General features: G+C 36.8%; 2 protein-coding genes across 5 annotated transcripts; one reads left to right on the forward strand and one right to left on the reverse strand.

The window, feature by feature from the left end:
• The first annotated feature begins 2,135 nt into the window (after positions 1–2,135).
• LOC114260779 (F-box protein PP2-B3-like) lies at positions 2,136–5,828 on the forward strand. Its single transcript, XM_082880563.1, has 5 exons — positions 2,136–2,372; positions 2,566–2,684; positions 2,835–2,865; positions 4,980–5,048; positions 5,742–5,828. Exons 1-5 carry the CDS (start codon positions 2,136–2,138, stop codon positions 5,826–5,828), a joined length of 543 nt encoding a protein of 180 aa, XP_082736689.1.
• A 5,932-nt stretch (positions 5,829–11,760) lies between these two features.
• Positions 11,761–41,204, reverse strand: LOC114260739 (TNF receptor-associated factor homolog 1a). Of its 4 annotated transcripts, none has more exons than XM_028200917.2 (13): positions 40,794–41,204; positions 39,977–40,190; positions 27,660–27,771; positions 26,858–26,946; positions 26,684–26,752; positions 26,470–26,599; positions 25,626–25,784; positions 23,727–24,075; positions 21,327–21,439; positions 20,268–20,412; positions 14,577–15,052; positions 14,301–14,496; positions 11,761–13,488 (listed from the first exon to the last, which is right to left on the reverse strand). In XM_028200917.2, the coding sequence occupies exons 2-13, from the start codon at positions 40,155–40,157 to the stop codon at positions 12,085–12,087; spliced, it is 3,423 nt and encodes a 1,140-aa protein (XP_028056718.2). In that variant the 5' UTR covers positions 40,158–40,190; positions 40,794–41,204; the 3' UTR covers positions 11,761–12,084. The 4 variants fall into 4 exon arrangements, with proteins under 4 accessions (XP_028056718.2, XP_028056714.2, XP_082733750.1 ...); XM_028200913.2 differs by having other exon boundaries at positions 20,268–20,415; XM_082877624.1 differs by having other exon boundaries at positions 39,977–40,184; positions 40,794–41,117.
• Positions 41,205–72,089: the final 30,885 nt, after the last annotated feature.

Genomic DNA, 72,089 nt, shown 5'->3' on the forward strand with positions numbered 1-72,089 from the left:
ATTTTCTGCTACTAGTTTGAAATATTAGTCGCCAAAAATTTATGGCAGAAAGTGAAAAATTAGGTAAGAGACCAAAATCTTTTAGCGACTAATGGGATTTGGTCGCAGATGTAAAAACAACGTCGTTTTGCTTCTGCAGTGTAATTTTGGCCGACCAATGTTTCTGTTGTAGGGAAAACCTTTTGAAACAAATTCAAAGTATATTTCACCAAAATCCCACCTAATCACATTTGGCCCTCTGAATCACGCCACTCACCTCTCCTTCACTATCAGCATCGCCGCCTGCTGTCTTTCCTCTTCACCGTCAGCATCTTCGTCCGTCTTCACCTCGCCACCATCCGTCTTTGCCTCGCCACCGTCATCTAGGTAAGGGTTTTGTATAGCTCTGTCTCTCTATCTGTCTCTATCTCTTACCTTCTCTTCACCGCGCCCCTCGTCTTTCTCATACTCTTCTTGCTGTACAATGTCTTACCCACCAGGGCCCTCGCCCTCTCCATTTTCCGCAACATCTTCAACTCTCCCTAAAATCAATTTGAGGTATAAACCCTCTCTCTCTCTCTCTCTCTCTATGTCTCTCGCTCGCTCTCAATGTTTATGTTCATGAATGATTTCTTCTCTTTAATTTCCCTAATTTTTCAAAACCCTATCAATCATCAATTTTGCATATTAATATATAAGGTTTAGTTTATTTGCTTATCAAAATCTAACATGCATTTTCTTGATCTGATCTTGCTGACTGTAGGCTATTGCTGAGCCCAGTATATATGTGATTCTAAAAATTGACACTATTGGCTATTGTTGAGCCCAATATGCATTGTCTTGATCCGATCTTGCTGACTTCTTGGTTATTCAATTCTTTTGGTTTCATGTTCTTCCATAAATATAATGTGTATATGTGTGTGTGTGTGTGTGTGTGTGTGTGTGTGTTTGTTGGGAGATTTTCTTGTTTGGATGATCTGAGGACTGAGGTTCTGGTTTCTAGTGACTTTTTTTTTTTTGTTTTTTACAGATATTGGCTCTGTGGCTAGTCTAGTTTTGGGATTTATCATGTTTTTCTTACATAGAAAATATATTGATCATTGTTTTGTTGTGTTTTCTGGCCTGAAATTCTTATATATTTATGTTTTATGCAAACCCAACTGAAAGATGGATCCATTTCTTGAGTGATCAATCTGTTATTTGCAGTTTGTTTAAATTGTTGTGGGTACATAAATCTTTGATAGATTATGGTGTATGGAGGCATATAATCCAGATCTTAATGTTCTGTTTGTTTTTATTTACATTTGTTTATAACTAATTTATATGGGTTGTAATAAAATACAAAATACAGATAATGAAATTTTCTAGTTGAGAGGCACTTTTCTAGGGATAAGTATGTTTTTAAATTTTTTCTGCATTTACATTTTCACACAAATCTCAGTTTTAAACAATAACTGAGAGGCACTTTTAACCATTTGTTTGCCTAATTGTATTACCAAATAGTGATTTTAAAATAATTTTGTGAATATTAATACTCACAAAAACATATCTACACAAAATTAAATTGCAAAAATGTCACAGGGAGCGAGGCTTATTGTGTAAACACACACGATAAGATTCGCACCATTCTAAGTGTTTTGTGATCCATTTTTGTAGTAGTACTGAAAGAGGAATAGGCCTGAACTTTGTAACAAGTTCTGTTGCAGTTTTTTGAGAGCCAACCAGCTAAAACAAATCTTCACATGTTTTGAATGGTCATATGAACATAAAGCTTGTTGGCTAGTAAATTATTAGCATTTATTGATGAAAGAAGCTGTTCATTCTAGGTAAGTCAAACTTTAGACCTACATTAAAATGTTGTTGTGAATTAATTGTATGACCAAAAAAAAAAAAATTGTAAAGTCATCAAAAAATTTATAATTTCAATTATTAAAGTTGATAAGATATGCCATTAATTTGAAATTTATTTTGACTTTATTCACTTAAGTGTAATTTCTCCTAAATTGTTTGGAACACAAAATAAGTACAAGAATGAGTCTTCTGATATCATTTGATTTTTGTTTTCAAACTCTATTTCGCACTGCCTATTTATTTCCTACATTTTTTAAAACAAAAACAGACAAAAAACCAAAACAATTTCAGGGTTGTACTCAACCATGTTGCTGGATGACTGTGTATCCACAATTCTCTCCAACACCTTACCCTTAGATGCATGCAGGTCTTTGTCAGCATCATCTTCGTTTCGTTCTGCAGCAAATTCTGACATTGTTTGGGAACAACCCTCTGATTATGAAGACATTGTTTCAAGATCAGTAACTCCTTTGAAATTCTCTTCAAAGAAAGAGATATTTGTTTGTCTTTGTGATCCCATTCTCACAGATGGTGGAAATAAAGTAGGCTTCATTTCCTTTTAGACTTCTCATCACTTTAGAGATAAGGCTTACAAGTATGAGGCTTACATCATTCACATGCATTCATGTGTGTTAACTTGATATGTATTGTTCAACTTAATTTTTAAGAACAGTTTTTTGGTCCACAATGGGTAGTAAAGGTTTGTGTTTCATATATGTGCTTGCTACCATATAGAGCTTTGCATTGGAAAAATCAACTGGGTTAAAATCATACATACTCTCTGCAAGAGAACTTTCCATTACATGGGTTTATCAGCCAATGTATTGGATCTGGAAGTTCATGTATGGATCAAGGTTGGTAGTATTGGTATTCTATTTCCATTTTAATTTCTAATCAATTGTGTATCTCTCATCACTTGTCTTTGATGGAAAGGTTAGTGCCTTGGTAGTTAGTGTTGTTTGTTGTTTTTTTACTTTTTATGGTGTGCTTAATATTTGTTTTAGGCAAGCCTGCAGAGGAAGTCATGGATATGTTGTTAGTTGTAGTTTGATACATAGCCTTGTTTATTGTTTCCTAGATGTGGGATTTGTTGGATTGTTAGTTTTTATGTTGGCTTGTTGCAGCAGATTTGTTGAAACATAGCCTAACAATGGAATATTGAAATGATTTTGCCTAACAATGGAATATTGTTGAAACATATCCATGACTTGTTGAAACATAGCCTAAAAATGGAATAATCATTTTGCCTAACAATGGAATATTGAAATGATGCTTAGCAAATTTGAGAGGATTCCGCCTGCCTAAATGTGTGTGGTTCTTACGTTTTGTTAATTTTGTGAGGGGACACGTACTTCATTCATATTGACTTGTTATGCATTACTAGATAGTTGCTCTCTGTTTTACTCTTCCCTCTAATAAGTTGACTATGATTTTCTAGTTGACCCACCTCATTTGTGCCACTTGTATAAGCTCTATAGCCTTGTTAACTTTGTTTTGTTTAAAATAATTTTCTTTTTATTTTCTGTTTATTTTATTTTGGGTTCAAAAATTTGGACTGCTTGGAGGCATTAATTGTTTGGAAAGGTTTATGACAATGGAGTTCTGCATATTGGTAAGCAAATTCTCTTGGCAAAACTAAACTAATGATTTAAATAGATTACCAATATAAATGATGAGGGACCCCCTTTATGTATTTCTTCTGTCTTTCTTTTAATCTTATTGTACATACGTTTTAAATAATTGAATGTTGCTATGGAAAAATGCAAAAAATCATGTGGTTAGATGACATTGTAACATAAATTAGAATTTCTCTTTTATTTGCTGCAGCTAAAAGTTTGTACCTAGTTTCTGAACTTTATATGTTCTGTCCACACTAAAAAAAAAAAGAAAAAGAAAAGAAGGGTAGTGAGAATGCTATCTCCTTTTTGTTTTATATTTGTTTTCTTATTGAGTTTGGTGCATGGAATATGAGTAGGAACATTTATCGGTTGGTGGAATTTGGTGGATGATAAATTTTAGGACATTTGTTTGATAAATGAGGTTTCTTGGAGCCTGAGGTATCCTAAAATGTTGCTACCTCTTGCTTGACTACCTAGCATTTGTGTCTGGTTTTTGGTGTTTCACAATAAGTTCATTTGGTTCGTTTGATGATTCTTCTTGGCTATTTTTTCATTGGTTTTTGCTTCTTGACTTCAACTTGTATCTGGGTGTGGAGGTTGTTCTGTTCTTTTTTTTCTTTCTTTCTTTTTTTTTTTCAATCCTTGGGATCAATTGAGAATGTGAAAACATGTGCATAAAAATACCACTGTTTTGGACAATAGATAGAGTTGATCAACTTTTATATTATCGGTTTATCATGATTTAATATTTCAATGGATGTTACTCCGCATACAGGAATCAGTTTCTCTGCCAATGAAGCATCTGCAATAAACTCTTCACTCTCCACGCATAGGGTTCACCTGGTTTAAGCCCTTTGCTCCATCTCCTGGTAAGTTTTACCTTACCTTTTGTGTTGTTAGGTTAGGATTCCCCTTTCATCATGCATTTCCAATATTCTAACCCTTTGAAATTGGAAATAACTTAAAAGTATATTAGACTTATGGCTGGTGATTCATACTGCTGTCGTCCGCTTGCAACTCAATGATGAACTAATTTAGTGCGATATATTTCTCTGTAACGCATTATAGCTATAACAATGAATCACAGCCACAGCTGCTGATTATAGCAGTGTTCTCTCTGTGTTTGCATGGAAGTAGAATAACATAGTCATAGAAATTGATTACTCATGAAAGTAGAATAACATAGTCATAAAATTTCACTTTATTTATTTATTTTTTTCCAGTTATTTCTTTGGGATTACTCATGAAGCGAGTTATTTCTTTGGGATTACTCAGGAAAGTAGAATAACACAGTCGTAGCGAGTTATTTTTTTTCTTTTTCTAGTTTTTTCATAAAAGTAGCAGTGTTTATCTTTGGGATTACTCATGAAGTGAGTTATTTCTATGTCCAGTATGGAAACATTTTCACTTTATTTTTATTTTATCAGTTTAAACACTCCCGAGGATGCTGACCCTGCTGCATATTGACAAAAATATATTTCCTATGTACAATTGGTAATGGTAGTTAGTTGGATTTTTATATTGCTTTAGGTATTGAGAGGGAAATCACCACCTTGCAATTGGAAGTATGTTAAAGAGTTTATAGGTAATGTTTCTGTTGTAAGTTTTTAGTGTTTGATCTAATTATAAATTTATTCTCTTTCCATAATAAACAATAGATCAAACAGAACATTAATATGCAATATATTTTCTCAAGTTAAATTTCAAGTGTAGATATAAGGATCCACACAAATAGAAGTAATTAGCCTTAAGTACATATAAGAAGAGGTTTTTCATAGGGAAATTGTTTGAGATAGAGTGGAATAATAAATCAAAGTTTAAGAAGAGCAGTCGGCAAAGGAGTTAAAGCTTTACTTGCTGCTTTGGTTTGATCTTAGGATTGTGGGTTTGATGGCTGTCTTTGTTCTTGTTCATCTTGATCTGTCTGGATGCTTGTTTTTGGAGCAAACTGGCGGTCTATATTGTGAAATTAGAAATTTTCACAATTTTTGTTCGAAAAAATGTTGAATTTCACAATTTCTCAAATTGAGAAACTTAAAAAATTACAATGTTTAAGAAACTGCAAAAGTGCACACTTTCTGTATAGAAATTGAGAAACTTCTTGATTTTTAATTATTGTGAAATTTCTAAATTTCTAATGCTACACATTAGAAACTCTCCCAAAAATACATTACAAATCATCATCATGGATTGTGGGCCTTATTCAAGATAATATAGTACTAAGAACACCATACATTCTGTTGTATGAAAATTTTAGTGTTTGTATTTATTTTGATGGAATATGATCTTCAGGTGGTGATGTCAAATGGCATCATTACAAAAGAAAGAATACAAATTAATAGTCAACTATATATGGCGGTGACTATCAACACCAATTAATAGTTTGTATTTATACTAATCATTGATGTATCAAATTTATTAGAGAACTGCTATAAATTATTTTTTGTTTTAAACATTTTTTAATATCACTGATCAATACATGCATGATAAATATAATATAATATATTAGTATTTGCTTTTTCTAATACTTATCTCTAAATAAAAACGATTAGAAATAAAACTACCCAATAGTCACAAATTTAACTTTTTTCCAAGTATAAAAAGTTCCGTTTTAAAAGTAGACTACCTACCTCCCCGTTGAGGAGTGAATTGGTTGGGTTAGTGACTAGGATTATATTCTGGGTAGTCAAGTGCCACACCCTTATCCGATCTTCCGGCATTGGCATCTCCCTTTGCCTCTGCTCCGATATTGCCATGTAATGAAACCTGTTCATCATCCATTCATTCATTATTTATCAATCTAGATATATAGATTAAAAAATATAGATACTTCTTTTTTCTTCTTTCATTTCCTTTGGCGGTCTGCATGTTACTGTGTAACACTATGGCAGCAGTGCAACACTCGTTTCATCACCACATGACAGATCAGGAGCCTTCAGAAGCCTTGGCAATACTAGTTTTATCAGAAGGCTTCTGAAAAGCTGTTTTATCACATAGCAGCACACACAACTGGGGTACCGATTGTGGTTGGTTCTGGATTGAAATTTAATTCACATGAAAGGTTCATTGAGGAAGATAGGAGTTATTGACAATATGGATCAATTTCAGTTGCCATGTTGGTTTCTGCTGTGTGGCACTATATTGGATCTGGAATGGTGGCTGATCCAATTTATTCTATGGACATAAGAATTCTATTGTTTTTTTTACAATTTGATAATGATAGTCATTTAATTTGCTAATGTGACCTTTACTTTTCATGGACATTTTTCATTATTTGTCCAATTTTACCTGACATTATTTCTCTTTTTTTTTGGGTACAGATGGATGAACTCGTGTACAAAGCTAAATTGTACAGGACAAATTGGCACTTTTTGCATTTTTGGAAGGATTATATATTTTTGTATAGATGTATATGGAAAATATTAGGGTAAACTAGTAGTTATATTTTTGGATACACTGCTAGTTATATTTTTGGATGGGTGTGTATAGAAAATATTTGGTAGACTACTAGTTATATTTTTGGGTTGACGTACATGGATAAAAATTTAAAACATAATAACAAGTACTTGTTATGTTTTAAATTTTTATGCTAGATGAAATATGTAGTTTCGAATTATTTGTGGATGTAAACTTATAATAGTTGCTGACTTTAATTAAACAGGTTTCGAAATGGTTGATATATGTATTTTGTTGAATGTTGATGATTCAATTTATTTGTTGGTTTGAATGATTTTTGCAAATTACAGATTATATTGAATAAATTTGATGGATTATTAAAAATTACAGGTTTATTTTGTTGGATGTTGGTGACTAAAATTTGGTTTTGTTTTTATAGTTTTGGCGACCAATTGATTAATCAGGAAAGATAAATTATACTTTTGCCGACTAAATAAAGTAGTCGGTGTATCACCAAGCACATTTGGCGACTAAATAATTTGTCATTAAAATTATTAATTTTGGCAACCAAAAGATTTGGTCGCGAATAGGTCTATTGCCGACTAAAGCTTTAGTTGCGCAAACATTTCTTTTGGCGACAAACATGTTTGGTCGTGGAATGTGACAATTGGCGACCAAACTAAGAGGTTGCAGAATGTCACAATTAGCGACCAAAATTTTTTGTCGTGAAATGTGACAATTGACGACCAAACAAAGAGGTCGCAGAATATCACAATTGGCGACCAAAATTTTTGTCGTGAAATGTCACAATTGGCGACCAAATTTGTTGGTCGTGGAATGTGACAATTGGCGACTAAGATATTTGGTGGGCAAAAGGTGACTTTTCGCGACCAAAATGTTTTAGCGACAAAAAAATTTAGTCGCAGTAATGATATATTTAGCGACCAAAAATTTAGTCGGCAAATCTAACTTTTCCCGACTAACCAAAATTTTGGTCACGAAATACTTTTGCCGACCCTCAATTAGAGACCGAAATAGCGACCAAAAAAATTGGTCGCGGATAACTTTTACCGACTAAAAATGAGCTTTTAGCGACTAATTTTTTTATTATCAAAAGTGTTAATTCTTGTAGTGATATGGTCAGCGAATATAATAATATATCCACCAAATGTTGCATGGTCAATTTTAAACCAATGGTGTTTTCCTTCTCTTTTCCCAAACTCAAACCATCTCAGTTTTAATACGCAATTTATAATTATCTTAAAAAATAATAAATAGTAGCCATCTCATGAATTAGAATCCACTGAAACTGTATTTGAATTATAGATTTATATAGTATAATTTGAAAATAGAAGAGGAATGGAAAAGGAAAAAGATGAGAATAATACTAAAGAAACATAAGTTAAATTTTTCTTTATTTTTTTTTCTTTTTCCAAACTCCCATATAAATTTATGATCTAAATACAATGTAAAAATAAATATTTGAAAATTTTGAATTCAAATCCCTTGCTATCTAATGGGCAGAACCCATTTCCCAAACAGAGAATTGCCAACATTGTTAATCATGAGTCATAACATATGATTTTTTCTCTATTATTATCTTCCATTTTCTCAGCAACCAAACGGAGAAAATGAGATAAGCAACATGTGCCAAAACTTTACTGAATTAAGAGTTTAATATACTCCTCCTAATCGCACATGAGAATTCAAAAAATGAAATAAGGAACAACGAAACAATAATTTTGAAAATAGAAAAATCTCTTATTATGGTCTTTCACATAGTAAACAGATGGTCCAACAAGCAAGCCAGTGAATCACAGAGAGAATTTTCATATTGTAATCCAAAAAATTATTGAAAAATTAGATTTATTCTCATAAACTTAGAATAAATATATATATGTACAAAATCAACAAACAAATATTGATGAACGAATTACAACCAAAAAAAAAAAGGAAAGAAAAGAAAGAAGACTAAACTAAAGGTTGAGTAAACCCTAGTTTCAAGCTTTTGACATCAAAGTTTCGTCATCGTCATCGTCATCGTCTTTTTCAATGGCTATTGAGCTTTATTTTCACTTGGTAGCGACACCAAATCGAGCCATGAGACATGGGTAAGTGCTGGCATGAGGCAAGGCATCACCGGCAAAGTTCTTCTCTTGAAACGGACAGGGTGGTCCATTGCTGCCGGGGATGTTGGTGCAACCAGATGGCCCTGAAGGAGGGACAGGTACCCAATCAAGTGATGCCATTACCATGGTGTCTCTATTTTTTCCCACCCTTTTGTGTACTTCTTCATGCAATACCCTACTAGCTGTGCTTGGTTGGAAAAGTAGAAGAACAAGAAGCATTAATATTACAACACTACTAAGAACCCTCATTTTTGTGTTAATTTTGAACAAATATGAGAAGAAATGATAATGGTGAATGCATGAAGGAAAGAGAGAGGGGATGTTTATATAGACAGATTGAGAGTTTATTTTTTTTATTTTTTTTTAAATTGAGGTTTTGACTGTTGACTACTAGGTTTCTTGGGTGAAACAAATTCTATTGAATAGGTCATGCGGAATAGAGGTTTTTGTTCAAGTTGAATCCCAAGTTTTCGTTCTCATTTCTTACCAACTTCCTTCGTATTAAAGTATATCTGTGTGTAGGATGATGTAGCATGTGATTTAAATATTGAAATGGTCTTTTTACCGATCAAAGAGTTGAAAAATCATGTTATTACAAAATTTAAGACTAAATGATGTGAAGTGACATTTTTAAAAATACAAGTCACTTTTTGATGAATTATTCACTTTTAATTGATTAAGTTAAGAAATTTCACGTTATTTTGTATTAATTTTACGTATAAATTTTATTGTTTTCATAACACTAGTAAAAAATTACTTACTCAAAAAAAAAAAAAAAACACTAGTCAGAGTTTGATTATTTCTTATCCTTTGTCGATTGGTTTGATGGAAAATTGGTCCTAGTTAGAGGAAGTTCTTAGTACTTTATGGTTACTTGGGCTTGAATAGATTTGAAGTCTGATTTGAAGTGTTGGTGAGTTTGTTAAGTTTTTAAGGAGATTTTATATATAAATTAATGTAAAGAATTGGTAAATATAAGGAGATGAGGTCACCACACAAGTCATTATCGGAGTCATTGCCTTCTCCAAACGGAACTCTCTCTCTCTCCCTCTCCCTCTCTGGCACATTTTAATAGGATAGGAATAGATTTAAGGTTGGAAATGGAGAATCCAACTATGTTTGGAATGGGGGTGAGGGAAGGTAGATTCACTACAACTTATAAGAGTTTTAGGTATCAAATTTTTTAGTTTTTAAAAGTAAAAATCTTGTTGCAAAAAATATTTAGAGACCAATTTCTATCGTCGTAAGGATAGTCGTTAAAAATTCATCCCGAATAATCAAAAATAAGGCTTTTAGCGATAAAATTTTAAAAATGTCACTAATAAATACACTTCTAAGGACAAATTAATTTGTTCTCAAAATGGTTTATTTTTAGAGGCAAAAAATTTGGTCCAAAAAAGATAATAATTCATCACTAATATTTAATTTTTGTTGCTAAAAATATAATGACACTTCTCTCAACAAAAATATTTAGTTCTTAAAAATAATTTTGTCCTTAGATTTTAACCTCTAAAACCATAATTTTTTTATAGTGATTTGACCAGATTACATGTATTATTTTTGAAATATTCATACCCTTTTATCTCTGTACTCTACAAATTCACTGAAGATCAATGTCGATCAACTTTTCAAGTTTGTTTGCTCTGACTTTTATTAGTCATATGAAATTCATTGTCAAAAATGTACATTCTAAAACTAAACAGAAGAGGGTGAGGGCAAGGTGGAGGGGGTGGAGGGTGGATAAGCAAGCAAATATTCACTAGAGTGTGATTTGAAATTTAGCTTTTTTTTAGTAATTTTTTTATGAAATAAAAAAAGTTAATGTGTTTAGGAATAAATTTTTAGCGACTTTTCTAGTTATAAGAAAAAACTTGATTCATATAACTTACTTTTTGTCTTAAATTCTCATTCTATTAAGACCATTAAGAATACAGTGATCTTTTTACACTGATGCTTTGATAGTCTTTGACAATCCATACCAAACACAAGTTTTTGTGTTTAATTTTTAACTAACTTTTCAAATGAGAATGCTCACCCCCTTGCCATACATACCCCTAGGGAAACAAGCAGTTGTACATGTACAAGTGTAAAAGATTTCCCAATCTACCATTTTTGTTCTACATTTGTCTCCTCCCTATCACTTGCAGATGATTGTTGATTAGGTCAATTGTCTTCACCGTCTTATGCGCACTCCATACTCTCTCGGATTGTCTACCATAGACGACCATCAATAACCCCCCTTTTTTTATTTTTTTGCCTGACAATTATTCACTGTCAAGCACTATTCAAATTAATCTCAATTATTTATTTTATAAGAATTTTATAAAAATAAATAATTCAAATTTATTTGTGACATAATAACGGCAATCCCCTGTGCAACACTGAATAAAATCAACGCTCCGTTTCTTTGATAATATTTTCTATCATTTGAAACAACATAAAATAAAAATCAACGAAAAGCATATTTTGTGATTAAAAAAAATAAATAAATCTACTTAGACATAAAATGCTTTTTACTTTAAAAAAACGTAAAATATTTTCCAAACTAAAATCTTACCAATAACACCGTACTATTGCCACTACCACCACACCCACCATCATTGCTGCTACTACCACCACCACCACACTTCCTCCACCTCTACCCGCCATTGCTGCCACCACCACTAATACAACTAGTACATTAATTCCAGGACACAGCCAAACATAATAAAATGTTTTCTTCAAAAAATATTTTCTGAAAAAAGTATTGAAACCAACGGAACATAAAATGGTAGGGGAAGTAGAAATCAACAAAGCAAACCTAAAAATGTGGTTCAGATTAAATGAAATTTAAAAAGTTCTGAGCTTAGGGGTCGGCTTTCCAAACTCAGAACCCTCCAAGACAAAGAAACACTGCAAAGCCACTTTTTGCAACAGCTAAGGCTGGAAGCAAAATAACAAAGAAATAAAAAAAAAAGGCAGAATCACTCTTTACAAAATGTTTTCTTAGCCAAATGGTTACAACCTCACTCCAAATCTAAACAGCAACAACTTCCCTGACATGCAATTATTACACCGGATTATAGCCTCAATCCACTAATTCACAGCCAGTCACCGTCAATAGTTTCTTCTCAATGACCATTCGAAGGCCGGAATACAGTATAACCATTATCACTGCACGGCAAGTTTGAATAGTCTGGAATATGATATCTGTAGCCATCACCCCCATCTGTGTTCCTCAAGCTAAGATAGGATAGATCAGAACCACCCATCTGCCACTGGTTCGGAATCAATCCATCGATCTGCCCGTTTGCATAAGGCCGTTGATTTACTTGGGGAATCATATCCCGAAGCGGATCATAGTGGCTGCCTAACGAGCTGTACCCACGTTGGAACCCATCGTCATGATAACTTCGTGTTCGCTCAAAATTGCTAGAGCTCGTTGAGGGGGCCATGTCATTCGACATACCAATATCCCCAGGGAAAGTGAACTGCCGATTCAGATGGTGAGGTCCATTGCCAAAATTTTGAAAGTTCATGCTCGCCCTAGCCCCAAGCGCCATTCCGTGCTCATCGTCAAGTAGGTCATTGATTATGTCGAGGTGCGGAAACTCATCAGCAAATAAACCTTGGCTCTGACGTCCTGATGATATAGACGCCGGAAACTCAATCGGGAAGTGATCCTGGGATCGGCTGTGTACAGGCTTGTAGAGATCAAGCTTATGATGGTTATGAATGTCGTCATGCATCGAAGAACCATAGTGTATGCTTCGGTTTCCGTCCCTTTGAGGAGGGCACTCCATCCATTGAGGTCCATTCTGCAACATATCATGATTCACCATTCCGAATGAAAGGCTTGGTTTTACCAAGTTCGGTTCGATCCTTTCAGAACTGTGGGGTAAAAACATTGGTGCCGACTTCATGTTGGACAGTTGTGGATACGACTGTAACTGGTTGACTGCAGAACTTGGAGACTGAGGTTGAGTGAAACCGGTGGAACTCGCCGAAACAGGAGTACCCATTATAGCATTTCGATAAGACTGAGGAACGTAACTGTGTGTCGCGGGTGACGGGTCCGGACCCAACCGCCCGGTTGCACTCACTGAACGCGCTAAAATTGGGGGTGTTTGAACCACGGAAACAACAGGAGTGGGTGGCTTAGGTCCCGGAATAATCGGAGCACTTAAGGGCCGTGACATGGTGGGCACTTGTTGCACTGAGGGCTTTTCGGTTGGTTTTGGAGCGGCATTTTTATGTGCATCAGATTTCAATGCAGGTGTAATATGAGATGAATTTATCGGCAGGGCCACTCTCTCTGCTCGTTGGGAGATGTCTGATGATGGTTTCCGAACCGAAACCGGATCAGCAGCACCGGGGGTCTTTGATTCTGACTTCACCTTAACAGCATATGGCTGATTTTTGGAAGAACTGTTAGGAGAGGAAGGCACGGCCGTTGGCTTATCTTTTGAAGGTCCTTCCGTATCGACCTGATCTTTGACGCTCAGTTCTCTTTGCAGAGAAACCACTTCTTCTTCCTATTCACACAAAACAACAAAGCTTGTCAACTCTCATGAAAATCCAAACCCAAGGACCAAAAATGAAGTCAATTGAAACAAGGCAGCAATGCCTAAATGAAAAAGGAGAAGCAATAAAAGAACAAAGCCAAACACATCATGGTCCATCTAAGAAGCAGAGACACATTTAAAAAAGTAACATTTCCGACACGATATGATACCCATTGGACACCTCCCAACAATTGTAAGAGACATATCCAAACATGTCATACTTTTTTTTAAAAAAAATTTCTACACTGGGATACGCTTCATATTCAAATAATACATGTATCTATCACTTTAGACACACACAAAACACATTATAAGTTTAAATAAATATTGGAATCCAATGGTGAAGCAAAACTAATGTATATTTATACCTATTCTCCCTTTTTAGATTTTAAAAATTATTTTGATTTAATATATGACATATAATAAATATATAAAATTATATATTTTACATATATCACATATCATGTCCTACATTTTTTAAAAATTTCCTTGTTAGCATATCCGTGTCATGTCTATATCGTGTCACGTGTCTGATTCTTAGCTTTCCATAATTAATTGCAAATTTCACACATATTTGCCTTATATTCAAAGCCCTTTCAGTTTACATATCCTTCAACTGGAAATTCTGTTACTTGATCGTGTCACGTGTCTGTGATTCTTAGCTTTCCATAATTAATTGCAAATTTCACACATATTTGCCTTATATGCAAAGCCCTTTCAGTTTACATATCCTTCAACAGGAAATTCTGTTACTTGAACGAAAGGAATGATAGGAATACCACCTTCTTCACCACATGCTGCTCAAGCTCCTTTATCCGATCCTGCAAGGAGAGTACAACAGCCTCGGACTCAACTTCAGCCTGGAAACTTCCACCATTCGGCTGTGCCGCATCTCTCATAGCTTCTGACGGCTGACTGTGCACTTCATTGGCCGAATCAGTCGCATCACTAGTTGCCCTGCCTCGCTGAATCCTTCCTCTACAAAATTGAACCAAATATATCACAATATAAAATAATCTTGGCAATGTGCCCCTACAACAAAGGAAGGGTAAATTTACCTGATCGGTGATTTTTGGCCTTTTTGGTTCAGAAAATTCCCTTTGTAAGGCCCATTCATTACCACCGATGGAACCGAGTCTGTGGAACACGTTGACGAACTATCATCCACTATAGAAGGGCAATATCGTTCGATCGCTCCATTTTGTACAGCTGAAAGGCCACTTACTCCGCTGCTGCTGGCAGCCTCGGTGGGGGGATGAACTTCCGATGTGTCAGTATCCCAATTGACAGGACTAGTGTCTCTGTCTTCTGAATCAGGCTGAAGTATCTCGGGAAGACAATCTGCTGAATCAGACACATCAGAAACATCTTCCAGTATATCAGCCTTTTCAAGCACAAGTTCTGCCTCCTCGGTCGTGAAATCTTTCCTTTCATCACCCGGGCTTTCTTGTTGGAGTTTGTCTTGGATTGCTACACCAGGCTTGTCATCTCTTCCTTTATCCTTCCCCTTGCGATTATTTCTTTTTTGTTTTCCCTGCAGCATAGAATAAACAAGACAGTGCAACTCAATCCGAAGTCTTTAATAAAATCTATGCAGTATACAAAAGATTAATTAGTTTCCAGTGAAAAGACAAGACCAATCATACATGACAGACCTGGTAAGTAAGAAAGGGCATAAATAACCACAAAACAAAAAAGGGTGACCCAGTGCACCAAACTCCTGCTAAAGGAGGGTTTGGGGAGGGTAAAATGTACGTAGCTTTATCCCCATTTCTGGATAGGCTGTTTTCGTGACCTAAACCAATGCCACCAAGATGCTAATGGTAAGTCTTTACCACTGGGACAAGCCGCCTGTTTAAATAACCACAAGAAAAGGATATTTCTAAATACCAATAATTGATTGCTGTCTTCACAGCCTGCAACTTGACATTTATCAGGAATGTCAGTAGCTATTGAACAACGTGATATGACCCCAAAAAACTCATAGGATTTACAAATGCAACATTTTTCCAGCCCGTCTGTTGTAATTTTAATTCTTCTAGTTTTTATAAACTAAATGATAAACATACAGGATTGAACCCGTCCTCTAGGCTAGTCAAGATAAGTGTAGGATAGCCATTCTGCTAGGCTTCCCCACCATGTTAATGGGCGCCCCGATCGCTGCTTGAAGTGGGGTAGCATAAGTCACTTCCAGTGAAGGGGTGAGCTGTTCTCGAGGATCTGCCACCTCGAGGACTGTGATGGCAAGAGTAACATATAAAACTTGAGAAGAATGGGACACCCTTTGACCTTATGTAGGCATTTGTGCCGTACATGACCTGCCACTTCATCACTTAGATTGGGTTGGCTCCACATCACAAGGCATGACCTTCCTTAGCACCTTGTCTAGCTTCAGCACCTCACCTCTTTGTCACTCAGCTCAAGAATGACAACCCCAGCTACATAACCTACCTAGGGCAGAGGCAGTATATAGGAACCCACCCCCGGGCTCCGTGCCTCAATCTCGAACCCCTGAGTGACCCATGACACCACCTGGGATTACTAGGAATTGTGGATTGGTGACTAGAGTTGAAGGATAGTCAAAATTGCTGAGTCCACTCCCTCGAGGTTCCGACATCACAAATGACCACCCCGCAAGTTGTAAGTGCAAAGTCAAAGACCTTGCACTCTAACCAACCATATATAGGTTCCCATTCATCCTATATTAGCTCTTATTAGAGATGTAATATTGATATACATGCTATACATGCTTATTTAATGCTACAGAATTTATAATTCAACTTCAGATTTTTTACAATAGCAACTCCACTATACGTATATACCATATAATACCAAACGTAATTGCAACAAAGAAAATGGATCACTGAAATGTATGCTTGGTAAAGGAAGACACATAACACCACAACATACCATGAAATAAAATGAACATTACATAGAATTGCCAATATATAGAGGTAGCATAGAAACCAAGTCTGACAAGTATAAATAAATTTAGATGTACTAGTGGGAAGCCATGATCAGAAGTTATGAAACTCATGGCACTACTCTTTATATTGAATTTAAGATGTTTTTTGAAGAAAATAGTGATTACTATTTATTTTAGCAAGTTTGTAGTTTAAATTATATGCATTATAAAGAGATTGTTGTGTTGTTAAAGCATCCAGGCATATTTTTCCACGAGTACCTGAGTATTTGCCCCATGAACTGAGGATGGTAGGAATGAACAGAGTACTATCCTAACCTTTGGCATTATTTACCAAAGTGGATGCCCAACCAGCTTTCTCATGCCTAGTAGCCAGAGTCTTGAGTGTATCAGGAAGAGAGGTGAACAACACTGCCTTAGCAATTACTCATTAGGCAATACTCCACAACCAACAACCCAAAAACTCAAAAAGAGAAAATCTAACATCCAAAAAATAAGAAGAAACCCCATCGGAAAGATATGGAAAGAAAATATGAACTTCAGACTGAAAGCTACTAGCTCTAGAGATTCTTCTATTCCATTCAATAAAAAACTTACCGAAAGGCAAACGTATTTTATCCCTACATGGCAAATAAACAAATCCATTTAAACTCTGTTTTCAGAATCTTATAGTTTGTGATTCAATTCACAATTCGATTCGTAATTTATGCAGAAATTGATACAAAATTATGGGTGAATTTATTTCGGCACAAATTCTATTGCTCACCCATTTTGGGATAGAATCTATGGTAAATCGCACGATTCACAATCGATTCATTTTTTCTGATTCATACAATTTTGAAACTATCGTGCGCAACAGATTCCAGTCATCTTTCACCTCTTTTTGTTAGTGAAAATGAAACAGAGAACTTTTGGTAACTTGGCCTTTTTACGAGGTGAAAAAAGTTAGTGTTTGGAATATTTTTTAGTTGAATAGATAGATGCAAGGGAAAAAGTAATTGATTAATGTGTATGATGTGATATCTTGACTTTTTTGGCTTTATGATTTTTTTATCTTTTTGGCATTTTTAGCCAAAAAAGTTGCTAAACGGGGCCATAATACAACTTCTAAAAGAGTTTAGTAAGAAAATAGCACTAACTTACACATAAGTTGTTATTTTGGTGATTTGAGAGTTTTTAATAGGATCCAATCAAATATCTAGACAAACCCAACATGTTCTTAATCTTCATCTTTTAAGGATGTTTAAGGAACTTGCACCCATGAATTATTTATTGCTATTTTAATGAAATAAATATAGTTTAAAAGCACATGGATAAAGTCAGTTATAAATAGGGTTCCTAAGTCCATTTTTTGAATGCCAAGAGTCATCATATTATGGTTTTTGTATAATTTTATGAATGATTGGATTTGGACTGACATCTCTTGTTATGAAGGCAATGCCTTCATAATCATGTCCTTATATAAAAATTATTTGTAACCAATGTTAGCCGGACTTGAGTATAGGCGTCGGACTCAAGTACGTGTCCGGAAGTTCAATTCACAAGTTGTTCTAATTGTAGGATAGGGGACTCCACTAAAAAGTGTCCAAAAAGTGGATATATATACAGGGACACAGCATAAACATTGGACAACAATATTTTCCATCACAAACATATCCAATGTTGAAATAATAAAAAACTGATCTAAAATATAAAATATAATTACCTTCAATTCTTTTAATTAAAAGGTATCTATTAAGGTTAATTCCTACTTAATAAAGGTATCTATTGCTTGCTCTGTATATGGCATGATTTATAAGGGAAACTATAAAGCTTGAATTCTAAATTGGTATTCAAATTAGTGACCTTCCATATTCCTCTTCTTTCTTTTTTTTCTTTTTTTTTTTTTTGATAAATTGACCTTCCACATTCTATATCTAACTTTCAAACATAATATTTAATTATAATAACTGGGTTTTTGCTCTGGTGTGGCAGGCCCCCCGATAATTTTATTACATATTTCGAAGGTCAAATTTAATTATAATGAATCACACATCATAACACGCTGAAAGTGGCCAACATTATGTACATGCCACACTATATTAAAACCTTGATTTAGGGCTTTAAAAAGTGTGGCACGTGGAAAGTAGGTTTTCTTGGGATATTGAAATGTCTAGAGGGAGAATCAGTAACGCACAAGTTCCTATCAAATTGTGAGAGAGAGAGAGACAGAGAGAGAGAAGATGAAGACGATGACCGGATGGGGGCTTGACGTGGCCTGGACGAGGAGGAGAGACAAATGGAGAGCATACCAAGTCCGATCTGTTTCTATGGCAAGGGGCTTGATCTAGGGTTTAACCTGGTTGGGTGATGACGATGAGAGAGAGAGAGTGCAAAGTCGGGAAACCTCAACACCATCAACTTGATTGTAAATAGTTCTTTTTGCTTTCCTTTGTTGTCATTGTGCTTCCTCGTTTTGTATGTCGGTCAATATTGTCTGTGATAACCAATTTTGCATCCAACACAGATCCCATACCTGCACCCTATGAAGCACGGACACCTCTCCGAAAGTCGCATACAAGTGTCCGACACATGTTGGACACGAACACGGGCCGGACACGCTCCGAACACGTGTCAGACACGCTGGAAAGAGTTAGACATGCTGGGACACTTTGGATACTCTACGGACACGCTGAAGACACTAAGTATTATGTTTTTCAAAAAAAATTATAATTTTTGATTTTTTTTTTACTAAAATAGCATACCTAAGGTTGATAAATTTGATAAAATTAAATATTTGATATAAAATACATATTAAATATATAAAAATATACATATAATAAAAAAATAAAAATACATGTTTTGAACGTGTCTCCAACGTGTCGTGTCTAGCATTTTTGAAAATTTACATGTTCGCGTGTCCGTGTCGTGTCACATGTCTGTGTCCGTACTTCTTAGCTCACACCTGTGTCATGTCGACATGGGTACTTCCTCTCAAATGGCCGAGTCCATGTAACACAATTTATAACATGTGCCAAAATCAATTTATTTCATTTGTTCAAATATATAATTGTTTATGATCAATTTTTATAGTTTGTATTGAATCTTAATGATTCTCAATTCGCAAAATTAAGATTTCGATTCACAATACGATTCTCAATTTGACAACTACACCAAAAGAGCTTGATTCACAAACCATAACAGCCTAACAGGTCAGGCTTTCAGGTTTTGTGCAAGAATGTTTGATTTTAAACTCAATTATTTTAGTGATACAATTTCATACTTTACTCCAACCCTAACAGTTTTGACCTACATAACACTATATTGACTCTATCCTATCAATACTTTTCCAAACATTTTTAATTAAAATCAAGTTGGAACAAAAACAATCGGGTCGGGTAATTTTGCTATCCCTAAACCTAACTGCAAGTATTCCATTCTCCCTAGGCCAACAAATCCGGTTCATCCTACAGCATGGTTACTTGAAATTCCTCTGCCAAGTGCCAATCAGTCAAGAGACAGTCATGTTCTAGCTTTTCAGAGCCTGTCACTACACAAGGACTTTCAGAAGCAACATGAAGATCAGAGGACACTAGCAAATTAAGTGACCTCACACTTTCAGAGAGATACAAACCATTGCCAACCATGTGCTCTACTCTCCAAGTCTTTCTTGCACACACTCAAAAGCAATCTAACGTGACATATTAACTAAAAACCATACACATCATGATACACAACTCACCCAATTGCTTCAAACCCAGACACAGTGCATACAAAGACAGTTTTCTGTAACATTAATTTTGTTAATTCCCATAAGGAGTATGTAACTTATGTGTAGTTATCAAACCTGCTTTTTCTTTAACTTCTTTTCCTTTTCAGCAGCACCGCGTTTTGCTTTCTGCTCAGTTTCAGCCAGCCAGGCTGCCTCTTCACGTATGAGCTCCTCTTGCCTTTTCAAAGCAACAGCCTCGTTATATGCAACTTCAATTTTACTGCTAAAACAATAAGGGAAAATAAGAGTATATATAAATGGAAAATTGAAAACAGAGGTTGGATTAATTCACCACATAGAAGATTGCAACACTAAAATCATACAATAACAAATCAGTCCCAAGATTCCAATAGTGTTATAGTATCAGCCATAGGATATAGTTAAGTTTTAACATGTAAATATCAAACAATAACTAACTTCACTAAAAACGCCACTTCATTCACATAATATTCTTTTTTTCTCTCTTGGTCAGACACATAATACTTCACTACAAACAAATGAGGAAAAATATGGAAAACCACAAAAATGTTTGATCATTCCAAAAAATGAAAAAACAAAAAACAAAAAAAGAAAGGCATCATCTAAAACACCAATTTACCTTAATTAATGTAGTTACCTCTCACCAAAAAACACAAATTATCCACTTCTCAAAGTAGAAGAAGAATCATATTTTGACAATTTGAAAGACCAAGACTCATACCTCCCTCAATCAGTTGACACTCAAATTAAAAAATAAAACACTATGAAGTTATCATTTATCTAGAGAGAACTTAAATGTTAGTTGAAATGGAAATAAGATTTTTGCACCAACTTTATCACTTTTTGGGGAAAAGGACAAGGACAAATAGTTTTTCGCCCAAGTTAAATAAGAAAAGAACTTTACTGAACTTGGCACCTTCCTACTCTGAGCTGGGGTATGTGATTAGTAACCAATGAGACTACAGTAATATTATCAAAAAAGTAAGCGAATGTACTGCTAGCTAGTGTGTGTGTGTGTGTGTGTATATACCTTAAGGAAGTGAGTGTAATTTGCATTTATAATTTCCAAGATTATAAAGCTTGAAGATGCACAATCAACGTAATCAACTGCTGTCTAACTACATTTATCTCCATAGTATTACATTGATGGGTTACCTGAATATATGGGCTAGGACAAATATTTCAATGGTCCTACGACCTAGTTCAGTAAGACGCCTTTCATCACGCTCAATGGAGTCCTTGTTGAAGTCCTCACCAGAACCCCCATCCTACAAGCAAGAATCGCAGAACCAGTGAATGAGTAAACAGTTTAATATGTTGAGAAAATATTAAAATATTGGCACAAACATACAAGCATAAGTAAGAACTCAACATTCAAAAAATTATGTGATCAAATTTGCCAGATATTTTAAAAGTAACCCAAAAAGATGAATATGCTATTACTTATTCATGAGTAGAGTACATGTCCTTCAATGATTTCACTTGTCAATAGTGCATCAATAGAACCAAGATACTGATTGCTTAAATTCATATAGAGTATATCATACTACTATATTCATCGGTAATATGTGCATCAAAGAGAATATTGTACTACTATATTCAGCAGTAATCAAAATTACTTCCGTTAAGGACATAGACGAACGTTTCTTAAGTTCCTGAACCACTGACCAATTACAGACACAATAGGAAATTCTGTCAGTAAAGCAAATTCTGTTAACAGTAAAGCAAATTCTGCCAGACAGCTCTTTTGCCCATATGCAGTAACAGAAAAAGAAAGGCCTTAATGTCAACAAGAAGGGATAAGAATGAACATGTTTTAGGCATTCAATTCCATCTAAAGCCATATCCTCCACTGAATACTAAAATATCCTTGTCATAGTTCCGCCCCACTGTTTTAACACTTGGATAAAAATCGCATCTCATCATCCCTGTCACCACCATCTCATAAAGTGAACCATAATGATCTAAAAAGAAATTTCCCATTTTCTACTACTGTTTGTTTTTACCTTCGTCACAGGTTATGCAATAATTTGGAATTTAAAATTTCTTATATTTTTCTCAAACTCCATCTTTTATTCAAAAACCTTACATCTGCAACATTATCTAATACACATGCGATCTATCAAATTTCAATCTTCTGCTACATGAGATATAGCGCATTCAATCTATCAAATTTCAATCTTCTGCTACATGAGATATAGCACATTTCATAAATAACACCCTTCTTTGTATTTGTTATAAATTATAATAATGTGCTCAGGTAACAGATAAGTCACATAACAGCAGCATAAATGCACAATCTAGAATATTTAGTTTTATTTCTACTAATTTTAAACCCCTTTCAACTGGAGTACTTCTCTCTTAACATTGTCTTAATGTCTTCATCTTATCGACACTAACACAATGTCTTGTCAATAATTTATACAACTTCATCAACTATTATCACATTGTCAATCTACATTTCTCAATAATTAATACCACTTAATCTCCAACAGCACAATGTCACATAATATCCAATAGCCTACCACTCCACATTTAAAGCAACACAACCCAACAAAATTGGTTGACAATCTCTATGGAAGACTTCTGAAAGAACCTTCTTAAGCCTAAAGTTTTAGCTAGTAAATAACTCCCAATTAATTGGTATGCAGAAGATAAATAGAGTGGATATTATATTTTCAAGGAATTATTGCCTCAAAAAACCTAAATGTCAAATAACATAAATTAATCTTGTAGTTTTGGAAATTTTTAAAATTTTTGGTTGTACCCATGTCCCAATCAAGACTTGAACCATGCAACCACCCCTTTGGGGGTGGCAAAAATATACAACTAAAGCTACTAGGCAAGCCTCCAACATATCATCGCTTCGTTTTCTTAGACCCAAAAAAATATAAATGCAAATATAAATCAAAGAATTGCACAAGATCCCGGAGTCAGTGAAAGCATGATCAAGCAAAATGATTATGAGCCAATATATATCAATATGTTTTCTTTTTCTTTTTCTTTTTTTGGTCACGATAAGGAAGGGCAATAGGGGAAGGGAAGTTGCATTCACAGCAATAAGACTCAAACCCAGGCTTCACACCTGGTAATATTAATGTACAAGACTGCTTGACCAACGCGTTGAGTGTTATTATCTATGGTTCACTGTGCGTTAACCAAAATCAAAGTGTAAACTTCATTTCAGTCATGATCTGCGAGAAATAAAGACTAATATGGAAGACCTCTATGGGAAACTACAGTGTTAACACGTTAACATGAAACAAAGCGTTGAGTGCACCCAAGTATCCACACTAACTGCAACACATAATAAAAGAGGAACTGGATGAAATTTCTTACCCAAAACATAATGACACAATTTATCAGATACATTAAACATACACAGCACCAATGGTTCATATCAAAAGTTACACCCTCAGTTTTTAACTACTATTTTGACAAGTAAAAAAAGTAGGCAGTTTTTAATCAATAAATGTTTTGTACACTCGAAAGACAAAAAAACAAAAACAATTACATGATTCCATAAATTTTTAACACCATGTTCACTAAGCTCACCTTTGTACGGTTCTGAGGACCCTTATCATCCTTTGGAGGCAAGGGTTCCAAGGCAGCCCTCTCAAGTAGTAGTAACACATCATCCACCAAAACAAATATATCTTTCTCTATGCGAACAATAGGAACCGGCAATTCTTCTGCATCCTGTAATTTCCCCCTACCTTTCTTGCTCTTGGTCTGGCCTTCAAGAGCCTTCAGTCCACTGTACAGGGAATCCATTACCAAGGTAGAAGTTACTTCCTTTTCTATAAAGAAGTTCTTCACCACAACTCTCAAAATTGCATCAGTTTTCTCCCTGGACATACGGCGCCTAGCATTTTGGTCAATCCCTACCCAGAAAGCACAAAAGCTGCAGCCATCACAAGTAATCTGTTATTCTGGAATTAATAATACACTGACTGAAAATGGTGTAGAACCAGATCACATGAGAAAACAAAAAGATGAAGCATAACAGACACAAAGTTAACAAGCTTTAAATAGACAAAGAAGGAAGAAAGAAAATAGAAAAGAATAAATTTTTAGGACTGTAGCCTATAACCAACGAACATTAAATTTAAAGAATTGAAACCATAAGATGTCACTCCACTTAAGCAGTTTTAAAGATCTGAAAATAAAAAGCCCACATTTCTCTTCACCACAACTCTCAAAATTGCATCTGTTTTCTCCCTGGACATACAGCGCCTAGCATTTTGGTCAATCCCTACCCAGAAAGCACAAAAGCTGCAGCCATCACAAGTAATCTGTTATTCTGGAATTAATAATACACTAACTGAAAACGGTGTAGAACCAGATCACATGAGAAAACAAAAAGATGAAGCATAACAGACACAAAGTTAACAAGATTTAAACAGACAAAGAAGGAAGAAAGAAAATAGAAAAGAATAAATTTTTAGGACTGTAGCCTATAACCAACGAGCATTAAATTTAACGAATTGAAACCATAAGATGTCACTCCACTTAAGCAGTTTTAAAGATCTGAAAATAAAAAGCACACATTTCTCTTCACCACAACTCTCAAAATTGCATCAGTTTCTCCCTGGACATACGGCGCCTAGCATTTTGGTCAATCCCTACCCAGAAAGCACAAAAGCTGCAGCCATCACAAGTTATCTGTTATTTTGGAATTAATAATACACCGACTGAAAATGGTGTAGAACCAGATCACATGAGAAAACAAAAAGATGAAGCATAACAGACACAAAGTTAACAAGCTTTAAACAGACAAAGAAGGAAGAAAGAAAATAGAAAAGAATAAATTTTTAGGACTGTAGCCTATAACCAACGAACATTAAATTTAAAGAATTGAAACCATAAGATGTCACTCCACTTAAGCAGTTTTAAAGATCTGAAAATAAAAAGCCCACATTTCTCTTCACCACAACTCTCAAAATTGCATCTGTTTTCTCCCTGGATATACGGCGCCTAGCATTTTGGTCAATCCCTACCCAGAAAGCACAAAAGCTGCAGCCATCACAAATTATCTGTTATTCTGGAATTAATAACACACTGACTGAAAATGGTGTAGAACCAAATCACATGAGAAAACAAAAAGATGAAGCATAACAGACACAAAGTTAACAAGCTTTAAACAGACAAAGAAGGAAGAAAGAAAATAGAAAAGAATAAATTTTGAGGACTATAGCCTATAACCAACGAACATTAAATTTAAAGAATTGAAACCATAAGATGTCACTCCACTTAAGCAGTTTTAAAGATCTGAAAATAAAAAGCCCACATTTCTGTTGATTAACCCAAAACAACAAAAATAGAAAAGAATGTCAAAACCTAGAGCCATAAGAACTAAAGATATTATTAATATTGGGAGTCTCAAAATATCCTCTCTTTCATGAAAGAATATGTCATTAATATGTAACAATTACAAAAGCAGATAAACTCTACCTTGACCATCTAGCTTTATCTTCTATCAATTTCCCAAGCTTGCTTCTTCTTTCTTCCACAAAACGGCGACAAATTTGCTCTACATTTGTCAAATATACCCGAACAAGTTCTCTCCTATACTGACAATCAAGGCAGCGAAAGGGACGGTCTGCTCTCTCCCTACAAACCAAAAGTATAACTTGGAATCAATAATCACAATGATTAACCCTTATTAACACTAGTAATAACAGAACCACTTGATCACTATAGCCAGAATGAAACATATAGGAAGGAAAAATAACTCTGCTGGAAAAATAATTACTGAAAGAAGGGGATAGCAGTTCTCAATCATAGTTGTGAAAGCAAAAGCATTACGGGAGATGAAAGTTTTATGATTCTTTGTTTCTTAGCAATACAAATATGAAAATGGTTAAACACAAACCAAAAGCATATCTTGGTTCAAGAAGTTCCAAGAAGACTGTCCGAAATACCTTAGTGGCTTATCTTAGTACCAAACTTACACATAACCCCTCTGGTTCAAGGGCTGAAAAGAAATGTGGTTCGAGATCATGCCTAGTGTAGAAAGGGAGGGTTAAAATCTCTTTCTGAATAAATGAGCACAGCCTAGACTGAATCTGTCGCTCGGGGCAAAAAAGGGGGAAGAATGCCAGGTAGAGAGAGTGCTTATGCCGGGGCCTCAAAGAGGCCAAGTGGGAAGATTTAGGGAAGAAAAAGAACATTAACCATTCTCAGCAGCATAAGAATTCCTAAGCCATAGTTAATAGATGAGGAATATTATCCCAAATCATATTTCATTGGTTCCAAAACAGAATAACATGATTTATTAAGATGACTCATAAAAGACCTGATGACTTGGACTTGAGCTTTAATAATGAGAGTATCAGCATCAATAAACCCATCTAACACTTTAGATAGCTCCATAAATTTTTTCCATCCCCAGTCATGCTCTTTCTTCCAGAATCGATGTAACGTATCTGCGAATTCAATTATAAGTCATTAGTGCTGGACCAATTAGAAACAGAAACTCCGCAAAGTTTGCCAATACATATCCAACCAACCAGAATATTTGGATTTCTTAGGATCTTTATTCACCACAGCTATAGTGAACTGTGCAAAATGACTCCATCCTATTTTAACCAACAAGAAAAAGAACAAGAAAAAAGTGAGATCAACTAGAAAAGGACGAAAATTGATTATCAAGACAAATTATAAATAATTATGTATTAGCAAACCTGGAAGAAGCTTGTCATGATTAGCCACACAGAGAAACAAAGAAAGATGATTGCAGACATCACAACCTTGAGGGTATATTAAAATGTACCTGCAGCCATAGGAAGAAGTTTCAATTAGAACATACAACGTGAAGCAGTTTTCCACACCATAATCATTGATCTCACAACCCTCAGCATGCCCACATATAACAAGGAGAAGGGCACAGTGGTCAAATGGCTATGAGAAAAATATTCTTACTCTTTGAAAATTGAAATTGCACAAATTTTTCGGGCTGATGAATGAGTGAACAAGTAGGTCGAATTTCAATTTCAGCCAAGCATTTTTCAAAGATACTACAAACCTAACCAAATAAGATATCCAAAATGTGATGTGGCTGTGGACCTGAGGTCATGTTGATTTGTCATAACACGTAGGCATCCTCTTAAATGTAATCAACATAACAAAATTCCAATTCAATCTGACAATATCTATCAAACAACTTCTGTGCATATTCAGAACTAGTAAAAGTTCCAATGCCAACCCAGCACATGGGATATTCTTTTCAACCAGAACTACTGATTGGAAAATCACATGCATGTTCGCATACAGCAAGCATGAAAGTACCAATCTGCATAAAATATATCCATACAATACAGTGAATAACACTGATTTCTTTTTGTAAAAGATACCACTAAAGAATGGTACAGTTGAAGTACATAACAATAATAATATTGTATTCCAAAAATGAGTTCTTTAATAATGATAACAGCAACCATAAAAATAAACCAAATAAGCACAAAGGAAAATGCATGTTTTACAAACCATCTGTAGCCGCCGACCTCAAATGCATTACTACGAAGTTCTCGCTTGTTAATCTGTGAAAATTTATCTATCTTCCATGTATACTTTCCATATAACTCAGAAGGTTTTGGTCCTGCAAAGTAATAAAATAGCAAGTTGAAGTTAAACACATAGCAGATGCATCATGTGCCAAACCAGATATGACAGATTAAAAGCATTCGATGGGAAAAACTAACTCCGTCGGGGTTGCTTAACAACTCTGCTGGTCCCAAGCCCCAGCAAAGGAGAAGGGTTGTGTGTTAGTGGCCGACAACCAACACGTAAAAAAACCGCTCGGATCCTTTATGACATGAAGCCTAACACTTTAAACCAATTAAATGGTAGGTCGTTCCCTTTAAGTGACACATTGCGCCTGCCTCTTGGTGTTTCAAAAAGTGAGCAAGGGACGCCGCATCAACGCCTAGGTGCGGTGAAAAATGGCCAAAGGTTTCTGCATTTTTCTAGATGAGCGCGGATAAAGAAGCTAGTCCAAGATTATAGGTTTAGGATAGTCACAAGGTATATAGGAACTTTAACTAATAAGACTATGAAATTGGTAAATGTCATGATTAGGAGGAGAGGTAGTATAACTTGCGTACAAGAAACTACGTGTACGAGTGAGAAAACTCGGAAAATAAAGGATACCGGTTTTAAGCTATATTATAGTAATAAGGATAAACACGAAATAGGGTAGGAATAATAGTTGTCAAGAGTCTTGTAAAAAATGTAGGTTACGTTTGGTAGAGTTTTGTAAATATGATTTGAGAATATGAGTTGTATTTTGAGTTTGTGAGTTGTGAAATTATGATTTGAGTGTAGAAAATTTGTTTGGTTATAGTTTTTGAATCGAGTGTTGAATTGAGTGTGAAATTGAGTCTTGAAAGTTTGATTTGACATATGAAGTAAGAAAATTTGCTTGGTTATGAGTTTTGGAAAGAGTTTTCAAAATTTAATTCAAATTGTTATAACTCATAACAAAATACACTACTATCACACTATTGAAAATTCTGATCAACACTCATAACCAAACTCTTTTTAAAATTCAATTAAAAAAATTTATTATTAACAGGAAATAACATTAATCAATTTTTTAATTGAAAATACTACAAAGGAAATAATTTTTTTTCAAAATAAATATTCAGAAAATTTAAATCATAAATATTTAAATAATCTAAAAAATCTAAAAAATTTAATAAGTAAAAAATTAAAATACATATTCAAAAAATTTAAATCGTAAAAATTTAAATAATTTAAATATTCAAAAAATTTGAAAATTTTAAAATGTTAATATTTTAAATTTAAAAACAACTCTCTACACTCAAATCGCAACCAAATACATAAAACAAAATTCAATTAAGAAATTATTTTTAAAACTCATAACCAAACACATAATTCAAAACTCCATACTTCTTTCACAACTCTGCACTCAAATCATAACCAAATACATAACAAAAAAAATTAAAATATTTAAAAATATTTTTATAAAATAGAGTTTGAATTTATTTTTATAAAATATTTTAAAATTTAAAAAATTAAAATCGTAATATTTTGAAATTAAAATATTTAAAAATATTCAAAAAATTAAAAAAATCGTAACATATTTAAATATTAAAATATTTAAAATTTTAACAAAATTAAAATAATTTGAAAATATTTAAATATTTAAATATTTAAAAAATTGAAATATTGATTTGAATTGAGTTTTGAAAAGTGTTTTGAATTATGTGTTTGATTATGAGTTTTGAAAAGTAATGATTATGTTTTGAATTGAGTTTTGAGAAATGAGTGTAGAATTATGATTTGAAAACTCAAAACAAACAACACACTCAAATCAATTGGTGGAGCTATAATTTGAGTACATAACCAAACGGAGCCGTAGTTGTGGTCATTAGGAAAGGTAATAAGATTATGTTAGTTAAACTAGTTATTGCAGAAAATATAATGAATATTATTAGTGCATATGCCCCCCAAGTAGGATTAGATAATCAGACTAAGAGAGTTTTTTAGAACCAAATGGATGAGGCATTACAAGAAATACCCGTAAGAAAGAACCTAGTTATAGGTGGTGATTTCAATGGCCATATAAGAGTAGATACACTAGGTTATGAGAAAGCACATGGTGGGTATAGTTTTGGTGATAGAAATAAGACTAAAGAGAGTATTTTAGTTTTTGCGTTGGCTTCTAACCTAATGACCGCCAATACTATGTATAAGGAGAGCGGAACATTTGATAACCTTCAAGAGCTTTCTACAACATAATCGATGATGTGGCCCCACAATTTTTGAAACATTGGCGGGAGTTTATTGGAGCTCAACGGAATTTTTTTTCAAATTGTAAATATACCTGCCCAAAGAAAATAAAGAGCGGGATTCCAAGTATTATATTATGCAACCCCGGAGCCGATTCTAGTTACAAAGAGTTTTTGGAAAAAAATGAACACGCCGGGCTTAAAGCGGGATTCCAAGTATTATACTATGCAACCCCAAAGCCGATTCTAGTTACAAAGAGTTTTTGGAAAAAAATGAACACGCCGAGCTCAAAGCGTGGACGATTATGTTTCCAATAAACTCCCGCCAATGTTTCAAAAATTGTAGGGCCACATCATCGATTATGTTGTAGAAAGCGTCGTCCTTGTGGTCCCTCAAATCGATATGGCCAAAATAATAATTATGCGGTCCCAAAGACCGGGTCCAACATGCTTTCCCAATTCTAGATGGGCCTTCAATTATAATGCTCTTGGGCCTGTGCGGTCTTTGGGCTTCGTCTGTTATATTGTCTGCAGCCCATTGTTGTATGGCTGTTGGAACGATCCATACTGTGTCTGTAAATGGATGCACATACGGCAATGGTGAATTAAATGAAATCCGATCATAATTGGATGACAACTTGTCATAATTTAACCAGAAACATTTTGGGTCGCCATTTCGTACCAGTGCTAGTGCTTCGTCCTTGGTGCCGACGGCAAGTGCGTCGCGATATATATTTTCTTTGTTACTCTGGTTAGCGCAGCGGCCCCTCTCACGAAATTCACCCCATTCCGTGTAATCCCCGTATTTAGAGATGTATTCCAGCACATTCTGATGCTTGTAGGCACCTTGTACATTCGGATGGAAATGGCGACTAGTTCGATCGTGCGTAACATCGAAGAACCGTTCATCCACAGTCTGAAAACGGTATGGAAATTGGACAAGAGTTTTGAGAAATGAGTGTAGAATTATGATTTGAAAGCTCAAAACAAACAACACACTCAAATCAATTGGTGAAACTATAATTTGAGTACATAACCAAACGGAGCCGTAGTTGTGGTCATTAGGAAAGGTAATAAGATTATGTTAGTTAAACTAGTTATTGCAGAGAATATAATGAATATTATTAGTGCATATGCCCCCCAAGTAGGATTAGATAATCAGACTAAGAGAGTTTTTTGGAACCAAATGGATGAGGCATTACAAGAAATACCCGTAAGAAAGAACCTAGTTATAGGTGGTGATTTCAATGGCCATATAAGAGTAGATACGCTAGGTTATGAGAGAGCACATGGTGGGTATAGTTTTGGTGATAGAAATGAGACTAAAGAGAGTATTTTAGTTTTTGCGTTGGCTTCTAACCTAATGGCTGCCAATACTATGTATAAGGAGAGAGGAACATTTGATAACCTTCAAGAGCTTTCTACAACATAATCGATGATGTGGCCCCACAATTTTTGAAACATTGGCGGGAGTTTATTGGAGTCCAATGGGATTTTTTTTCAAATTGTAAATATGCCCGCCCAAAGAAAATAAAGGACGGGATTCCAAGTATTATATTATGCAACCCCGGAGCCAATTCTAGCTACAAAGAGTTTTTGGAAAAAAATGAACACGCCGGGCTCAAAGCGTGGACGATTATGTTTCCAATAAACTCCCACCAGTGTTTCAAAAATTGCGGTGCCATATCATCGATTATGTTGTAAAAAGCGTCATCCTTGTGGTCCCTCAAATCGATGTGGCCAGAATAATAATTATGCGGTCCCAAAGACCGGGCCCAACATGTTTTCCCAATTCTAGATGGGCCTTCAATTATAATGCTCTTGGGCCTGTGCGGTCTTTGGGCTTCGTCTGTTATATTGTCTGCAACCCATTGTTGTATGGCTGTTGGAACGATCCATACTGTGTCTGTAAATGGATGCACATACGGCAATGGTGGATTAAATGCAATCCGATCATAATTGGATGACAACTTATCATAATTTAATCAGAAACATTTTGGGTCGCCATTTCGTACCAGTGCTAGTGCTTCGTCCTTGGTGCCGACGGCAAGTGCGTCGCGATATATATTTTCTTTGTTACTCTGGTTAGCGCAGCGGCCCCTCTCACGGAATTCACCCCATTCCGTGTAATCCCCGTGTTTGGAGATGTATTCCAGCACATTCTGATGCTTGTAGGCCCCTTGTACATTCGGATGGAAATGGCGACTAGTTCGATCGTGTGTAACGTCGAAGAACCGTTCATCCTGCGTCTGAAAACGGTATGGGAATTGGACAAGAGTTTTGAGAAATGAGTGTAGAATTATGATTTGAAAGCTCAAAACAAACAACAGACTTAAATCAATTGGTGAAACTATAATTTGAGTACATAACCAAACGGAGCCGTAGTTGTGGTCATTAGGAAAGGTAATAAGATTATGTTAGTTAAACTAGTTATTGCAGAAAACATAGTGAATATTATTAGTGCATATGCCCCCCAAGTAAGATTAGATAATCAGACTAAGAGAGTTTTTTGGAACCAAATGGATGAGGCATTACAAGAAATACCCGTAAGAAATAACCTAGTTATAGGTGGTGATTTCAATGGCCATATAAGAGTAGATAAACTAGGTTATGAGAGAGCACATGGTGGGTATAGTTTTGGTGATAGAAATGAGACTAAAGAGAGTATTTTAGTTTTTGCGTTGGCTTCTAACCTAATGGCTGCCAATACTATGTATAAGGAGAGAGGAACATTTGATAACCTTCAAGAGTAAGTCAATTAGGAGCCAAATAGATTACTTTCTAGTAAGAAAAATGAACAATCTAAAATGCAGCGATTGTAAGGTGATTCCTGGAGAGAGCTTGATGTCTCAACATAGAATTGTGGTACTAGATTTATGCTTTAAAGGGCAATACCAAGCTCGAAAAGATAGTGGGCGTCGCAGGACTAGATGGTAGGACCTAAAAGGGGATAAACTAGACACATTTAAGAATAGAATGGATAAAGAAGGTACTTAAGTCATGGAAGATGATACTAACAATATGTGGAACTCGATGGCCAATTGTATGAGGAGAATCTCAAGAGAAGTTCTTGGAGAGTCGAAAAGAAAGGGACTCAACTTTAGGGAAACTTGGTCGTGGAGGGAGAAGGTCCAAGCAGTAATAAAGACAAAAAAAAAAGAGCTTTAAAAAATGTGAGAATGATAGAACTGCGGAAAACCTTAAGCGCTATAGATTAGCCAATAAGGAGGTCAAAAAAGTAGTAAGAGAGACTAAGTTGTAAGTCTATGATGACCTATACACTAGACTAGCTAGTAAGGAGGGAGAGAAGAAGATATATACAAGCTTACGAAGATAAGATAAAGGAAAATAAGAGATTTTAATCAGGTTAAGTGCATTAAAGGTGAAGACTCTACGGTGGTGGTGAAGGATGAAACGATTACGGAGAGGTAGAACAACTACTTTGAGAAATTGTTAAATGAGAAACTGTTACATGAGAAACATGAATGTAGGTCAAAAGAGGAGGAAGTAGACAGTAATAAGGAAAACCAAGACTATAAGTTCTATCGTAGGATTAGGGACTTTGAAGTGGAGTTTACGCTTAAGAAGATGAAATTGAATAAGAATTTAGGACCCGATGATACACCTATTGAAGTGTGGAAATGTTTGGGTAAGAAGGGAATTGTTTGGTTAACTAGGTTATTTAGCAAGATTTTTATTAACTAGGAAAATGCCAGAGTGGAGAAAGAATATTTTAGTGCCAATATATAAGAATAAATGAAATGTCTAGACTTGCAACAACTATAGAGAAATCAAATTAATGTGTCACACAATAAAAGTATGGGAGAGAGTGATGGAACGCCGATTGCGAAATATAACAGAGGTGTCAGAGACTCAATTTGGATTTATACCTAGTAGGTCAACAATAGAAACGATCTATCTTTTTAGGAGAGTAACAGAAAACTATAAAGAAAAAAAAAATAACATTCATATGATTTTTATTGATCTTGAGAAAGCATACGATAGAGTGCCTGGGGGATATAATCTGATAGGTGTTAAAGAAGAAATGGGTGACAAAAGATTACATTGATGTGATTAGGGATATGTATGAAGGTGTGGTGACCACTATTAGATCGCCTGCTGGAGAGACGAGTGAATTTCTAATTACTGTAGGGTTACACCAAAGATTAACCTTAAGTTCTTATCTTTTCACTTTAGTTATAAATGAGTTGACATGCAATATTCAGTATGATGTGCCATGGTACATACTTTTTGCAGATGATATCGTGTTAGTGGATAAGACTAAAGAAGGAGTTAACACTAAGTTGGAGATTTGACAAAGTCTATGTAGTGTGTAATTTTAGTAACAGTCACAATGGAAGTAGAGGAGAAGTGAATATTGAGAACCAAGAACTACCAAAGAGTGAGCATTTTTGTTATTTAGGATCGATCATCTCAACGATTAGGGAGACTGCAACGGATGTGGTCCACAGGATTAAAACGGGGTGGCTTAAGTGGAGAAGTGCATCTGGAGTACTGTGCGATAAACGAGTACCCATTAGACTAAAAGAGAAGTTATATAGAACGGCTACTAGACCAACGATGTTGTATGGGATAAAATGTTGGGCAACTAAGAAACATGTAGATAACATGAGTGTTGCTAAGATGAGGATGCTAAGGTGGATGTGTGGCAAGACTAGAAAAGACAAAGTTAGGAATGAGTATATTCGAGCATGGGTAGGAGTAGTACCAATAGAAGATAAGTTCACAAAGAATAAATTGAGATGGTTTGGTCATATACAATGGACACCAACAAAGGCATGCCATACAATGACGGTAGATGGTAGTGTTAGGGGAAAGGGTAGACCTAGATTGACGTGGATTAGTGTAGTAAATAAAGATATAAATCTCCTTAATTTGACTAATGAAATGGCCTTGGATAGAGTCGAGTGGAAAAGAAGGATTCATACAGCTAGCCCCAATTGATGGGACTTAAGGCTTGGTTTGGTTTGGTTTGGATTGGATGGAAAAAACTAAAAATGGTTACTATAATGAAGACCTAAAAACTATCTTCATAAGACTGCCCCCCAATAATGGTTTCAGACAGTGTTTCATTCCACATAAGGTAGGAGAATAATATAGAAACAACATAGCAGATCTTGCACATGGGAGCGATATGTAGCTATGGTATGATATAACCAAACCAAGCTTTAAGTCCCATCAAATGAGGTCGGCGAAGCTATTGTATGGTATACACTAAAATTTTGTAGTGATTTAGTCACTGTTCGATTGATCAAGACAAATAAGTTGTTCATGATTAATCAAAGTCAAGATGGTTGAAGCCTTCAAAGAGATGTGGGTCCCACTAAAATTATGGGGCTTAACCCATTTTACAATATGGGCCATGCCAACAAAAAGTGTCCACCCGTTTTGGCAAGTTGGGTCAAGCAATTGGTTCAACTAAAAGGTGCAAGTCCCATAAGGACACTGTCAAAATCTACCAAGAAATGAGAAATTGAAGGAAAGCTACTATAGACATTGGATTACAACAATCCCTGCGCACTGAATCAAAAGATAAAAAACAACACCCAATTAGTACACATTAACGTGTGTTTCGAAGGGGAAAGATTGAGTACACACCTAATCTTTGGCATAATACACAAAGTGATGGTCCCAAGATTTGAACCCATAACCTCAAGATTATTAGCCCAAGTCATCACCATTATAATTGGTGTAAGCCATAGAGGATTGTACCCATTTTATATGTATTATATTTTTCTTTGTCAATACCAAGTATAATTATTTTATATATTTATGTAAATGTGTATCTTAAAATAAAAATATAAACGTTCTGAAGATGCTCCTTCTCTCAAGATATTTTCACAAAGGATGTTCTCACTCTCACTCTCCCGCTCCCGCTCCATGAATGGGTGACCTACGGCATACCCATATTGTTCCCTATTTGTGCTACTTAAACCCAAATGGTTGGGAGCTCACCTGCGGAGAACTTCATTAAAAAGTTGTTATAATAAGTAAGAAAACTTGTTGTTTAAAAATAATCTATCATAATATGGTGGTATGACTAGTTTTTTAGGAAGAGGGAGATTTAGGAAGACAGAAATTCCAGTGGTGTAACTAGTTTTATGGGGAGAGGAAATTTGAGGAACATAGAGTGCTTCTAGTAGACCATCTCCAATAAAGGCAAGTAATTTCACAAAACTAAATTACAAGTCACTCGTTCAATCATGTAAAAATAATAAATAAATAAATGTAGTGGATCTATGATAACTACAAGAGCTTCTAGGGTAGCTAACATCAACTGAAACACTTTGACTCTCTTATTGCACCATTATTGCTACTACGGCTAGTCTAATTCCAAATCTTCTTTACCGCTATATAGGGAGAATATATATGAAACAAATATTATAGAATACAAACACTAACACAAGAAAGATTTCAAAAAATAAGGAAAGATGCAATTGGAAAATATAAGTAAGGATGCAGACATCTTGCCCTCCCCATACCTCACTTTAATAGGAATCTTGTGCACTGCGTTGCCTTTTTTTTTTATGTAACTAGGAGGACATGACAATAAATTAAAAACAAAAACAACTTATAGTAAGAAATTATTTGATAGGTTATATTTGTTTGCATGAATCTTTTTAATAAATTATATTCATTCATAAAAATTGCTTTGAGGTCAAGACATTCTAAAAGAGACCAAGCCATTCTATAAATAACTTACATACATAAACATATATATATATATATATATATCTTTCCCTCCACCTATGTTGCATATACAAGTGTCGACTGCAAGCAAGGTTTTGATACCGTTCCATACCAGCCAGTATATACCATTTTGCAAAGAAACCGGTATAAAAGCAGTGTAATTTCGTCACACCTCTCTTGGACAAAATCGGCGAGTTTCGGCCATACTGGAAGTTTTCAGCCGGTATCTCGAAAATTCGGGCTTTGTTTGGTTTTTAGAATTTGTTTTCTAAAAAAAATTGACAAAACTAAAAACTATTTTAGTGAAATAATAATAATAATTAAATAAACACTCATCATTTTCATATGGTTCTACATTTTGAGGGCAAAAATAATTTAAAATATTAAAACATCTTTTTGGTATTTATTTTTGTCAAACTAATTTCTATGTTTTCAAAAATCTGATTATGAAATTGAAACCAAACAAAGCCTCGATGTTTCAGATAGCAATTTACACGTTTGTATATAATCTAATTAGGTCCCATTTACAACATATATATACTAATAACATAATAGGAAAGAATATTTTCTTTTAAAACATATATATGGAGATGGTACGTGTTTTAGTCCTTTTGAGGTATTTGGAATTTATTATTAGATGTTTTGAAGCCTCTTTTTGCATATATATTTGTATTTGATAAATGTTTATGTTATCCAAAAGTTATTCAGTGTTAGGTAGCATTTTTTTTTAAATACATATATAATACATGTGGCGATAAATTTGAAATGGTATCCGAAAACTCAACAGTACTAGTAATTACCGTACCAACGAACAAAATGGTATCTTGGCTGGTACGGATTCTGAACATTAAGTGTAGGTATCGTCTCAATTTTTGTTCATTTTATTCTCATGTCAAAGGACACAGGAACACTGCAAAAAATTCATATTTCTTAACATAATTTTATTGTTTTAGGATAAATGGTGTTCACAAGATGCCATAGACCCATCCATGCATAATATGGGAGTTTCATGGATAGTTTTAGGGTAAACTCAAATAACTAAGGATGCTTGCTAGGCTGCTTTAGCAATTGCTTCTTTATTTTATTTTTTTTAATTTTTTGATTGGCACTGGGGTATCCGGATCAAAGCCTGACCAATCCTCACGGATGCACAGGCCCTCAACAAAGAGTTTTTCACAAGTGCACCCTGTTAATTCAAGGGTTTTCCCCTAGTCCGATGGCCCCAACGAATTGTCACCTAAGAAGTTTCGATCCTTGAACCTTGGAGGGAGTACACCCCAAGACCCAAGGCACCACCAAGCCAACCCCTTCGAGTTTTGGCAATTGCTTTTTTTAGCAACATTTTTGTTAACTTCTCTTTGTTTTTTATTGAACTTTCTGTATTTTTCTCCAAAAAAGTTCACTTTAAAGTTCCTACAAGACTAGAACACCCTAAAAATAAAAAATAAATTTCAACATGTCCACTAAAGAAGAAGAAGAAGAAGAAAAAAAAGGCAAAAAAATGGTTTTTTGGTCTTCAAGGAACTTATCTAAACTAGGACCAAAAAAGCGTAACTTTTGATAAAAAAAATTATAAATAAAAAAAAAACCATTATAGATAAAAATAGTTGGAAAAAATATGGTTTTTTAGCATTTGTTACAAAGAGCCATAGTGCACATATCCTTACCCAAGTGTAAGTAAGTGTCCAACACGGATACTTCATACATTTAGAAAAAGTTCATGTACCATAGCCCCTCACCTATAGCTTATTAGGTAAACATTTGACTAACAGCTAACATCCCTTGAAGCATGACAGCTTGTATATAAACAAAAGCACCAAGGATAGTACTCATCTAATTTAATCCCAATCTTGTCTACATTTAAAGCATACATCAGATATTAACAAACATTTAATTCACCACCACCCAGAATTTTGACACAAGCAGCTGCGTGAAGGGGTCAAATACGCACACGGTCGTTACGCAGGTCTGAGTACCAAGAAAATTCCATCTAAAATTCACTCATGTATGATTTTTCCCACAATAATTGATAGCAGTTTACAATTACCCATCTTTAGCAGGCAACTTGCTAGAAAAGGCATCTTAGTTTGGCCTCCGTCAGCACTAGCCTGTTTTCCAAGCTTCAGATCATGAAGACATGGACAAACTTCCAGGAATAAAAGTAGCTTTAAAGAAAACCATATTTTGCATGTAGCAAAAAAGTGTTAAAAATTCACTTTGATCACTTTAAGGATGTGAACAAAATGAAAGACAATTCAGTTGCATCAGTCACTACCTTGGCATAAACCCTTTTTTTCCTTGAAACATCATCTACCTCAGCCAACACTTGCAATAAACTTTTTGATTTCTCCCTCTATCAAAATTAGGTTTCATAACTTTTATGTTCGTTTGTTTGTTTATCGTTGCTTCTCTATTATGTCAGAATGAGAAACTCCAATAACATGGATGATGAGGGCTATCTAGCATGACCAGACATAATTTACAAGAACTAGCTACTTGCAGATCAAAACTGACTTTGTGACTGTAAACTGGATCTTAATGGAACCTCAAGCTATTGTACGGTCTGGTCCCCCACAACCAAGCATGATTCTCCACAAGTTTGCCAATTCTTACCTCAAAACTTCACATCACACCAAGTACAGAAACAGCAAAATGTACAAGAATTTCAGTGAACAATATATTCAGCTTTGATTCCCTACTAAATTACTCAACAAGTCAAACCCAAACCCAATACCAATACCAATACCAATAACTAGGGATGTAAGAAAAACTGATAAAACCAACTGAAATTTTAGTTTTTGGTCTATTTTTCATAACATACGGTTTGCTTCAGTTTTGAAACTTTTTATACCGATACAAACCGAACCAACCGAATATTATATTTAAATATTTTTATATTATAATTTCTTGAATATTATATGAGAAGTAACTAATATAATACACTTTTGTGATAAAATTAAGGAGAAAAATATTTATAGAGCAATTTTCATATATTTTTTTCATTTATTTTCAATGTAAAATTCTAAAATCTACTATAAAACTTTTCAATATTTCATATAAATTTCTATTCTACATCAAACCAACAAAACCAATAAAACTGAACTGTAGCATACGATCTATATTGATTTCTCAATCATAAAAACCGAAAGGATCGGTTCGGCGCTAAATATACTCTTAACAATGACCATACTGAACAGTTTACACCCCTACCAAAAACAAGTAAAAAAATACATATCACAACTATGATCGCTCTCGTTATTGTTTTTTAACACCTTACAAGGACAAGCAAATAACAAAGAAACATGGAGTGCAAAAGATTGATGCGGACAAACAACATACCACAGTCATCGTCGTCGTCAGTGTCCCAATAAGGGGGAGAAGTTGACGGGGTTCCATTTTCCAACTGCTCAGAGGACCGCCATTCCACCAATGCTTCCCCAGATTGGCAACGCTGCTGCACACTTGAAATCTCCTCGAAAGACCTTCCAACTCCAGATTCCTCACTCGCAGTCCCAGCCATTTCCCACTCCACTGCTCCCTCCACACCCTTCAACTTCACATATTAGTCAGGAAGTAAACCCCATTAGAAGAAAAGTTTAAAAAAAAACAAAACAAAACAAATGCAACAGATTAAAATAAAAATAAAAATAAAAAAAAACTGCATGTGTATCTTCATCCTTCTCAATAATGATATCTTATCCAAAAATGAACCATAAGTTGATATAAAAATGTCACCTTTCTCAGAACAATTGAAAGATCTCCTCAAGTGCACACATTTTCAATTCAGCAATAATTTCTCAAACCCACCTTCCAAAATGGATAAAGACCCAAAACCCACGTCCAAAAACAAAAAATTTCAATAAACCCTAATTCTTAATTTTCGAACTACGCATAAAATCAAACTCTACAACGAATTCAACACGCAAAAAAAGATTAAAAATTAACCCAATTCGATGAAACTCAACAAACAAAAAACCATGTGCATAAACCCAATTCGATGAAACTCTCATCAATCGATAGCCGAACAATCCATCAGGATCGCCCAAAAAAAAAAAAAACCCTAAAACACCCAAACTCGATCGCGAATACAAAGAAACAATTCACAAATGTCAAACCACAAGCAGTAAAAATGCATAGATCGAATGAGAAAACAAACCTGAAAAGAACGAAACGGAGCTTCGTAAATGGTGAGATGAAGCTCTAATTGAGGTCTAGAGAGGGAGAGAGGGAGGAGAAAGAGGAGAGATAGAGATTTGAGGTCCAAGGAGCAACAAGGCAGAGAAGCAAATAAAATAAATTACAATAATTATTTATATATCTACGTAATAATTATTGTATTTTTGTGCGTTTTTATTGAAGAACAGATTGAATTGAAGAGAGATATGAAAACAAAAGCTTGCTCCTTCTCACCTCTTTCTATTATAGAAAAATATTAATAATAAAAAAATAAAAAAGAAAGAAAGAGAAAATAATATAAAAATTACGATAATATGTGTATGTATGTATGTATGTATGCATGTTTATGTATATACACTTGTGGTGGTGGCAATATGTGAGAGTGCAGAATAAAGGTTAGTTTTTGTGGATTCTACTTTTTGTAATTAGGGTTTTAGGTGGGTCGGGTCAGACTATGTTGTCCTGACCCGTCAAGGTTTGGATCGGTAAACAGTAGGTTGGGATTTTTTTTGGGGGGGGTTTTTGGTTCACGGTCAAAATTTACACTAAAATTTATATGTTTTAATTAAAAAATTATTATATGTTATCACATCACTCTTTTTATTTTTTTATACATTTTTTTTTAAAAGTCAAAAAATTATTAAAATAGTTCGTTTTCAAAATAGACCTTAAAAGGAAAAATGATCACTCCCAATTAGAGTTGAGAAAAAAAATTCAAAAATAGCAAATTGGCCCGATTGTGACCAAATCAAATGGTTTTGGATTTATTTTTTTTAATGTACGGTTTGGTTCTAATTTTTAAAATAAACAAATTATGACCTATTTTGATAAGTATTTTAAAAGTTTATTTTTAACTTTTTTTGGGTCTTTTTTTTAAAACATGCAAAAAGGTGTAAAGGTAATATGATTCAAAAAAAAATCAAAAAATTAAAAAGTTAGCTTTTAACCGTGTTGTCAAAATAGACATATACTTCACGATTTGATTTATGATTTTCTAGCTATAAATCTAGTTTAGAATTAAACTAAAACATTTAGAAATATATATATATACATAAGCAGACAGACGGGCCAAATCTGACCCATTCTCTTAAAGTTTATTTTATTGGAATTAAAAATTTGAAAGTTTATTTATAGCTTTTTACTATTAAGGGGTTGTTTGTGGTGTCTTAAATAAGTGTACCTTTTGTCTTTTTAGACTAAAAAGTTGAAGAAAAAATATGAATGTTTAACTTAACTTTTTGACTTTTTATGAAAAAATGTATATTAAAAAATTGTATAAATAAGTGTATAGAATAAGTTAGTAAAGTAGGTCGTATTGGTTGGGCAGTGCAGTCGGCTGAGTAGGAGATGGGAAAAGATTGTTTCCTTTTCGGACTTTAATTTGACGGTGTTGTTGACCCGTGGAGGCCCACTACGGGTCCCTTTTTCTAATCGGAATAGTTCAATATGTAGAACTCGTCGAGTATTATATGTTTGTAAAAAATTACTTTGATTAAATATCGATAACTATCTGATTGTGTTAGTTTTTTTTGTCAACTGTTAACTATAACACCATCCATTTTTCATATTAAACTGATTTGATCATGTAGTTAGTGATATCCAATAGACGTAACTGTCTACAAGCATATAGTACTAGACGAGTTCTAAATATTAAACGGTTCGGATTATCAAAACGGGACCCATGATGGGCCCCCACAAGCCCAACTTTACCATCTAACTTAGTGAATATACACATATAATTTTTTTTTTCCCCTTTCACTGCCTTTGCTTTCACGTTAGTACCTAGAGTGCCGTGAAATTGATTTGTATTTTAATATTATGTATATTAATTTTTATTTTTATTTTTTTATGAATAGTAATAACTTTTTAACTTTTTTTATAACTTTTTGACTTTTTTTAAAGTTTCCAAACCAGGCCTAAGTATTTTTTTAGTCAATGAATATATTCACTCTTTCAAGTTTTAGTTCAAAGTTACACTCTGGTTCAAATATAATCAAAAAATTCTAACATCAATTTAGACTAAGATCTCGTTTGGGAACATGATATTTTAGTAACTTTTTTGCTTTTTTGCTAAAATATGAGGTAAAAAAAACTAGTATGTTTGGGGTGACTTTTTTTTTTTTTACGAAAATATGTGCAAAAAAAAAGAAAAAATGGAATCTTTGACTTTTTTGTATAAGTTATAGGCTTTTTGGCTTTTTTAGTAACTTTTTGACTTTTTGGCTAAAATATTAATATAGCGATCTCGATTTTCCCTTCATTGTTTAATTGTATTCCGAACTCAGTTATGTGGATGTGGTCGTTGTCTTATTCTCATTTCTATCATTTACTCTTTGTGTTTGAGTCTTAGGTTATGTTGGGCAGGTTGGGACACAGGTTGGTTGTGTTTATAAACCAAAAGTTGATGCCTAGATTTTGGCCTTCACGCTCGAGCGGGGCTCTTGATGTTTGAGCGGGCCTTTGTTTTTGCTTCTCCGCTCGAGCGGGCATTTTGACACTCGAGCGTGATTACTCGTCTCCCAATATTTTGTTCTGCAGGTCATCGAACGCTCGAGCGTCTACTTTCACGGTCGAGCGAGGACCATCGATTGCAAAACTTCTGGTAGTGTACATCCGGCGCTCGAGTGGCGCTTTTGACGCTTGAGCGGGGCGTTCCACGCTTGAGCGGACCTGTTTGTATATCAGTCCGAAAAACAGTTTTTTTGATCACTTTTTCGGCATTCTCTCTCTCTCTCTACCTTTTCAAAACCCTCATTTGAGAGCTCTTCTCTCTAAAATACAACTTATCTCTAAGAAATCATCTAGCTTGAGTGATCTTCTCCCTTAATTCCTTTGCAAAAAGTGTAGAGCTTGGCTTGGGCTACATTTCAATCTGAAAATCTTTAGTTTTGGAGCATTTTGAATTTCTTCATCATCACCTTTGGGTCTCTCCATTTGAGGTAGGAATAACTATTCATTTTTACGATCTTTAACATAAATGTTGGGCATTTTGTATAAATGGTTTGATTTGGGAAGTTAGAGTTTGAGGTTTGAAATATTGAAAAGAGGGATTTTGTTCCTTTGTACAATATATGTGTATATGGGTCTTAAAATGAGGTTGTGAACATTTATTAATGATATTTGGACCTTTAGGTCAATATTAAGAAAGTGGGAAGAATGCCATATTTGGATTTTATTGTGTCATTAGTGTAATTAATGACTTTCATTTGAAATAATGAAATTGGCTTGGAAATAGTGAAATTGAGAAGTTATGAGAAAGAATGGTGGAGTTTGATTAATTAATCACTCACTTTTGAAAATGTTGTTAATTTATTTGTTGATGCATTTATTATCTGTTTAGAAATAATTACTTTGGGCTATCGGTGGAGGATAGTCTTGATTGTTGTAGACACTGCATGATGATTAGGTGAACTGAAACTAATCACGTTGAATATGTCATTAGATGTGATAGTTGGAATAATACATCGAATATGCGTATTGATTGATCTTGTATATGATAAGTGTTTTATATACATTGTATTGTGTGGGAGGAGATAGGGGATGGACTTCTAAAGCGGATGTTATTTGGGAGGAGATAGAGGATGTACTCTACAGTTTGGGAGGAGATAGGGGATGAACTCCTAAACCGGATGTTATTTGGAAGGAGATAGGGGATGGATTCCATTGATACAACAAACCTGTGTATCATTTGTGAAGTATGGAAGTGTTTTATTATGAGATGTTATCCCATTTGAAATTGAAGTATTGTTGATGTGAGTTGTAACTCATTTGAAAATGAAGTGTTCTGATATGAGTTGTAGTATCATTAAATTGTTTGCCATGTTCATAAATTGAAAATTGGTTAAGTAAAGGAAAATGAAATGAAACATAAACATATTTGTCATGGAACTAGGTAATGTTGTAAGTTGATTTATAAGTGGTAACATTTATTAAATGCTTGTGTTTTAGTTATTACTCATATTACGTTTAGCAGATCTCTATTGGGCGTTGGCTCACCCTATATGGGACATCATTTTTAGGTACAGGTGAAATGCCGCCTCCAATGATGTAGCTTGGGAGGTTGTAGAAGTTGAAAGCTTATCTTTTTGTGATTATCTTTTGTATTACATGTATATCAAGCCAATGACTTATTTTGTGTAAAGAGTTAGAACTCTACTTTTGTTGAACCCAAGTGTTGACTTGGAAAGTTGTAAGCCTATAAGGCGTTTATTGTTGTTGTCAACATGTAATATCTTTTGTAAGAATACTCTGATGTTGAGAATATGATATCTCTTTCGTGTATTATGAATGTATAATTATGAGTTTATTTTGAGGGCGTTACAGTTAACTTGCCAAACGAAGCCTAAGTGCAACTATTAATTTCATAAGTTACATATGTGAAATAACTACAATACCTTTAATCCTATGCATTTTTTGTTTTTTGTTTTTTTCTCTGATATACTAGTTTTTAATTTATAACATTAACTCAATTAAATCACAATTAATTATAAATTCTTAATTATTTATTATAATTTCTAATAATTTAATAAAAAATTACTTTTTCAGTCTACTTAATTCAGATTCATTTAAAAAATAAAATATTTGTGAAAAAATCTTTAAAAAATAAATGTACAAAAATGTACCCTCTTTGGTTACTAATTCTGTGGCAGCAACATTGGGCCTAGGAAACTTTTGCGTTGAGGTCTTAATAGATGTTAATAATGGGCTATGAGATGTTGACATGTTGGCCCTAAAGTGGAGACATTGTAGGTTTTCTATGATGAAATTTTGGGTAATGAAATGGATTAATTTCTGGCCATTTAAAGAGGCTGAAACTTAGGGCCTTCAAAGGTTACTGGAATTTGTATTTGGGCCCAATATTTAGGCTTCAACAAGCAAAATTATTGTCGTGGGGCATGATTTTTTGGGCCTCGTGGGTTCTATTTTGATTAGTTATATTCAAGAAATAAACATTTTAGAGATAAATTTTTAGAGACCATAAAATTTTTTTAGAGATGAAATATTTTAATCATCAAACATGTTAATATTATATTTTTAGCGACAAAATTTAACATTTAATAATAAATTATTATCTTTTTAGGATTAAATTTTGTCTCAAAAAGTAAATATTTTGACATGAACCTACATTATCTCTAAAAATATATTTATTAACTACATTTTCAAAAATTTATCTCTAATGTTTTTTTTTTTTAAAAAAAAACTTTTCTCAGGTGGTCATTTCGTGACTACTCACACGATTATTGGAATTGGAATTTTTTTTTTTTCATTTTTTAAGACGAGAAAGTTTGAAGACTAAAACCCTTATACGCTAATTATCCTAAAAGTTTGGTTTCTATTTTAGATAATTTTAGTAAGTTGGATGGAGTTATATGATGGGCCATTACACACACCAAATATAAACACTAAATTATATCAAATTCTTTTAGAATAATGGCAAGTCCAAGTATCGATCCACAGAAACAATTGTGAAATTAGACTAATTTAATCACTAAATTCCTAAATTAATTTTGATTAAAAAGATTGAGAGATTTTATGACTAAACAGGAATTAAATAAAACTGAGAAATTAAATAGACAATTAAACGTAGGGTTTGAGAGATTGATTTTTGAAAAAACTTCTAGGGCAAAGAATTCACCACTAACTATATAAACGAGATTAAACATCGGCTATCAATTGCAATCCGGTTTAAAATACCCAATATTTCACAATTACAAGTTTGAAATGTTGATTAAGAGAGTTGTTGCATTCAACATACGGGCACGAGTCATCCTGCGTAGCACGAGGGGTTTGCTCTAAACTACGGTAGCAACACGACCCGTCTCTCGTAACATAACTCGTCTCGTACTTTGAACACAAACACAAAGAAAACTAATATATGGAAAGCATTAAACAATCACAAAGAGTAAAATACTTGAAGAAATGAAAAAAATAATTATTATAAACTTCTAAAACATCCATATATGTGTTCAAACCGTTTCATAATTAAAGCCTAAGAAAAATCTCTTTTCCATCACTAGGGTTTCATCAAAACCCTAGAATTGGAAGACTAGCCACTCATGGAGCAGTAGGAAGAGGTAGAAGAGATGGAAGCCCCCATGAAAATTGCCTCTCAAGCTTAAGGAAAAATCCTTCTCTGAACCCTAGCCTCCATTTTCTTATAATAAATTTTGAACACCTGGTTAGCCTATTTTTCCTTTTTTTTTATTCTCAACAGAACACACCCAAAAATTTGCACACGCGTCCCTACGTGAGCCGCACGTGCGGTGAGGTGGCTGGCTTGGATTTTTCATTTCTCGCACAGAGAATCTGCTTTCGTGCCCCTTTTTGATTGAATTTGCATATTTTTTGTCAAATTTGTACAACTCCACAAACACATCATTTTCACCAAATAAACAGAATTAATAGACTATAAATGTAACTTAAGCGACCTCAATGTGGTACTTTTCGACCTACATCATTATATAAGAGATAAAATATTAAAAAAAAAAAGTTATAATACCTCTTAGTAGAAATAATATTAAAACGTAGAACTAATTTTTCAATAAATAGGCTATTTATGTCAATTTCATGTTATACAAATTCGACAATAACCCAACATGTTTAATTTTCATGTTATCAAATTGTGTAATAGATGTATTTGTGTAAGAAAACAATTAACACTAACTTGATAATTTTATATATGATTTGTTGAAAATTGTAAAGCATTAAATTTTTAAAAAAATCTTAGACCAACAATATATAGCATATGATATTTCAATACAACTCAATAATTGAAAAGTAAGTAGCATTTATTGTTTTTGTTAAAACATATCTAGAATATATTATTTATTAGGTCTTTTATATATTTTTATAAGTTTCTTTCTTCTCATGATTTCTTGATTAACACTCCATATAAGTCCTATTTATTAAGGTGGATATTTGTCGGACAAGGCTGGGTCCGGGCCAGGCCGACACTACATAATAAGAGATTTTGTGTTTGCCCAAGCTCAGGTCGGCCCTAACATAGAGCCTCTATACTTGCCCAAGCCCAGCCTATTAATATATCGGGCTAACAATGTTAGCCCAACCTGACCCTATGGACTAAAACAACCCTTCCAAATCCTGAAAAAATAGTGTTGGACCGGGCGAGCTAGGCGAGCTAACGGGTCAATATCTACCCCTATTATATATAGGCCACCTCTTGTAATAGTTAAATACAATATTATACAATTATTTAATATAATACAGTTTTCTCTCTTTGTACAATTATTTTAACATGGTATCGGAGGTGGGTCTTAGGTAGCTTCTTACATTATGTAGTACAAATATTCCATCTCTCAATCGGACCTCTCAATCACCTCCATGTGCTATCGGGCAACACGCGAGGAGGAGTGTTAGACTTAAACCCATATCGTCAATCTAAATTATCCAAATTTAATTAATATAATGTAAGAATATCTCTACTCATTATCAATTAGTTTTAAATTGAATGCTTTTAACAGTTTTGACACATTATTGTGGAGGATAGGGTCAACTTTTATAAAGGAAACAAGAGAAACTCATTTGTGACCCTCAAAAAAGAGAGAAAATAAAAAGATGTCTCACTCTCCACACTTGCAACTTTGAACAAACTCTTGCCATCATTAACAGACTCCACAAGCTCTTCCACTTCACAGCCACACTCACTATCCCTTCTCTACTACAGAATTTCGCACCTCTTCCATCATGCCCATGAAATACCCATTTTCTCATGGTGTCTCATCTCCACCTCCGGGCTCATTTTCGCCTTCTTTTGGCTCCTCTCACAAGCTTTTCGGTGGTGGCAATTAAACGATGGTTTCACAATTACTTGTTCCATGCATGATCTCCTGCTCTGGGGAACTAAGGGCTGAAAGGGCCTCATCATTTGTATAGTAAAGGGTCTAAATTAAATTCACTTTTCTTCTAGGGCGAATTTCAAAAAAGTGGAGTGCAAATAAAATAATTTCAGACTGATGATGTACAAGTTTTTTTCAGACTGAAAAAAAATTCATTAAAAACAAAAATAAGAAGGAAAAAATATATATATATATATATATTAGAAAAGCAAACCCTTATAAGTCTTGGTTTTTTAACGCTTCATATAAATGATTGTACAATGGTATGAGAGTATTTCCAGTGAGATGGTTAAATTTATTTGTTAAAGTGTGTAACAGTGAAATTCAGGCTTCCTTTGGTATATAGGTTGGGCTTAAAATAGTAACAAAATGATAAAATAAGACAACAGTGAAAAGTCAATAAGACAACATGTCACGTCTAAATCATAATTATTTCAATTTTTCTCTTACAAAAATCAAAGTCAAAAAATCTATCCTAAAGGAGAGATTTTAGCCCAATCTAATATAGCCAAAAAGCCAACTCACTTTCCACATGAAGGCTCAATTATGTGTGTTAAGTATTTGTTAGATTATAAAGTAAATGCTCTAATTGTGTAGTTAGATGTTTGTTAAAGTGTGTTATATGTAACTGTGGGATCCTCTACCATTTTTTTTTTTAAATGTTTCAGATTCAATTTGAATAACTCAATTGAGACATACATAAAAAAATATTCTCAATCGGAAATGAAAATAATTATTTTATATAATGGATTTACACACAAGTCCCATTTCATGAACTTTTTTTGATTAAGTACTAACTAAAATTTTTTGTGTCTTCAAGTCCCATTAAATTTTTAATAGTTGGAATTACCTTTTAAATAATGATTGTTCATCATTTGTGATTGTCTATAAAGAAGCATGGTGATGTGACATTTATTTTTATTTTCAAAACTTAAAAAAATCAGTTTTGAAACTAAAAAAACTAAAAAATTTATATCTTTAAAGGAGTATGATGATGGAACATTACTGTGCAAAACTAAAAAATTTCTCAATTTTAAAACTAAAAGAATTGATAATGTTATCCATTTTAAAATTGAAAAAGTTTCACAAAATTCGTACCACAAAAAAAATAATATTTTATTTTTATAAAATTTTATATTCACTATTGGTCTTATTTGATAAATCTCATTGGATAGACTCCAAAATAATAAATTTTATTAAAAATAAATGTGTATAATAAAAGTTATGAATTTTTAAGTTTTGAAACAACAAAATAAAGGAAGTGAATTATGAGAAGTTATCTAGTGCTCTTGAGGTATGGTCATGTGGTGTCGAGAAGAGTTGTTATTGGTAAAAATGATGGAACCAACAATTTTGTGTAGGAATATAAGGCATAATGCTTGATAACTAGTGGATAATATTGCCATGAGGTGCACAAAATACTTAATAATTTTACTTAGTATTTAATGAATTAACATTTTTCAATTTTTTCCTTTTTTATAAAGAAAAAATAGTCATACAAATAAATAAAAATAAAATTGAAAATAGAATGTTATTGGTTAAAAATAATGAAACAGGACTTAATGGGATACCAATCTACCTAAAAAATTAATTATTTTAACTGATTAATTATACTATAAAAATATAATTATTTAGTTTGTAAAGAATATCAAATTTTTATTATTATGAAAGAATAAAAATTATATAAAGTAAAAACTTTTTATAAATAAATAATTCAATTAATTAAAAAATTATGATTGAATCATAAAAACATTTACTATAAAGAAATCACCAGAGGCTGTTCCCTCTGCTGGCCACTTTGGTCATATTCATAATTCTGGTTATATTTGTCCTTTTACCTAAGAGTCGACTTTTGATTATCATTTTTTCGGCCAGGATTCTTAGGTCCGGATCACGCCTGGAGGATGGTGTCTGCGCCGTATAATTTATCACAGATTCATAATTTGAATTACTTTATTTTATAAGATTTTTATATATATCACCTATTAAAAAAATGGGCAAATTATATATACCTCCCTCAATATTTAGTTAAATTACAGATATTTCTTGAGGTTTTAAAAATTACAGATACCTCCTTGAGGTTTATATTTTTATAACAAATTGCCCCTTGAGATTTATATTTTCATAACAATTTACTCCCTAATTTGTTATGCAAATAGTACCTTCAAGAGGGTGTCTATAATTTCTCAAACCTCAGGGGAGTATCTGTAATTTTGCTAAATCTCGAGAGGTATATGTAATTTGCCCTAAAAAAATAAAATCGATTCGGCAATTATAATTAGTTTAATTTATTGTATTTGTTATAAAAAAAATTGAATGATTTATTTTTAAAACTATAATTTTCACCTTTTTATTTAAGACAAACGTAATAAATTAAATATGTTATGATTATTGAATCGATTTAATTTTTTTAATAAATAATATATACGATGAGCCTTATAAAATGAATAATTTGAATTATTGAAACAAAATCCATAATGAGCCTCACGATACTATATAACAGCCTCCAATCTGAATCATGAATTGGAGGGTGTTGGAATATTTGGTTTTATAGGCTTATTTTGGGTTAATTTTGAGTCCAAATTTAAGTAGGACCTACACGTTTTTTCAGGTGGGTCCAAGTGGTGACATGTCTCTTGCAGCATGGCAAATCACACGGCAAAAACAGTTTGTCAAAACTATTTATGGGTGAATGAGAAGTTGACGTCATTTTCGATTTTGTGAAATTGGAAGTTGAAGAGTCAAATATGAGTTACCTTGTTTTGGTTGTCCCACATAGAAACAATAAGAGAGCTTGTATAAGTATATAAGCTCTAGGTTGACATATTTGGGATCAGTCCCAACGGGCACCCCAAGTTTTGTAAAGAGGAGAATTATGGACAAAATGGGCTTGATCCAAGTCCACTTCGCACGCCGTCTCCCTTCAGTTTGTTCGGCTGGGTTAGGTGGGCGCGTGGTGTGGGTTGTGGGTCGAGTCCTAACTTTAATTTTTTGGATAAAATTCATTTGGATTAATTCAAATTTTTGCGCCAAAATTCGAATTTGAAATTTTGCTTCCCCGAGCTGTGCCTCTTCGGTCGCCTCTCTTCATTTTCCGATGATTCAAAATTTCACACATATTTGAAGGGTTTTCTGCCCTTCCAAACGGACACCTCTTGGCCTATAAATACAAGGCCCCCCAGCAGATTAAATCATTCATTTCCTTTCCATTTTTCTTCCTTCCCTGCATTTGTTCTTCATACTAGTTCTTTGAAGTTTTAGAGAGTTATTGAACTCAGGTTTTGATTCGCAAGACAGATTGTTTGTAGTGTTATTACAATCTGTGAAAGTGATTGTTGTATCTTGGGAGATAGATGTCGATAATTCGTGAACACCTGTGCGGCGGCGAATTTGTTTTAAGGATAGAGTGTCACACACTCGACTTGATCCTAATTTTGCTGTTCTAAACTTTCCGGTACAAGAACTTCATGGAAGCAATTTATTTATTTTGTTCCAATTTTTATTTTTTTACACAGAAGATTGTTCCAGCAAAGGAAAACCCAACTAATTTTTGGATTCTCAAATGAGGAAGTGTGGCATGTTACAGAATTACTAATGGAAAGGTGTTGAAAGGACCAAAATCACATTAGGTAATTTTGGTTATTTTTAAAAATTAGGAAGATAAATGAGATATTTGGAATGATTTAAATAAATATATTTTTTGAATTTAAAAAAAAAATGTGCAAAAAAATAGAAAAGTGATGCGACTTAAATAACTGTATTTATCTAAATAAATATACTTTTATAAGTTATATGCCAAATACGCTCAAAATATAAAAAGACTAAATTATGAGGATGTTTTTATCTTGGATGTCGTTATATCTTATATTTTATCTTGTATATTAGTTGACACATTATTGTGGAGGGTAACGTCATCTATAAAAATATGTTTGGAGCCACAAAATTTGTGTGGTGTTAATGCAAAATTACACTCTGTAATTATGAGGATATTTTATCTTGGATGTCATTATATCTTGTATATTATTTGACACATTATTGTGGAGTGTAAGGTCATCTATAAAAAAAAAAAAAATTGTTTGGAGCCACAAAATTTGTGTGGTGTAAATGCAAAATTCCACTCGGTTTAAATTGTGAGATGAGAAAAAAAAATTGTAATTTCTCAATTAGATAAGAAAAGAAAGGAATTGATTATGATTTCTCACTATTGTGTTTTAATAAATAAAAAAAGAGAATATATAATTTCTCATCTCCCTTGTTTGAATAGAGTAAATAAGAAAAAAAAAATTATTTCATTTTGTCAAAATAAGCTTCCATATTATTAAACTTTTTTTTAACTTCTTCCACCATAAGATAATTTTGGTATTTAAATTTTTTTTGTTAAACCTATTTATGTTTTTTACAAAATCTCACCACTTTTGGTGAGAGGTCTTCCCTCATACCATCCTTTAAATACTTAATCATCCAATAAAAATGTTTCAAACTATTAATAGACCACTAATGACATGATGCTGATGTAAACCCAACCATTGATGTGATAATTTGGTCTTTTTTTTTTTTTTGTTTCCTTACACTACCAACTCATTAGAACTAACATTAATGATATAAATTTAGAGCACTGAATTAGTGCTGATCATCCAATTAAGAATTTTTTTTTATTCTCACCATTTTTTTTCCTTTTCCCACCAAACTCTTCCATCCAAACGGATTGTCAGTGGAATGGATGTCAGTGGAATGGTAGAACGCAGAATAAATATAATCCATTGATTAACTTTTCTCGGTAATTTTTTGGATAGTTTTTCTCAGTAATTTTTCAGATTATTTTCTATAAAAGGTTCAGAGAAGTTCATTAAACAATAAGAGATCATGGCCACTTCCACCCCAACTCTCCACATGCTCTTTCACTTCACAGCCATACTATCCCTTCTCTACTACAGAATTTCATACCTCATCCACCATGCCCATGAAATACCCATATTCTCATGGTGTCTCATCACCACCTCCGAACTCATGTTCACCTCCATCTGGATCATAACACAAGCATACCGGTAGTGGCCGGTGACTCGCACCGTCCATCCGAAAAACCTCCCCGGGAACACTGAGTTGCCGGGGATCGATGTGTTCATTTGCACCGCCGACCCGAAGAAGGAGCCGACGGTGGAGGTGATGAACACGGTGTTGTCGGCGGTGGCGCTTGACTACCCGCTGGAGAAGCTGGCGGCGTATCTTTCTGATGATGGTGGTTCGCCGTTGACTTTGTATGGTTTGAAAGAAGCTTGTTTGTTTGGTAGGTCTTGGATTCCATTTTGCAGGAAATATGGAATCAAGACTCTATCTCCTGAAAGATACTTTTCATCGTTTGGTGATGATGATCGTGTTCTTCGGAATCATGAATTCATGGGGGAGGAGGAAGACATTAGGGTAGATTAAATTTTTTGATTTTGGTCCAATAATTAAACCTTAAACCACTAAGCTTTCAATGAAATTATTATATAAATAAAATCCCCAAACACAATCAACGGGTAGTTTAAAGTTAGTTTAACTCTGGAGTGTTTGGGATGTGAGTTTAGGTTTAAAATAGTTAATAAAGATTTAAAACATTAAAATAATTATTAATTCAAATTATAATTATTTTAATTTTTTTTTCAACCATCAAATTAACTACAAAAAAAACTTAAAAATCATCTCAAATAAGACTTTTTAATTAGGTTAAAATAATTAAAAAGTCAACTAAAATAGTCAAATTTTTAAACGAGTCATTCATCATGATTGTATTTTATTTTGATCTGGGAAAGTAAATTTTTAATTTTCAGATTAGTACTATTAATAAGTTGAACATATAACTTCTTCCTTCAAATGGACAAAGATGGCCGAGATGATCAAATGGACAAAGTTGATCGGGAAAAAGTTTATGGCTGAACTTCAGGATAAAGTTGCCTACGTATCCCAAAGATGGGAATCAAGCCTTACGTAGTTCAGGCTCGGGTTCACTCGAGTATTTTCGCTTTCCTTTTACGCTCTAACTTTTTCCAAGGCCGCCCTTTGCGGGTTTTCAACCTTGCGAGCTCAGTTTTTATAATTTCAAATTTTTTGTGCTCTGGCTTTTGCCTAGGTCGCCCTTTCGGGTTTTCGGCCTTGCGAGCCTCTCAGGGGTAATATTTCTTCAACTTGTCCATGTTGATCGGTTGTGAGAACTCTAGGCCATCTAGGTCCATTAGAACCACAACTCCACTTGACCAGATAGACTTAATGATGTAGGGACCAGTCCAATTGGGTCTGAACTTGCCCCTTGGGTCGTAGATGGGAGCTCGGTTGTCCTTGAGTACCAAATCTCCTTCTTTTAGATTCCTGGACTTAACTTTCTTGTTAAAAGCCTTGGCAATTCTGCAACATGGTACAGTGCTTTCAGTCTGCGCTCATCAAAAAGCATGAGTTCTTCAAATCTGCTCTGCTGCCAATCTGCTTTGGCTATCTGATACTCAGCTAGCACTCGCAAAGACGGAACCTCAATTTTAATAGGTAGAACGGCCTCCATCCCATAAACTAATGAATACGGAGTCACCCCAGTAGAAGTTCTAATTGAAGTCTGGTACCCCCACAGAGCAAACGGCAGCTTGTCTGGCCAATCCCGGTAGGTTTCCACCATCTTCTGCAATATGTGTTTGATATTCTTGTTGGCGGCCTCGACCGCTCCATTGGTTTGCGGCCGATATGTAGACGACTTATGAAAAACCACGTTGTATTTCTCCAACAAGTCAATCACTTCCTTCTTGAAGTGGGAACCATTATCTGAAATGACCTCGTTTGGGACCCCATAACGACAGATGATGTTGTTTCTGATGAATTTTGCGACATGTGACGCCTTCAACACCGCATAGGATTGAGCCTCAACCTACTTCGTGAAATAATCTATCTCGACCGGGATGAACTCATGTCCATTAAACCCCTTCGGGGTAACAGCCCCGATCACATCAATTCCCCAAACTGAAAATGGCCATGGCGAAGTCATATTGTACAGCTTCGACGGCGGGATGTTCATGCGGTTTGCATGGATCTGACATTTGTGGCATCGCCGAACAAAGCCGATACAATCCTCCTCCATGGTGGACCAGTAGCAACCCTGTCTGAGGATTTTCCGTGCCAGCATTACCCCGTTCATATGCGCACCGCATTCCCCTCCATGGATGGCCTCCATCAGGCGTTTTGATTCTTCAGTTTCAACGCACAACTTATGCATTCCCAAATGACCTCTCTTATACAATTTACCTCCACAGATGATGAACTGAACGACCATTCTTCTGATTGCCCTTTTATCCTTGGCATTTACCCCTGGTGGATATGCTTCCGTCTCCAAGAAATTCCAAATATCGTAATACCAGGGGTTCTCATCCTGAACCTCATCTATAGCAGCAATTGACTCGTAAGCCGGCACAAATTTCTGGTCGATAATGACTGGACGCATCCGGACTCCAAACGGGATGTCTATCATGGAAGATAGAGTTGCTAGTGAATCTGCGAACCTGTTGTTTTCTCTTAGTAGATGAGTGAAGTTTAGCTTCTCAAATCGAGGAATCAGCAGGTCCAAGGTTTGGTGATACATTATCATCTTTTCTTCTTTGACTTTCCAATCTCCTTTTGCTTGAGACACAACAAGATTCGAGTCCCCGATGACGTCTAACCGTTTTGCCCCTAGTTCTAGAGCTGCTTCTAGACCGGCAATGCATGCCTCATATTCTACTTCGTTGTTCAAGACTTTGAATCAGAGTTTAAAGGCTAGAGGGATATGGGAATTGTTGGGTGCTATCAGCAACACTCCTATCCCATACCCGTATTGGTTGGACGCTCCGTCGAAATACATCGTCCAAAACTCATCGTCGATATGCAAAATGGCCTCATCTAGGAATAAGTACTCAACTGTTTCACCCCCTTCCACTGGATGATCGGCTAAGAACTCTGCTATTGCTCTTCCCTTGACTGACTTGCGCGTCACATATTTTAGATCGAATTCGGAAAGCAACAGCAACTAACGAGCTAGCCTACCCGTAAGTGCCGGTTTCTCGAAGAGATATTTGATGGGATCTAGACATGAAACCAACATTACGGAGTGAGCTAACAGGTAGTGCCGCAGCTTCCTGGTAGCCCATACCAAGGCTAAGCAAGCTTTCTCCAATGGTGTGTAGCGGGTCCCATACTCTAGCATCTTCTTGCTCAGATAGTAGATGGCCCTCTCCACTTTGTCCTCTGAATCCTGCGCGAGCATGCAGCCCATTGTGGTCTCAGTTACTGAAAGGTACAATATCAACGGTCTCCCCGGCTTTGGCGGTGACAACACGGGTGGCTTCTGTAAATATTCCTTGATCTGTTCAAAAGCAGCTTGGCATCGGCCGTCCCACTGAAATTTCTTTCCTTTCTTCAGGAGACCAAAAAGTGGTTCACAAGTCAAGGTTAATTTTGAGATAAACCGTCTTATGAATTGTACTTTACCCAGAAAGCCTCGCACCTCCTTTTCAGTCCTTGGTAGTGGCATTTCTAGGATGGCCTTGATTTTGGAAGGGTCAACTTCGATACCTCTCTGTGTAATCAGAAACCCTAGCATTTTCCCTGCTGTAACACTAAACGTACACTTTTGAGGATTCAACCGCAACCGGAATTCTCTGATCCTTTGAAAGAACTTTTGCAAGGCGGTGTAGTGGCCTTCCCTTTCTTTGGACTTGACAATCATGTCGTCCACATACACCTCAACCTCTTTGTGGATCATGTCGTGCAGTATTATGGTCGCGACCCATTGATATGTAGCTCTAGCGTTCTTTAGCCCAAATGGCATCACTTTGTAGCAGTAAGTCCCCCACGGGGTGGTGAATGCAGTCTTTTCTCGGTCTTCAGGTGCCATCACTATCTGGTTATAGCCCGAAAAGCCATCCATGAATGAAAGCAAAGCATGCCCCGTTGTGAAGTCCACCAACTCATCAATATGCGGCAAGGGGAAGTCGTCCTTCGGACTAGCTTTATTCAAGTCCCTGAAATCCACGCATACCCGGATCTTACCATCCTTCTTCGGCACCAGAACGATGTTGGCCAACCAAGTTGGGTATTTGGATACCAGCAGGAAACCTGCGTCAATTTGCTTGGTGACCTCTTCCTTAATCTTGAGAGCCCAGTTCGGGCAGATCCTTTTGAGTTTTGTTTAACGAGTCGGGCCTCGGGGTCAAGAGGGATCCGGTGCTGTACGATCTCAGGATCGATTCCAGGCATGTCTTCGTAGGACCACGCGAAAACGTCTTTGAAACCTTTAAATAAAGCGACTAAGCGCTCGCGTTCCTCCGAAGACAACGTGGACCCAATCTGGACCAGCCGCGGGTCCTCCTCAGTACCGATATTCACAGTAGTGATTTCATCCATTAAGGGTTTAACGAATCTTTCCTGCTCTTGTTCAATTAAGCGTTGCAAAATCGGAGGAATTTCTTCCTCGTCTTTTTCATCAAAATTTTGAAAGTCTGAGTTAATGCAATAAATCAAGGGCACAGAAAAATACTCAGAAACCACGGCCACATCATTCTCATTAAGCACATCTAAATCGTCCGATTCTTCCGTTACAACAGACTCAAAAGAGAAAGAAAAAGACGACCTGGACAGGACTGTGGTATCCGGGTTATCATCCCCAGGAATACCGGACTCCGACTCAATCGAGCTGGAACCTGATTCTGACTCAACAGACTCAGTGGAATCAGATTCCGGCTCACTACCTGACCCGGTGGTGCTTGACAAAAATCCCTCTTCATACTGCCAGATGAGAGAGGGTGCGATAGATGCATCCAAAATGTTTGTTTGTAGGCCCGCAGCCGTTCCATTCCCGATCACGCATACCGAGAAATTATCCCCCAAGCACTTCTGTTCGATCGGAGGATCTGAAAGTAGACACGCCAGCGCTACCCCCATTTCACTTTCGGCGTTCTCAGACTCCACTTTCTTGCTCTGCTCAACCTTAGCTAATGGGTTTGTTTGCTCTTCGGCAACGTCATCCCCAGGTAACTGCATCCCCAGGTAACTGCAGGTCAAAGAAGATCTCAAACCCCGGCACGCGCTTCCTTTCCGCGTTCAACCACGGCTCTGGGAAGCCATAAAACGGAAAGTCCTCCCCCTCCCGGACGAAGCGTCCGTTTAGGGTACTGTAGACACCCCATTTTTGACCGACCTTAAGACTCAGACGTCACCGATTGAGCGCTTGGTGATGTTGCATAATGTGCTCGTTCAGAAGTTTCAGAGTTGCGGCCGTGAGCCCTGCCTCCGGACTTCCGAACCCTCTTCTGTACCTTGTCTCGGTTTGCGAACCAGACTCGGTTTTCTCTGTTTCTTTTCCTGAGGGGAGGGAGAGGTCCCGTAAACCATCTCTCAATGTCCGTAGGCTACATTTGGTGGCCGTAGGCCATTTTTCCCATTTCGGAGCCCGGTTCCCGATTTTCGGAGCCGTCAGGCCGTGTGCCTCGGTTCGGGACCGCTTAACCATCTCCGTTTGCTCTAAATTTTGGCATGCATCTTATTTCATCCCTTTTGAGGGACACTGGGGTCTGAGAAACCCACTTCGTGGCCGAACGCCACTTTCGGTGCTTAACAGCCCATTTTCGAGACCTCGAACTGCGTGTTTTGGTCCCCGCGCATTCGTTTTGCAACGGTTTTCGTTCATTTTTGGCAGGTACCTCTGTTTTATCACCGGGGAGGTCACTGAAGGGTGGGAGGCCAGCAATTGTTGCAGCAGCCAGTTATACATCCTCCGACGCCCTCCGGCGCCCGTTTTTCGCACTTCCGGGCTAATGTTGAATACCTTGGGCCCATTTTCTCGAACTTTGAACCACATATTTGTGATGTACACACATGAGAGGACCCTAAAAGTTCATGGCCGGCTATTAATTCAACTTGACCCTTTTGACCCCCTCCTTCCGGGCTAATGTTGAACCCCTTGGGCCCATTTTCTTGAACTTTGAACCACATATTTGTGATGTACACACATGAGAGGACCCTAAAAGTTCATGGCCGGCCATTAATTCAACTTGACCCTTTTGACCCCCTCCTTCCGGGCTAATGTTGAACCCCTTGGGCCCATTTTCTTGGAATTTTAACCACATGGTTGTGTTGTACACACATAGGAGAACACCATCAGTTGGTGGCCGGCCAGAAAATCTCATTGAACCTTTTGACCCCTAGCCGGCCGGCTAGGGGGTGTGGCCGGCCGGCCACCTGCAACAAAAGTACCAGGCCGGCCGTATTCCTTGCACTGTTCCCTTTACAGCTGTGAGGCTTTATCCCCCAGAAAAGATCTTTATCTGGGGGATATTTCGTGGGGGAATATTACTCTCATTTTCCCCCACCTTTACACCCCCTTGTTGGCCTATATAGCAAGCAAGCCTTGTAGTATTTTGGGGTTAGAAAAACTCTTCTTCAAGCTTCCATACATAACTCCATTTCTATCCTTCTCATTTCCTTGAAAAACCCTAAGTCCCTAAGCGCCATTTCTTCTACACCACCAAGCTCTACCACCACCACCTCATTTCCAGCAACAAGGAAGGTTTCTCAAAGGCCAAAGAAGCTGCAAATTCATCCAAGAAGCAACAAAAGTTTGAGTCTTCAAGGGTGAGTAACCTTTTCTTCATTTTGACCATTTTTCTTGATTTATTTGTAAGCCCCACTTGCTTTTTGTTTCAAGCTCCGGCCCTAACTGAAAAGGGCCCTCTTTTGAGCTCATCTTCACTTTTCATTAAGGGCTCAACCCTGTTTGAGCCCTCCATGACACACTTACTTCATTGATCCTCTTATATGTCACAATCTTGCATGCTATTTTTGGCCCATGAGCAATTTATTTTCGAGCATGTTGTAAACTGATATTAGGCTTATTTTGAGCCCCTCTTCAACATTGAAGAAGGTCTCAACACCATTTGGGACTTCCATGTTGTACCTACCTTTATACTCCTCTTTTCTTCCCCATTCTTGCATGCAATGGCAGCCCACCATGCTTTTGTTTTTGGCCATTTTACAGTTCTAAAAAAGTTCTTATTTTGGTCCATACTTCATGTTTCATTTAGGTCTTTTCATGGTTTGGGACCTCCATAGGTCACTTCATGTTATATCTCTCTTTTATTCCCCATTCTTGCATGTTTAGTTAGCCTACCATGCTTTTGTTTTTGGCCATTTTACAGTTCTAAAAAAGTTCTTATTTTTGTCCATACTTCATGTTTCATTTAGGTCTTTTCATGGTTTGGGACCTCCATAGGTCACTTCATGTTATATCTCTCTTTTATTCCCCATTCTTGCATGTTTAGTTAGCCTACCATGCTTTTGTTTTTGGCCATTTCACAGTTCTGGAAAAGTGCTTATTTTGGTCCATTATACATGTTTTATTAAGGGTCTTTGGCTGTTTGGTGATTATTTTGTATACCTCATGTTATAGCCACTTTTGAACCTTATTTTGCATCACATTTCTATCATGTTTGTATACTGATTTGAGGTCTGCCATATACTGTAAATATTCATATTTTTGGTCCCTCTTCAGTGTTGTAGAAGGAAATTTTTCAGTTTGGGTTTTGCTTATATCACTTGCTTCATTACCCATCTCTTGGCCCCTATTCTTGCATGCTATTTTTACCATACCTATGCTTGCTGTTTGGCCATGTTTATAACTGTGAAAGTGCCTTTTTGGGACTGTCTAGCTTCTGTCTTTGCATTGCATGTCCATATTGTGCATGTTTGGCATAGCTATAGGCCATTTCGGGTGCCTAAATTTGCATTTCGGGACAATTCCTTGCATTTCATGTCATTTTGCCTCATTTCGGGACTGTTTTCCCCCATATTTTATAGCTGAAATTCCATTAGAATGATTGCATGTCATTTCCATGTCATTACATTGCATTCTGTCACCGCCTCGGTTTGCGTGCCCGTGTGCACGCATTTCGAGGCACCTCATTTTTATCTACCGGCATCCTATGTGAGTGTGGCTGAGGCTCACTCATGTTGGTATAAGTCCATATCATGTTTCCATGTCATTTCATCGCATTCTGTCACCGCCTCGGTTTGCATGCCCGTGTGCACGCATTTCGAGGCACCTCATTTTTATCCGCCGGCATCCTATGTGAGTGTGGCTGAGGCTCACTCATGTTGGTATAAGCCCATTCGTCATTTCCATGACATTTTATCGCATTCCGTCACCGCCTCGGTTTGCGTGCCCGTGTGCACGCATTTCGAGGCACCTCATTTTTATCTACCGGCATCCTATGTGAGTGTGGCTGAGGCTCACTCATGTTGGTATAAGTCCATATCATGTTTCCATGTCATTTCATCGCATTCTATCACCGCCTCAGTTTGCGTGCCCGTGTGCACGCATTTCGAGGCACCTCATTTTTATCCGCCGGCATCCTATGTGAGTGTGGCTGAGGCTCACTCATGTTAGTATAAGCCCATTCGTCATTTCCATGACATTTCATCGCATTCCGTCACCGCCTCAGTTTGCGTGCCCGTGTGCACGCATTTCGAGGCACCTCATTTTTATCTACCGGCATCCTATGTGAGTGTGGCTGAGGCTCACTCATGTTGGTATAAGTCCATATCATCTTTTCATGTCATTTCATCGCATTCTGCCATCGCCTCGGTTTGCGTGCCCGTGTGCACGCATTTCGAGGCACTTCATTTTCATCCGCCGGCATCCTGTGTGAGTGTGGCTGAGGCTCACTCATGTTGGTATAAGTCCATATCACATTTTCATGTCATTTACATTGCATTTTACCATTGCCTCGGTTTGCGTGTCCGTGTGCACGCATTTCGAGGCACCTCATTTTCATAGCATTTTACTATTGCCTCGGTTTGCGTGCCCGTGCGCACGCATTTCGAGGCATCTCATTTTCATTGTATTGCGTATGCCATCGCCTCGGTTTGCGTGCCCATGTGCACGCATTTCAAGGTGCCTCATTTTCATTGCATTCTGTCATTTTCTCGGTTTGCGTGCCCGTTTGCACGCATTTCGAGATATTTTCACTTCCATAGCATTGTGTATGTTAGGATTGTATATTAGTTGCATTTCATGCATATCATGCATATTGCATCGTGTCCGGGATAGGAGTTAGCCCGGGCACGGGAAACGAGGTACATTTCGTACTCCGAGTGACGGAATGTGTCTCAATTCCCCAGTCACCGACACTCCGGATTATCCGTGATGGAGTTAGGTTTTAGCTGTAGTTTCATGTGCATTCATCCTATATTGAGTTGTGCATTTCGATTCCTCGGCCATCATGCCTCGGTATGCGTGATTGGTGGCACGAGGATCGAGACATGCATATATTTGTGCAAATACATTGCTATGCCCCTTTCCTGCTCTCTGTTGCAGCAAAATAAAGAATCAGCAACTTTATGGAGCTTGGCACGCATTTCAAGAACAGGTGTAAACAGAGGCTAATTGGGGCATTCCGGTGGATTTCCGCGCAAGACAATCCGGACATGCGTCATCCATCAGAAGCAAGGCAGTCCCTGGCTTGCACACCAGTTTTACTTTTCTTTCTTAATTAATTCATTAATTAATTAGGATTTTGTAATATTTTGGACTGTAATATTCTTTTATTCGGGACTGTAATATTGGGACTGTATTTTTATTCGGACCCTCTGCGTGAGGGCACAACTGTAATAAGTGTGCGTGAGTGTGATGTATGTCTTCCAACCCCACGTCTTTCTCCCTTTTATTTATCCGCTTATGATGGTTAGATTAGGGCATATTTCAATTAGCATACAGTATCACAGCATGTTTGCATCATTCATCTGTATCGCATGCACCGGGCTCGGCGCATCATACTAACTGCATTGTACTTTCAATTTCAAAATTGAATACATGATAGTTGCAACATTTCATATGCCATCTTAGAATAGCCGAGCCTGCTATAATTGCATTTTGCATGTGTCGCATTAGGCATTTCTGTATAGTTAGGATCATGCATGATTTCTAATAAATTCCTATTTTGGCTTGGAGTACTCGGTAAGCTTTATGCTTTAGCATCCTTGCATGCGTGTGAGTGACTGCCATGAATAGCATGCTTACCATGAGGCTATGTGCTTATGTGATATAACTGCCTGAATGCCTGTGGATGAAGGTTGAGTTACTTAAATTGGAATAAATCATCAAACGTTTTAAAGCCTACCTGCGGGTAGCAAACCACTTTCAAAAACAAGCATGAAATGTTTCGTTCCAATTCAGGCGACTCGGTCTATATTTGTATGCTGTGAGCATCACATAGTAACCTAGGCTAATAACCGGAATAAGAACTCACAATGTTTTCAAAAATAGATATCATGGTTAGTAGAGGCCGGTCTATGACCGGGCGAGCGGGGGTGCTCACGAAGTGACCTTCTCCAATCGTACCCAAGTTCCCGAGCCGAGGCAACTTTGGTGATGACGGACACGTGGCCTTTTGGCACCGAGTCAGGGTTTCCTAAATTTCCCAAAATAAAATATTTAGGTGGCGACTCTGTATCTAGCAAAGCAGTCCATGTTTGGCACTTCTTTCAAAAATCAGTTTTCTCAAAACGATTTGCCGGACTTGGACTCTTTGGTTCAGATTAGGAACCGTGACATTTAAGAGTCCGAGCTGTAGTGACCCCAAAATGAACAGAACGGGACTAACCCTCCCGGGGCGTTCGGGGACGTCTACAGGTACCCTGAATGAGCCGGTGCATTAAGTCAAAAGGCTTCCCCGCCTTCTTCGCTCTGGCTCTCCCAGCCATCTCCTTACCCTTCCTTATCCAATCCTCTTTGGTGGGCAGATAACCCAAGCCAAAGGTATGTGGGTTGTGTGGCACCTCGGCCAATGCTGCGACGCCTTTCCGGCCGCTCTTTCCCAATCCCATCCCGGGGATGTGTTGAAGCTTGTTCATGAGCTATACTGATTGAGCACTGACATACACCCCCTCATTAATAGCTAAGATGTTCTGCACGACCCGGGCCTCAGCTAGGGTAAAGCCGGATAAGAACACATCCTCCATACCGTGCTCAATTTCCAAAACTGGCGTAGATACTTCCGGCGGTAGATGGATCGATGAATTCCTAAAAACAATGGCTACTCCCTTTCCATGGGGGTATTTCACCATTTGATGCAAGGTAGAAGAAACTGCTTTCACTTGATGCAGCCACGGCCGCCCGAAGAGTAGATTGAAAGTAGCGGGAACCTCTAGGACATGAAAGTCAATTTCATGCTGCCTGGCCCAACCTTGGTCTAAATTTTCACTGTCCCCATGACTTCTCTGCTTGTGTTGTCGTATGCTCGAATCACCTGGGCTGTTGGCACAAAGTCTGCGGTCTTCAAACTGATTGCATAGGCAGTCCTTGCTGGACACACATTGATGGCGGACTCGGTGTCGACAAGCTCCACGGGTATCCATTTGTTTCTGCACTCCACGGAGATGTAGAGTGGCTTGTTATGGTTCGCACCCTCAGGTGGCAGTTCTTTGTCAGGAAAGGTCAACATCGGGGTAGCTCCTCTCAGAAAAACTAAGCCCACCAGCTATTCGGGCGTGGTGTCTATTGAGAGCTTGGCTTTGTCTATGGCCAATAAGACAGCTTGTCGATGCACTCGCGATGCCATAAGCAGTCCCCAGATGGAGATGTCTGCCTGTATCTTTTTCAACTGCTTCAGTACAGCCTCTTCTTCGAGTTGCTTCTCTTTCTGCTTCTCTGTCTCCTTATCTTTCCCAGATGCCTCTGGCTGGTCTAGGTGCGGGGGCTTGAAATACTGTCCGCTCCTGGTCATATGATCGACTTTACCGATATACTAGGTATCATCTGGCTGATTGCTCCCCTAATCCTTATCCGTGTGGGCAAGACATAAATCATCGTCCTCCCACCACATTCCGTCGGCAGCCAACAGACACCTGTCTGGCTCCGGTATAATTGCACCCGCAGTACTCTCCGTCCACATGCTCTCAGCATTCGCTATCTTCGTGCACACAGCACTTTCAGTCTCCTTAAGGCCCTTAGCTTTCCTGATTCTCTCAGCATCCTCAAACCTTTCTTGTTCTAACTACGTCAGTACAGCTAGCTGTTCAACAATTCCCGCATTCATAATGCCCAAGTCTTGAGCGGAATTCTTAGCACCAGTGCTCTCTGGCGATTCATTCTGATTTCCGGCCCTTCCGGCCACCACTGATATTCTTGCCCCTGCCGGGCCCTGTTCCAACTGAGCTTCGTCAACAATGTCTGGCAGGTCATCAAACCACCCGGTGACCTCTGCTGACTCCTCAAAATCTGACCAGTTGACTACCATGCCCTCTAGCTCTTGTTTATTGAAAAATTGGAGGTTAGCGTAGTCCTCTTCCACAGCTGCCAGGTCATCTATCCTCTGACCAGATTCATCCCTTTGTATCATACAAAGCTCTGCCCCCGCCGGTAATTCAAAGTTCGGCCCAACCTGGCCCACTGATAGAATGTAGTTGCTCGGACTGTATAAAAAACTCTCAGATTCCTCAGATCCTGGCTCGACAATCCCATTCTCCCCTGGAATCTCCCTTGTTCTGTCTTTGACAGCCACCACCAATGGTTCGGGTTGGGCTCTGGAGATGTCCAACATGCACAAGTCAGTGCAGTCAGGAAGGAGCACCTCTGGCTTGGGTAGGTGGGTTGGGGTAATATATATGCTGCGATCGTAAGACACGACCCCAGTTTGGATAAAGTTGATTCTTTTGGGAGGTGGAGCTTGGTTGTGCAGTGGGAGAGGGTTTGTTGTGACATTGGGTTTTCTGGAGGCACAATCACTTGCTTGTCAATGAGATCTTGAATCTCATGATGCAATCTAAAACATTGGTTAGTGTCGTGACCATGTTGTTGGTGATATGCACAGTATTTTGATGGGTTATGAGAGGGAGGGAGTGGATTGGGCAATGGCCTCGGCTCTAGGGGCTTTAAGTGCCCTTTCCTGATTAATACCCCTAGAGCCTTGGACAGGGGCATGTATAAAGGCGTGAAGGTTCTTTGGCCCCTAGGTTGGAATTTGGTGGTTTGTGTGTTGCTTACGGACGCGCCGGAGAAAGGTGTAGCTGCCATGGGTCTTGGAGGGGGAATGGTGGTGACCATGCTTACTTCTGAAGCTCTAGCATTTGCGACATTGCTGGTGCCTGTGTTGTTGTTGCGGTTGAAGGTTCTTCAGGGTTGCTCTCTATCTTGGTCAATCAGGCCTTGTTTCATAGCATCCTCTATTTGTACCCCCATCTCGTGTAAATCTGAAAAGGTAGGGAAGGGGAGCACAATCATTTTCTGCATCAGTTTTGGCTGGAGATTGTGCACAATCATCCGGATTTGATCTTTATCTGTAGGCCTTAAGGTCATCATTGAGGCCTTCGCCCTCTATCGGGCCACAAAATCCGAAAAGCTCTCCTTAGGCTCCTGCCTTGTTGTCTCAAGATCACGGGTTCTAATCTCGATCTGAGTGTTATAGGAGTACTGTGCAATGAAAGCCTCGGCTATCTCGTCCCAGTTCCGCTTAACGTCATCTTCTAATTTTGCATACCAGATAGTGGCCACCCCTGACAAGGTCCGGCCGAATAGTGAAAGCTTCTGTGGTCTGGTGAGGCCCATCGGTCGTAGTATACCTGAGAACAACCGAAGATGGACCATGGGATCCCCGGATCCGTCAAAGCGGTCGATTTGTGGCATCTTGAACCTATCTGGCAGCGTCATAGCCACATCGGTATATCTGTCCTCGATGTCTGGGATGGACTTCACCCCTTGGGATTTCTTGAACAACTTCTCGAGCTTGCTCAATTTCAATGCTGTATGGTCTACCTCAAACTCAAAGAGAGAATCCGGTTGATTGACAGGCATAGGTGCCTTGGATAACTGTGGTAGAATCGGGGGCGGAGCCGGCCCCCTCGGGATGTCCGTATCTCCTTGGACATTTGGTGCCTCCCCGGGTGCCGGAACTCCTGGTGGGAGAGGAGCTGGGTGTGAAGTAGATGTCCCTGTTTGTTGTTGCAACCTGGCAATTAACTCTGCCTGCTGGGCTATGATCTCGGCTTGTTGTTTGGCAAACTCATCCCGGCGAACAGCATCCTGCTGCATGGCTCTCATGGTCTCCTGCATCTGGCGCATCATTTCTTCAACTCCTGTCGGTACCGCCATACTGCCTTGATCTGTCTGAACTACTGGCATGTCTATCTCTATAGCAACAATTGAGATCTCAGTCCGATTGTCCACTGATGGGGTAATCCACTGCTCTGGTAACCTCTGCTCGGATACACTGTGTCTTCTGGACCTCCATCTGATAATCGGGGGTAGGGAATGATACATTGGTTGTCCGTCGACCAGATCCTCAGATCGATGGAGTCGGCGACCTCTTGTCCAGAGTGCTTGGGGAATATCTGCTTGGTCTGAAGCAATTGTGCTAAACTACCCTAGCAAAAAGATAAATAAAGCAATAATAAGGAAATAAACGAGCAGACAAACGGACAGCATAACAACGTAAATAAACACAACACACAGTCGGGTATAATTAACACGCAATTGATACACTGTTCTCAAAGACTGATCATTATTCCCAAATCATTGTCCCTGAAGCTGAATCTGATACCCGCAGATAACTGATTCCGAAAATACTGAACTGGTGCCTGCAGGCCTGATACCCAAAATTAGGGCTGCAAACGAACCGAGCCGAGCCGAGTTTTGCTGAGCTCGAGCTCAGCTCGTTTACTTATCGAGCTCGTTTATTGAGCTCGAGCTCGGCTCGATAAGGAACTGGGCTCGAGCTCGGCTCGGCTCGTTAATTTTAATAAAACTCGAGCTCAGCTCGGCTCGGCTCGATAAATTTTTTTTAATATTATTTATATTATTTAATATATAAAAAATATATTTATATTATTATTTTTATATATATTTATATATTATTTAATATATAAATAATATATTTATTATATAATTTAAACAAAGATAAACGAGCCGAGCCTAACGAGCCGAACACATGTGAGCTCGAGCTCGGCTCGTTTACTAAACGAGCCTAATATTCGAGCTAAACGAGTCGAGCCGATTCGAGCCCTTAACGAGCCGAGCCGAGTTTGTTCACGAACAGCTTGGTTCATTTGCAGCCTTACCCAAAATACTGAACTGGCGCCCGCAGGCCTGATGCCCAAACTTGTAAACTAATACATGCATTCGTATAGAGACGCACTCTAAAAGAACATAACAAACAAGTGAGAGCCAAAACACCCTTATGTTGGGGTAAGGTTTCCCTGTCCTATTTTGTCAGGAACTAGGGTTTCACTACGCACACAGCGGTTTCAAACAGCCTATGATCGGATGAGCAACCTGTCCTAGTTTGGAATGGTCACTATGGATTCCGAATATGCACTAGGTCGAATGGTCAAAAGGGTGCCCCAGTAAAATCGGGGTTTGTGTTCCCGTCATGGCAGAGCCCGCAACTGGTCAGCCTTATGGCACGCTTCTCGAAGCGAGCCTCAGGCAAACCGTTCAGGAATGACATATGGCAAAGACGGTGTCCTAGGCGTACCAATGCAAATGCAATGCAAAGAAACACAAAAGTGTAGTCAAAACCAGATATCATGAGTTCGAGTCAAGTTCTCTAAATCCCCAGCAGAGTCGCCAGAAACTGTAGACGTCCCCGAACGTCCCGGGAGAGAAATCCCGTTTTGTTCATTGGGGCTCACTACAGTTTGGACTCAAAAGTCACGGTCCTGTATCTAATCTCGCAGAGTGCAATGCAAGACCGATGAATCATCAAATAGTCCAAATCCGACAAATCGTTTTTGAAAACAGATTTTTTTTGAAAGAAGTGCCAAACATGGACTGCTTTGCCAGATACAGAGTCGCCACCTAAATATTTTATTTTTGAAAAATTTAGGAAACCCTGACTCGTTGCCTGAGGCCACGTGTCCGTCATCACCAAAGTTGTCTCGGCTCGGGAACTTGAGTACGATTGGGGAAGGTCACTTCATGAGCACCCCCGCTCGCCCGATCAAAGATCGGCCTCTACTAACCATGATATCTAGTTTTGAAAACATTATGCGTTCTTGTTCCGGTTATTGGCCTAGATTAACTATGTGATGCGCACAGCATACAAGTATAGACTGGATCGCCTGAATTGGAACGAAACATCTCATGTTTGTTTTGAAAACGGTTTGCTACTCGCAAGTAGGCTAAAATGTGGATTTGCCACCCTCAGGTGGGCTTAGAAAACATGATGATTTGCCACTTTCGAGTGGGCTTAAAACTCACAATTGATGAATTGTTCCAATCCAAATAACCCAACCTTCACCCACAGGCATTCAGGCAGGTATATCACATAAGCAATTAGCCTCATGGTAAGCATGCTATCATGGCAGTCACTCACACACATGCGAGGATGCTAAAGCATAAATACTTACCGAGTACTCCAAGCCAAAACAGAAACTAGTTAGAAATCAATGCATGATCCCAACTATACAGAAATGCCCAATGCAACACATGTAAAAATGCAACTACAATAGGCTCGGCTATTCTAAGATGGCATATGATGATGCTACAGCTAATACGTATTCAATTTGGAATTGAAATACAAATGCAGTTAGTATGATGCGCCGAGCCCGGTGCATGCAAGACAGATGAATGATGCAAACATGCAAGCATAAGTATGCTAATTGAAACATGCCCTAATCTAACCATCATAAGCTGGTAAATAAAAGGGAGAAAGACGTAGGGTTGGAAGGCATACATTACACGCACGCACACTTATTACAATTGTGCCCTCGATCGGAGGGTCCGAATAAATAATACAGTCCGAATAATAATTACAGTCTGAATAAGTACAAAATCCTAATTAATTAACAATTTAACTAGGAAAGCAAGTAAATTAGCATGCAAATCCATGGACCGCCTCAGCTCTGTTCCGAATGATGAAAGATGCATGCTTGAGTTGCCTTGCGCAGAAATTCATTGCGATGCTCCAATTCGCCTCTGTTTGCAAATAATGTCGGAATGATGTGCAAGGCTTTAGAAAGGTGTTGATTTCTGATTTGCTGCAACAAAGAGCAAGAAAGGGGCATGGCAAAGTGTTTTCACATATGTAGGCATGACTACTCTTCAAGGAGTGTAGTCCTCGATCCTCGTGCCACCAATCACGCATCTCGATGCATGATGGCCGAGGAGTCAAATTGCACAACTCGATGTGATACGAATGCACATGAAAACACAGCCAGACCTAAACTCTATCATGGGTAATTCGGAGTGTCAGCGACCGGGAATTAAGACATGTTCCGTTACTTGGAGTACGAAACGTCCCTCGTTTCCCGTGCTTGGGCTAACTCCTATCCCAAACACAATGCAAATGAGATGGCATACACAATGCGACTATCATACAACCTAGCATACACAATGCTATGAAATGACATACACGATGTTCGATGTAACATGGCACACACAATGCTCTAACATGCGACCTAGAATACGCAATGCTATGAACTGAAATGGCATACACAATGCATGATGGACTTACACCAATATGAGTGGACCTCAGCCACACTCCCATCAGTGGCCAATAGATGAAGATGAGACAACCGAAATGGGTGCACACATGCACAAATACCAAGGACCGAACCTGAGGCATGGAATGCCACTCTACCAAAGCATGGAAAGGATGAAACATGACATGGAATAGCATAAATTACAGCTCTAAAGCAGCATGAAATATGGTCCCGAAACATGCAAATATGTCACACAATGCAAGCTAGGGGGCCCGGGTACCGAAACTAGTGAAGTGCGTTACACTAGAGGTACCCAAAGCAATGCACCAAAGGTAAAACCAACCCAAAAAAGACCTTAGGCAGGTCTGAAACAGTGGGGAGATGGCCTAAAATGATGGCTCAGAATGCGACCGAATGGAGCTCATTCAATGGTCGGTAAATGAGGCATACAAGCCCGACTCTCAAGCACACTTAAAGAGATGAAAACATGGAAATATGGCATTCATATAGGCTCTGAAATGTGATGTAAAATGGCCTCAAAACATGAACACACCTCAGCACATGCATGCAATGGACCTCAAATCTCAAAATTAAGCATGGGTATTGAACTACAAGCATGCAAAACAAACATCACTCAATCATGAGACCCAAAAACAGAGCTAGGGAAGTCCAAAATAAGCACATTATCAGTTTAAGACATGGCCAAAATGTGCTAAAATCAAGGTCCAACAAAGCAGGCAAAGAAAGCTAGTGAACCATGAGTTGTTCTACAACTATATGAAGCATATGAAAGCTCATTAAACCATCCAAAAACAGATGTATGCCATGCCAAAATATGCCCAAATAACCACTGAAACTCAGTCAATACATGCAAAAATGATGAGCTCCTTTGGAAGGCCATGCAAGGGGTTACTCTACACCTATATGATGGACACATAAAAGGTCAAAACCACCTCTAG

The sequence above is a fragment of the Camellia sinensis genome, chromosome 7, assembly GCF_055761805.1.
Source record: "Camellia sinensis isolate YWXY chromosome 7, ASM5576180v1, whole genome shotgun sequence".
In the NCBI taxonomy this organism is placed as follows: Eukaryota; Viridiplantae; Streptophyta; class Magnoliopsida; order Ericales; family Theaceae; genus Camellia; species Camellia sinensis.

Coding starts and splice junctions, on each gene's coding strand:
- LOC114260779 (XM_082880563.1), top strand. CDS start 2,136: ATGTTGCTGGATGACTGTGTATCCACAATTCTCTCCAACACCTTACCC. Junction 2,373..2,565: donor TCACAGATGGTGGAAATAAA/GTAGGCTTCATT, acceptor GCTACCATATAG/AGCTTTGCATTGGAAAAATC. Junction 2,866..4,979: donor GAGGAAGTCATGGATATGTT/GTTAGTTGTAGT, acceptor ATATTGCTTTAG/GTATTGAGAGGGAAATCACC.
- LOC114260739 (XM_028200913.2), bottom strand. CDS start 40,157: ATGGCTGGGACTGCGAGTGAGGAATCTGGAGTTGGAAGGTCTTTCGAG. Junction 26,600..26,683: donor TAAGAAATCCAAATATTCTG/GTTGGTTGGATA, acceptor TTGAATTCGCAG/ATACGTTACATCGATTCTGG. Junction 25,785..26,469: donor GCTCAAGTCCAAGTCATCAG/GTCTTTTATGAG, acceptor TTTGGTTTGTAG/GGAGAGAGCAGACCGTCCCT.